A 72,089-nucleotide genomic window follows, 5' to 3' on the forward strand; every position below is an offset into this window, starting at 1 on the left:
TATGAGCATAGATTACGGCAAAGGTTATCCATAAACAGTTGATTACGAAGGAAAAGGTTAAGTATATTGCGTGCACTCCTGAAATTCATGCAGCAAAAATGTGTGGTAGTTTTGGTTGTTGCAATACTAAAAAAACGTTGGCTTCAAGCTCACAAGGCGGTACTGAAAATTTTCGGTTCTTTTTATTTTTATGCCGGTATTTTGGCTTTTCCGTTATTCACTATTTTTGCCCTTTTAATAGCAATGTCGCTTATTTCAAGTGCTGCATCGAAATGTGGTCCTGCCGAAGCCTTCGAAGGCTTTCGGGGCAGCGCCCGACAGCAGATAACAGGCCTGGAATACTGTCGCGCAGGCGTGAAACTAAGTAATACAGCCAATTTATGGTGTGAATAATAACCTTTGCCATCAAAGAGTGTGCAGTGATTAATAGCGTAATAGAACTATAGTTTACTTTTTATTTGAAGGAAAATTATTTCTTCAAATGTTTCATTAAGAACTTGTGTCATGTAATACTTCCGAAAGCGCTTGTCATATCTAGTGCGTGCTCTAGGTAATAAAACGCAGTCACGAGTATGAAGGTCATGAATAGGTGCATAAGATGTAGAAAACTATTTTGTACAGTAATATTTAAAAACAAGTTTCATTCAGCAGATGGGTAAAGTGAGGTATAAGTAAAATATGGGAAGACACCGCAGCCCCTTTGAGCATACCTCACATGTTTAAGGGCGAACTTTATTATGATGCTCGTCTTTCTCCTAAAGGTTCAGGCTAGCAGCTCAGGCTAGGCTGAGCTTAACTATTGAGACTTTGATTCACGCGAAACTTCAGCATAATATTACTGGTATTAACTAAAAGCATTTTATTGAGCAGAAGCCATTGCGAGGATTTTGGTGTGGAATTCATACATCGCCGGGAAGTCTTCCTACAGTTAACAGCACTTAGCAGGTAGTCCGATCTGTGCCGCCAAAGTCCACACTGTATGTGCTCGATCAATACAAAGTCATTCCAAGTACACGTCCAGATAATACGGGGACCAAATTGTCAACTGCAGCATATCTGTGATGAGCTGTTTATTTTTCTAGCCTCCTCTGCAGCTTCCGCTCCCACCAAAATTTATGGCGTCGTTAAAACAAGACTAACATATTGAGCGTGGTTTTGCTGTTCTTGCTATCATTTCGGTAAAAAGACTGTAGCTCTAACATTAAGGAATAATTTCTAAGAAAGGTCTATTTGGCCTAAGCACGTGCACCAACATCAGGAAAACTGCTCTCGCAGTAATTTAAATGTACAGATTCCCGCTTCATTTTTAGCACCCTGTAAATCTTGTAGAAAGATAGGGAGCAGGAAGAAGGCAGGGATGTTAACCTGAAACGCCTCCGATTAACTGCCCTACATTGTGAGAAAGAACAATGATCTCTGCATTTAGTGGCCTACCCATAATAAGTATAGGCTCGCAGCCGCAGCCATAGAAGAATGAGCACTGCGACTTCGAAGTGAATTATATATGGCCGCTCAGGACAAATGTGCTAGTGGTAGCGGAGCGCTTTCAGGCATGTCGCTGGCGCTCCACAAAGTTTGAGGCAAGGTTTTAAAATTACTGCAGTGGCGTCACTTAAACCCCTCGGCGCTGCATCACCGCAGGAAGCACACGTGGCGGTCGGGCTCCTGGTTCTTGCCACGCTCACCGTGGCGCTTTTCCTCGCCTATGACGTATTCGTACAGTCGTTCATGCAACAGTACCAAGACCAGAACGGGACTTCATTGCTCCCAACGCCAGCACCGACTACACCCCTTCCCACACCCGTCTTCATGCCCTAAGCCTTAAAGGGGTGCCGTGCAAGCGGCCACGACGGGGCTTAGCTAGTGTGCTTTTTTGCGTTAATTTTTTTAACTTCGCTTCTAAGGAGTCATGATCAAAGTAAACCGGGAAATATCTTTATGAATTTGAAGGTGTTGAGATGTACAGTGCTTCAGAAAAGCAGTTCTGGTAAGCTCTAGCTGTTAAACGTAATCTTGGCTGCTATAGCCAGACCTAAATCCTCTACAGGTAAACGAGACAGCAAGATTCGTTCTTTTTTAGTGACGGGCCGCTTGTTTTCCATCTATCATTCCCCTCAATTGAATCAAGCTGCGTACACATTCTACACCCCGCTACATATTCAAAAGTAGGTATTTAGTATTTGGTAGAAAAATATATATTTCTTGCTGGAGTTCGGGCACTCGTTACATCGTGTTACTTTGGATATCACGTGTGATATTAGGCAATATTGCAAAAGGAACTTGGATATATTTTTTATTTGTGAGTAATTTCGAATGCTCCGAGTTTCAACCTTATAGACATTAACAGCCCAGCCTGTGACCAGAATTTACGGTAAACCATGAAAGAGAAACTCTGTTCACACACTGCATTCTTTTGGCAGAGTTGTATTATAATTGCCTTCATAAACTGCGGTGGGGAAAATGGCGCTCACGTGGTGCTTATTAATCAGTGAGCTGTAGTAAAACTGCTTTGGTTATTTATTGTCTTAGATGAGCTATGTTTAGGGGGTAATTCAAGCAGTCGATCGGCACGCATATGTTTGTCTCAAGACGCAGCGAAGAGTGGCAGTGTACACCTTGGCGCAAAAGTGGAGAGACCACGCGCTTTGACAAAACTAACTCCACCTTTTCCTGACGATGAAACGTTTATTTATAAGTTACGCAAAAGATAGTGTTACTAATATGCTTGCCATCTTGCCAAAACACACGCATATGTTTGTCTCAAGACGCAGCGAAGAGTGGCAGTGTACACCCTGGCGCAAAAGTGGAGAGACCACGCGCTTTGACAAAACTCACGCCACCTTTTTCTTACGGTGAAGTGTTTATTTATAAGTTACGCAAAGGACAGTGTCACTAATATGTTTGCCATCTTGCCCAAGCAAATTATTCAGGTGCATTGTTTTGTACCGAAAAATAATAATTGCAGCGGCTCGCGTGGTCACTCCAATTCTGCGGAGGAGTGTATCTATGTGAATAGAAAAGGGGGAAGGGGGCGGAGGGGAGAGCAAGGATGGGGGCTTGCAGACGCGGCTTCAGGTGAAAACAATGTCTCCTTCCGACATGGCTCAGGAACGAGATATTTGTGTCATCAACAGCCGTCTTAAGGAAGGTGTTCTCTAAACGCTAGCTTTGACTCCATTCAAGTGATGCCGAAGACGCCAGATGTCTAAATTCATTACGTGCGAGTCCTAAATACCCTTTAGGCACAAGTAGAAAGAGCTTGTTCTCAATGCACCTGGCTTATCCGTACCATTTACATTAAAATATTAAAATAGGTCATTTGCTCCCAACACCTATATAAAAGTGCTATAGGTTGTGAATCGGTATGTGTTTCAAGCCTGGAAAGTGAGGACTGAAAATAAATTTCTGCGCCGTAAATGGTTTCACCGCTCATGACTTGACGCGAAACAAACCTCAGCGCGCATTCAGAAATGCACTGGCATCAAAACAAGGTTACTAGTGCTCATTTACAAAATTAAAGCAGAAACGGTCGCAAGCTCAATCGTTGCAAGATCAATATCCTGCCCCATGTGGCATTTTTAGATGAGCGTGGTCTCCGACCAAATACATTTCTTGCGTGCTGTTGACTTCCTGTTTATTAAATTTTGTTCCTCGACTTGCGTATGTTATGTAGAGCCAAAACAATACTGCGTTGCTTCGACGAGAGCTGTAGGAAGGAAACAAATTTTTGCGCCCACCACATTCATACCTTTAATACATATTATCTCCTTCGACCATGCAGTTTACACTCTTCCCTTATGTATGGTCTACGAAAGAAGAACGTCACTAATTTATGAAAATAAAGTGAAAAGTTCTTTATAATGAGCCTGAAAGAGAATTGTTCTTTATAACGAGCCCGAAAGAATCTTTTGTTTTTTGTTCCCACGACTGGTAACATCTTTCGCGTAAACGCGTAAACCAAGGTGCCATGCTTCTTCTCGTCTGTTTATCCTTCTTTGGTAGCAGAAGTCTTTTTAAACATGGAAATTTAATCACTCTTGGTAAAATGTTTTCCAGATACCGCTTAATCACTTTGATTGAATCATTATACTGGCAGTTCATTCATGTGGAATTACGAGGAGGATATATTGACGTGTTAATGCATGAGTTGAGCTCTCAGAGGACCTTCAACATTTTAAGAGAAACTTCTGTTCACGGAGGTAAAAGGGAAGGAATAACAAATATGTTACTCATCTAGTAAATTTAGTCTGGTGTTAGTGGTTGAAAACCTTTTTCGTTCTTTTCTCAATGGGAGCTTAGGCACGAAGAAAAGATTTTAGAATGAAAAAATATCTACACCATGTCTCATGAAAACTTTATGTGGCGCTTAGTGGACATAGAAGACGCTTAGTAGACACTCTCCTTCTACCCTAGAGGGAATAAGGTCTTATCACCTAAAGTCACATTTACCATCTTTTATTTTCTGCAACATTCTGCATCTCTAGCTTCATTGGAAGAGGTTCAGCTACAGTTATGAGGACCTTGGCACGGCAACCTACCTGCGAATTCTATGTGCGAAACCTACCGGTGAAAACTGTTCTGCGGAACGGGGATAAACGTTTACGTGAAGAATTACCATTTTGCCCTGTACAAGTGGTATGCCTTTTTTTTTCGTTGCCGTCATTCGCAAAACGGAATGTACTATGTATTCTCGTGAATTGTATTCTTCTGTACCCCCCACTCTTGCCTAAAGCCTGACATTCAGGCTGGCAGTATGCAGTAAATAAATAAATAGATAAATAAATAAATAAATAAATAAATAAATAAATAAATAAATAAATAAATAAATAAATAAATAAATAAATAAATAAATAAATAAATAAATAAATAAATAAATAAATAAATAAATAAATAAATAAATAAATAAATAAAAAGCTATCTTAACTTTGCCTATATTTTGGTGCTTCTACTACAAAGACATGTTCGTAGTAGCAAGAAGAGCACTTCTAAAAAATTTGCCCACTGGCCCAAACGGTCAGCTGTTAATCTATACACCCAATGCGGTCACGCTATTGCACGTCATTTGTAATGTTTTAGAGACCAAAAAGATCTTCAGGACTGGACGAACTTCAAGCAACCACCAATCTTCTTCGAAAACAGGTAATGCGTGCTTCAAACTCATAATTACGTTTTCCGTACTGATTTAGACAAAAGTGCCCACCACCTACTTGTCGTTTGAATACAGGAAACTGTTAGTCTCCAAGAAACAAATTGTGAATCTTTTCGCTGTAATCTGCGGCAGAAATAAAGATGAGCACTGGTTTAATTGGTCACGCCATTCATAATGCAACATGTGCAGTACCGCTATCACGACAAGCAGGAGAAACAAGTTAGCGTGACTTAATATGAGGAATAGAATTTTTCAGACATTGCGGAGAAATTTTGAGATATTTTTTTCTTCAAGTGTCAGTTCGTGGAGAATTACCTGCAAACACTTTGTGCAATTATTTCCGCCGCCCATGAGCCAGGAAAAGCTTCCGTCTTAATACAGCTGCGTCCACAGCATCGTGTGCATGCAGCGTGTACTAGAGCGCTCCACGATTGCATCACGTTCCACCGTCGTTCAACACGCTGTCGCACAGGCACGAATGGCAGCCAGCCGAACGTGCGGCAATGCACGAGTGAACAGAAAACTCCACGAATGCGTCCGCCGAAGACATCATAAATCTTAGATATTTACTAGTCAACCAAATTCTGACCCGGGCTTTAGTTGCTAAACCACGCACCAAGAAAAACCAGATCCATGCTAAACTTTACTTTAGCACGTCCTAGAAGGTTTAGGCGGAGCTAGCCCCTTCCTATTTTTTAAATCTCTCTTTTGATTCGCAGTTCATAATGAAGTAATTATTTCTTGACAAAAGCAGTTTGCTTCGTGCTGCAGAAACCACATTCGAGCCTGTCATGCTTTGTTGCTTTTTGTTTCCATGACAACCGAACTGCGTGAATTGATAAGTCTTGCAATGCAGCAAGCCCGGAAGCAACAAAAAAACAAAAAGCGCATTCTATAGCTGAAATTTGGTGCTGTGGGCATCTCTGGACATAGCATATGCTTAAAACTGATTTATTTATAGGAAGGGAAAGGCGCGGTAACTATCTCACTTGTTTTCTGTGGACACCACAACCGCGCCGTAAGGGAAGGGAGGACGGTAGCATATGCTTCTTACGCCATTTAACAACAGCAGAGAGAAAGAGAGAGAGAGAGAGAGTAAACTTTAATTGTTTAACGGAATAGCGTCGGTGGTTTCCTCAGTCCAGGATACCATTAGCCTGGGCTATTTAACAGTATTTCATAGCCGATTCGTTTCGGACAGCGCGCTTGACGGCACACACGAAAAACGTTTTTTATGCGAAGCATACTAGCCGCACAACCGAGCTCTTCCTTGCTGCGCCGTGCGCGGCCGCGTAGCTACCACTTGACCTACATCGGCGCACCACTTGATATGACGTCACAACAGCTGTGAAAGCTGGGGCTCAACTCGTGCGCTCGCTTGCGGACGCGCAGCCTCCGCCGGCGGCCTATCTCCCGCTCCTACCGCTAGGAGATACTGACGTCACGCAATTGTATAAAAGGCGACGCACTCGTTGAGTCAGTTGAGCCATAGAGAAACATACTTGAGCAGCGAGATGTCGACCAAGGAGAGGGCGGCTCGCCAGACCGCAAAGCGCAAGTTACAAACAGCCACGGAAACGGCAGAAGAAAAGAGCCATTACTTTACTGATCATCATAGTGTATTTATTGGTTTCAAAAAAATAAAGGAAGAAGCAGAGTAACACATGAGCTTTTCTTGTCTATGAAATGGCTAAACAGGTATAACCAGGTAATGTCTCGTCTATAAATGGCTAACCAGGTATAGCCAGGTAATGTTTAATTTTAGGCTAGTATGCTTCGCATCCTAGGCTGAACCATAAGCTAAGCCAGACATATTTTTTTTTCTGTGTGTGTGTGCCGCCAAATGCGCTTTTATTGTTGAATTGCGAGATTCCTTTGCCGCGAACGCCATAGACCGTGCAGCGGCAGCGCAAATTCTGTGTTGAGGCAAGCAGCCCCCGCATCGCTGGACGCCACGTGTTGCTCTAAGCCAAGCTAATTAAAGGCGCACGCCATTCCGGAGTGTTCTTTAAAGTTGGACCCGAGACCCGCGGCGTGCTTTAATTCGGCGCATGTTGATTGCAACCCCCATTTTAGGGCGTTGTTTTTGGAGCCTTTATCCTAAATCTCTCGGGTGAAACGCTGCGCCTTGAACGACCCGCAAAACTGCTATTCTCTAAGGCATTGCACTCCGCAAGTTTCACGGCTATCTTTGAACAACCTTGCACGTACGCGTCTTCAAAATTGTAGTTTAAAATGAAGGATCCATGTGTATTATTTTATTTTATTGGAGAAGGAGAGACGCAGTAAGTCACATGTATCAGTGTACACTTAAACTGCACCGTTAGCGAAGGGGCGAAGGTGGGAGTGATAGAAGAAAGAGGTGATTGAGGGCTACGGAATAACATCGGCTTGTTAAGGCGAAAGCCTTTCTATAGGAACGAAATTCCGTGCGCAAGAGGAGTGCGCAAAATATGTCATATTCAGCGAGAGTACACGAGATTAATTCTTGCCTAGCGTTCCTGCAATCTACAACGCCACAGTAAGGGAATTTTCAGGCTTCCGATAGGTGGATCCATCCGAGACAAATGACACTTCTTGGAGCAGCTTCTTAATGAACCGGAGAAAGAGACTATATACAGGAGGTGGTACAAGAGTCAACATGGATTCGCTTCCCCAAGGGAGCAATCAGAGACGAATAGCAACTGGCTGAGATCAGTCGGCCGCTAAAGCTGAGAAACAAGGGACTCCTCGTCCCCGCAGTCGAGCTGGCGCCTTTTGTACCAGATCCATAGCAGCCGCTACTCATAGTCGAGGCTGAGGAAGCGGCCGTTGCTCTAGCGGCAGCGGAAGGCTATCGATCTAAACTGTCTCTAACAATCCTTACAGACTCGCAAACAGCATGCCGCAACTATCGTCGCGGCAGAATCGGGCACAGAGCGCTCCGCATACTCCGCTCTGGGGGCCACATAACACGACAACCAAACAAAAAACCAATAAAGCATACGATAATATGGACGCCGGCACACGCGGGAGTAACAGGGAACCAAGAGGCGGACAGGATAGCTCGAAGGTACACTTATTACCGAGCATCCAACGTAGGCGACCTCGAGGGGAACGAACCTGTACCCCAAGATTATTCGGCGATACTATTACAAGGGCTGCAGAAATCGGTACCCACAACCACACAACTCCCTTAGCGGAGAGGACTCAGTCGCGTGGAGGCAGATACAAACGGGCTCGTACCCGAACCTACACGTACTCAACAAAATGTATCCCACACAGTACACTGACAAATGCCCTTGGTGCCAAGAACCACCCACGCTGTACCACGTAACATGGGCATGCCAGAAGATAAGCGTGCTACCCGTTATAAGAAACCCGAGTGCGGAGCAATGGGAGGGGGTGCTCTCCAGCGATCGCCGAGTCGACCAAGAAGGTCTGATTCGGCGAGCACAACTGGCAGCAGCATCCAGCGGAGCCCTGGACTAAGGGCAACCGACCTTTGTCTTAGAAGATGGACGAAGCCATCTGAAAACCGCAGAAGACATGCCAATCTAGAGCTAAATAGTTTTTCACTCACTCATTCACCAGCGCTCGGCCAGCGCGAGCGTCCTATCGCAAGAGTAGCCTCAGCCAAAGAGGGTCGGGAGCAGTCCCGAGATGAGCCGAGAGCATACCCCTTTCCACAAGCCAAAATAAAAACACAGTCACCGCAACTTCTCTAAAAACCTTCGATGTGCGCTACACATCGCAGTGCTACGCGACGAAAGCCTCCGGCCGCTCCCACTAGGGCGACGGGACAGCGGGAGACCGCGCTAATGAGGGTCCGAGTCGAGGCAAAAGGAGCGCTACCCCCGTCTCCAGCAGCAAAGGGAAACCAAACTCAGAGGGGGTCCGTAGGAAGAGCTTGTATTTTAGAGCTAATGCTCTCCTTCTAGCAACCAGAACGTAACGCGCCGTTCAACACTAGGACACCCAGTTGAGAAGTGCTCCCAGAACACAAGTACCGCATGCATTGAACGTCCAGCACAGAATCTTGCACAGACAATCCAACAAATGCTGAGACCGATCAGAGCACAAGCCTTACAGCCACACTTGAGCGCGCGCCAAGAATAGCGCCATGCGGCGGGAGTGATGGTGTACCGTCCAAACCCACACTTACAGGAGAAAGTGTGACATATACTGCGCCTTTCTTTTCCTGTAAACTGTAGATATTGATGAACACGGAATAACTAATATGTGATCGTTGTTAGTATCGCACCTTTCGTTGTCCTCCCATGTATGTACTACAGTGCGTGTGTGTGTATATACAAGTACCTATGTGTGTGGAAGACAATAAATTCCCTCTACTAAACTAATTATATGTAGCACTGCAATGAGCGCCAATATTAGACAAACTATGGGAGGCAAATGATAGGACAGGAAGGGTAGGCTTCCGCCATTCTCTTGAGAGACATTTAAGCGACCACCTAATTTATTCCTGCGCCTACATATGTGGCCAGTTTCTCCAGTTGTTTCCTTCATGGGTATGTCATTATCCAATGACACAACAGTGAGCAATACACTCACCACTGGCGCCACGTACCGCTCACGACATCACTTAACATATGCGGCGAAGCCTTGGTTGCGCTGTGTGTGCGTTTGAGTTGCGCTTGCGCTGCTTCGGTGAAGTCGTGTTTTCATGCAGTGCGGCGGCATGCCTCACTAAAGTGCTCATCTTCACTTCAGCCCTGTTTATTGCCGGACGCCTCGCTAATCACCAGCCTAGTCGTTCCCCGCTTTAAGCCTTTGCCGACGCCCTCACACAACAAACGCCACCACCTTAAGTCCCTACATCCGCCTGGGGATCTACAACGTGCACTGACCTCAAACAGCAATCGGACGCCTCTGTGTTTCGCCTACATGAAAATGAGGCCACCGCAGCCGAGTTCGAACTTGGGAAGTTTGGCTCAGTAGTGAGAGTCGAAACCACAGAACAAGCGCTGCAGTTACGAGTATGTGGTATGTGGAGTTGCAGTGTCCCGAAATAGTCCCGCCGGGGTGGCGCAGTGGTTAGACTCCCGACTACTGCGCCGGAGTACCCGGGTTCGAACCCGACCTCGGCGGCTGCGTTTCGATGGAGATGAAACGAAGAGGCGTCGTGTGCTGTGCGATGTCAGCGCACGTTAAAGATCTCCAGGTGGTCCAAATTACTCCGTAGCCCTCCACTACGGCTCCTCTTTCTCTCTTTCTACCTTCATTCCCACCTCCCTCTCTTCCCTTACGGTGCAGTTGAGGTGTCCACAGAAAACAAGTGATACAGTTACCGCGCCTTCCTCTTCCTATAAATGAATCAGCGTCCCGAAATAACAAAGGCTATTAGGGACGCCATAGCGGAGAAACCCGGAGCAATTTCGACCACCCCAGTATCTGCAATTGCAGACTCTATGCGCGCATTATGCGTTACACCTTCATCAAAAGTACAACTCCGGCTGAGTTGCCGATTGCTCTAACCACTCATTCACCAGGAAATGTTGATGAGGCAGTTTATTTCCCATCAAGGTTCGCGACGGAGACCGACACAGCAGAGCGGATCTTGTCTGACATGACTTCATCTCATGGCTCTAGTTGTGGCTGTGACCGCCGGGTCAGTTTGGTATTCGAACTGTACGCACACAGACACAAAATCACAAGCGTCCGTCCTACCTTGTCGTTCAAGGTATGATTAGAACTGTACGCACACAGACACAAAATCACAAGCGTCCTTCCTACCTTGACGTTCAAGGTATGCGAAGAAATAGCAATGGAGGTCGTCTCGAACGGTGGCGCACAAGACACAGACGCTCGCTCCCGCAACACACATGAAGTCATTGTATCCACTCGGGCTGTCGTGGAGCAGTCACGCCGAAGTAGTAGTCTCCGTGTTCCATCAGGCCTCTGTCGAGCTTCATGATTCCCATCACGAAGATGAAGGTGAGTACAGCAACCACTAGATACAAGAACAGTTCGCGCATCGGTATTATGCACCTGAACGAAAACTCTGTGCGCGACATTGCTGAGAGCTGCTAGTGCGAGATAGAACGCCTTCAGATTACTCTCCTCAGCTTAAGCCTTGGTCTGTGGCTTTGCCTTCGGTTTTTTCTTCGAGTTGCCTTCTTCCCTGGGGTTTAAATTGTGCGAACTATGTGGGGCCCTGTAAAAAAAAAAAAAAAAAAAAACGAGAATATTAGTTCGTGTTTGTTCCCGGCCTAACAAACATTTTTAAATGCGCACAATCATCAGGAACGCTACGTATCGCTTAGCATATCAAAGCGAATTATTCAAACGTGCAACCATTTTTACTTTGTTAGAACCAGCCGTAAGACAAAGACGAAGTTTCTCACTTAAGCTGCAGGAGGAGGAGGAAGAACATTTATTTCCGCCGAATATGGTGCAGCAGCCACCTACGAGTCCGCACGCAGGCGTCCGGGGAGGCAGTCTGTCACACCGCGGCCAGAGGACACCCGGCCTCGTCTAGGAGAAGAGGTCTTCAGCCTCGGCCGCCAGGCGGACGGCGAATCGCTGTGTTTTTTCGTCGGAGCTTCTTAGCGTGGTCTCCCATTAATCGCTAGTTTTAATCGCGTTGCGCCCTGGGGCACGAACGCATCTCCATATTATATGATCTAATGTTGCCACGTGGCCGCAAAATTTACAAATTTCGGTTTCTGCACCGTCCCTCTTCCGCCCTCTGGCACCCGTCCAACTCCTCCACAGGGGCGAAAAGAAATTTCGAGCTTGGAGTCTTCTCCAGTCGTACGATTCCTTTTTACTCAGGGATCTAACCGGTGGCGGATATATCCTCCGGTCTTTCTTCAAGTTGTCGGTTACATCCCTAAAGGTACCTATACATTCTTTGGTTTTAGATGTTGTGGAGGCGTCCGCAGCACCCCGAGGTAGCGAGGAGCGGGCGAGCATGTGGACAGCCTCGTTGCCGGCGAGACCGGCGTGTGCTGGGGTCCAGATTATGGTCACGCTTTCGGCGAGAGACGACTCGTTCAGAAGTTTTGCAGCACGATTGCTGACTCTACCCTTGCTAAAATTTCTAACCGCCGCTTTGCTATCGCTGATGACGTGTTTCACGCCTGGTCGTGCAATGGCAATGGCTATTGCAATCTCTTCCGCCTCTACCGGCGGTAGATCTCGATTTCTTTCTATTCCTATGGCGATCCCAGTGTCCAATAGGGCGACCGAGGTTACGTCGCCTTCTTTCCCGATCGCTGCATCGGTGTAGGCGACCGATCCCGGCGGGAGTTTGTCCAATTTGTTAGCGAGGTGCTTAGCTCTGCTTTTTCTCCTCCCCTCGTCGTGTACGGGGTGCATGTTCTTCGGTATGGGCGAGACGTATAGATGCTTTCTGATTTCTCGATCTATGCTTTCTCTGACACTTTCGCCTTCCCCGGGCGCTAGTAGGTTTACCCAATGGAGGATTTGCCTACCCGCCGCCGTTCCTGCGAGTCGCTCTCTCTGGGACAGCCTGACCGCCGAAGCCAGCTCTTTCCACTCATTATGCAACCCCATTTTCTCTAGAATGTCGTTAGAAGTAGTTATGGGGAGTCCTAGAGCGCACTTCGTGCATCTTCTAATTATGGTGTTTAATTTGTGTTCTTCGGTCTTGTTGATATTTAGGAATGGAGTCGCGTAGCACATTCTGCTCGTGACAAAAGCTTGTACGAGTCTGAGTCTACTAGCCTCCGTGAGACCACTCCTTCTGTTGGACGTCTTCTTAAATACTCTGACTACGAGCTCCGCCTGATCTTTTAATTTCTTCATCAGGCTTTTGTTATTACCCCTGCGGTTGATAATCATACCTAATATTCTAATTTCATCTACTTTCCGGACTTTGTTTCCGTTGACTTTAATTTTGATATCTGGAGTTATCTTCCCACTACTGCTGGTCATTACCAGGAGCTCCGATTTTTCTGGCGAACAGCATAGACCTACGTCCTCTGCGTGATAGCTGATTATATTTGCTGCCTCTTGGAGCCTGGATGTGATGTACGAGTCGTTCCCTTCGCACATCCAGACGGTCACATCGTCCGCGTAGATGCTTAGTTTTAAGTCATCGAGATGGCCAAGCTTACTGGGGAGCTTCCTCATTACGATGTTAAAAAGGAAAGGTGAGAGCACAGCCCCCTGCGGAGTGCCTCTGTTACCCAGCGGGAACTCCTCCGAACATAAGCCCTGAAAGCTGATGATCGCCGTCCTGTCTCGCAGGAATGATCTAATATAGTTGTAGGTTCTTTCGCCTACTCTAAGCTCAGCGAGCCCGTCGAGAATGGCGTCGTGACTGACGTTGTCAAAAGCTTTCTTAAGGTCTAAGCCTAGAATAGCTTTCGTATTTTTTTTCCTGAAGTCTCTGACAACATCGTTATGTAGTCTGAGCATGGTATCTTGCGTACAAAGGCCGGGCCTGAATCCGACCAATTCAGCCGGCCACGCATCATTCTCTTCGGTGTATTTGGTTAGCCTCCTCTGAATAACTTTCTCAAGTAGTTTGCCTACGCAGGATGTTAGTGATATTGGGCGGAGATTCTCCAAGCCCGGTGGTTTTCCCTGCTTGTGGATTAGGGTGATCTTAGCCCTCTTCCACTCTTGGGGTACTTGACCACTCTCCCGCACCTGATTTAAATATTTGGTTAGGGCATTGATTGATTCGTCGTCCAGATTTGCGAGCATCTTGTTATTAACGAGGTCCGGCCCGGGGGCCGAGCGTCTTTTTAGGCCGTGCAGCTCCGCTCTGACTTCTGCCACTGTTATGGACGCGTCAAGCTCGCTGTTCGCCGGTCCGTTGTAATCTCTGTAATGCGCTGTGGCGGGGGGAGCTACGTACATGGACTTGAGCTTGTCAATGAGCTGTTTGTCCGTACCCTTAAAGTTATACCTCGCCTTGACCTGTTCTATATTGGCGACCGTTTTGGACTTAGTCGGGTCTATCAGGAACCTGAGCAGTTGCCACGTCTTGGTCCCATTCATGGTGCCCTCCATCTCGTCGCATTTGTTATCCCAACGTTGCGACTCGAGTTTCCGGGCGTATTTTTCTATTTCGACGTTGTGTCTGGCTATCTCTCTCCTGAGATTGCGGTTCCACTTTTGCTTTTTGAGCTTCTTCGTTAGCTCTTCTTTCTTTTTGAACATGCCGAATAGCCTGCTATCCATCGCCTCAGGCAGAGCTGTGTTAAAAAATTAGCTTTTTAATAATGCAGTCAATCTACGAAACTTCGTCCGTTGCGTGTTTTTGATTGAAACGTGGCGACACCTCTGAAGTCGGAAAAGATGAATACATCACTACTTGAAATTCCTATGAACGTGTGTTACGTACTTTGACAGTTTTAGAAGAACGTTATGTGTTGAAATGCTAACTGTGGTTAGTTTCCAAGACTGCTACAGAAGCCTCAGCTAATGAAAGTACAAAGTAGGGAGTCCACTTTGTGTACTGGTCGGTAAAAATTAGCTATGGCTTAGCTCTGGTTAAGCCTGAGTGATTGCGAAAGCAATACCTCCCTGGCTGCGCTTGGCTCTGCTAGTGATTTGGCATGGCTTCTCCTTTTGTTCAACTAAAGGATTTACTCTGGACACAACATGGTTTCTACTGTTCCGTCTGACTCTTGGTCTGAACACTGGCTCGCTCTTGTAGAACGCCGCCGGGCTCGCCATTCTACGGCATAGGCGCGTTGCTTAACCAACCGCTCTTGCCTTTCTTCATCTGTCTCCTCGGCATGGCGCCCCAGCGACGCCTTGCACAACTCCTCAGACATGACTAAGCGGAACGCGCCTGCGGCGCCCCGTTTATCCTCTCCTAGCGAGCGCCCTCACGCGGCGGGCCGAGGAGGCCGTCACGCGGTAGCCGCCGCGCCGAGCAAAGGAACGACTACGGCGTTGGTTGGGGCCGCTGCTCTCCTCTGGTCGTGACGTCACGCTGTCACGTGGTAGCCGGAGCGAAGGAATGACCTCCACCGACGGCAGAAAAGTGCTAGCAGTATTGCTTTCGCAATAAAAGACTGTTTCGTGCATCGCAGCAGCCGTTGGGGCTCGGTCGTCACGGCGTTCAAATGCTGAATGCAGGATTGCCTGTCCAATCCCGACTGTGAGATCCGCTGTTAATATGGAACCATTTCTTGCATCATGCTTCTTGTGACCCGAAAGTGTGACCACATACGTCTTTCAGACCTATCAATCATCTACAGATTGATAATAATGGAAAGAATTTCGGTTTGATCATTCACAGTCAGATAGTTATAGTCACAGCTAACATAGTCTTAGTTATAGTCACAGCTAACATAGTCTTAGTCGTAGGCAACCATATCCATAATTATTGTTAGTATTTGAAAGTTAGTAATAGTTACAGGGATGATGATAATGACAGAGATAATTGAAAATGATATCACCTGGTGACGTCATTACAACACTTGATGTCAAGGCTGGATGTGACCGCACCATGACGTCACATCCGGACATAACTAATAATCGGAACTGACGTTATCAGATGTACCAAAACAGACACAATATTTACCCACCCGTGTAAAGGGTTACAAAAGCGGAGGAACGCTTGTCTCTTCGCCTCCTTACGAATACCCATGATGTGCACGGCGTCACTTCAACACTTTGACAGTGCCTTCTCCGGGGAGTGCCCGCACTGCGGGGAAATGTCCTCGGACCTTTTTTACATGGTGTGGGCGTGCCCCTCCAACCCTGCCTTTGCGCTTAACCCAAACACCACCCGGGAGGACTGGGAGGCGACCCTACTCGCCAGCTCCGACCTAAAAGCTCAAAAGGCCTTGGTCAAACGAGCAATTGCTGCAGCGGAAGCCATTGGGGTCCCGTACTTGAGACTCCACCTAGTGTTTGTGAAGGGAAGGGCACTAAGCCTGACCCCAGAGTACCAATTATGTAGCTCACTATTTTTATTAAACGTTTTCACCACCACGATAACAGCGCAACGTAGCTGGTGTGACTGCATGATCATACATGTATGAATGCGCCAGGCGTTGCCATATTAACAATGGTGGCGGAACTGCATGCCCAGGAAAGAAATGCTTTGGCATTGCCTCACGTAGGAAGCCTTAAGTGTCCCGAAATTTTCGATGGAGGCGAAAGGCAGTGAAAGGTGAAATAGAGAAAAAGGAGCAGTTGTGGAGGGATGCGGAGTATTTTCGCCCAACTGGAGATCTTTAGCGTGCATTTACATCGCACAGCACACGGACCCCTCTGGAGGGTTGACACCGGGTTGTTGGTTGCTCCTGGCCCTACGGGGCTGTGGCTGTAGGAAGAAGGAAAAGAAAATGCACGGGCCTGCTACTGGCTCTGTAGCTGAGCCACCTCCGCTTCCTCGTGCGAACACAAGACAGAAAGCAGAGAAGAAAGAAATAAAATTAGAATGTGCTACGCGACTCCATTCCTAAATATCAACAAGACCGAAGAACACAAATTAAACACCATAATTAGGAGATGCACGAAGTGCGCTCTAGGACTCCCCATAACTACTTCTAACGACATTCTAGAGAAAATGGGGTTGCATAATGAGTGGAAAGAGCTGGCTTCGGCGGTCAGGCTGTCCCAGAGAGAGCGACTCGTAGGAACGGCGGCGGGTAGGCAAATCCTCGATTGGGTAAACCTACTAGCGCCCGGGGAAGGCGAAAGTGTCAGAGAAAGCATAGATCGAGAAATCAGAAAGCATCTATACGTCTCGCCCATACCGAAGAACATGCACCCCGTACACGACGAGGGGAGGAGAAAAAGCAGAGCTAAGCACCTCGCTAACAAATCGGACAAACTCCCGCCGGGATCGGTCGCCTACACCGATGCAGCGATCGGGAAAGAAGGCGACGTAACCTCGGTCGCCCTATTGGACACTGGGATCGCCATAGGAATAGAAAGAAATCGAGATCTACCGCCGGTAGAGGCGGAGGAGATTGCAATAGCCATTGCCATTGCACGACCAGGCGTGAAACAAGTCATCAGCGATAGCAAAGCGGCGGTTAGAAATTTTAGCAAGGGTAGAGTCAGCAATCGTGCTGCAAAACTTCTGAACGAGTCGTCTCTCGCCGAAAGCGTGACCATAATCTGGACCCCAGCACACGCCGGTCTCGCCGGCAACGAGGCTGCCCACATGCTCGCCCGCTCCTCGCTACCTCGGGGTGCTGCGGACGCCTCCACAACATCTAAAACCAAAGAATGTATAGGTACCTTTAGGGATGTAACCGACAACTTGGCGTCCGTGTGCTGTGCGATGTCAGCGCACGTTAAAGATCCCCAAGTGGTCGAAATTACTCCGTAGCCCTCCACTACGGCTCCTCTTTCTCTTTTTGCACTTTAACTCCCACCTCCCTCCCTTTCCTTACGGCGCGGTTCAGGTGCCCACAAACTCGTGTGACAGATACTGCGCCTTTCCCTTCCTGTGAGCCAATTATTATTATTATCTACGCGGTCACGTTGTCTTGACTCGCTAGCGGCGTCAGCGGCATCAGACAGTCGCTGCTAGCGCTTCCTCCGGCGACGTCTCCCCCCCCCCCCAAAACCCCCTTCCTTTCCTTGTGTTCTCGGGCTGCTCCGCGCTGCCTGCGAGGCTTCGGTTGCCAAGCGCCGGCTCGAACTGGGGGGATGAAAGTGGGGAGGCGCTGGTTACGAGGCCGACGCCGACGCCGACGCGAAACCCAGGAACGAGCGCCAAAGAGCTGCGCTCTAAAACAAAAGGGAGAGAAAGACGCGCGCCGCAATAGCCGTCGTCCACCACCGAAGCGGTGGCGGGTGCGATGACGGCCTACAACAGATAAAATTCGGTGGCAGGCTAGCCCCCGCCTCAAGCGGCGGTGACCTACCTGTCCTAGCTCCATCAGGGCCAGGTTCAGCACGCTTCACCACCTCGTGAACGCGAGTATATACCCCCGGCTCCGCCACCTACCTCTCTATTGTGACGTCAAAGCGAGCGCAGCGCCTCCAACAGAAGGAACGCAATGCGCCACGTCTTCACGCGTGGCTACCGGCCGCCGCTACGCGACGACTCGACTTGCTAGCCCGTCTCTCGTTCCTGGTATGTGTGTGTGTGTGTGAACAACTTTTATTTCCACCAGAATGAAGGCCCACTACTCCCCGCCCCCGGCACGAAGGCCTAGGGGATGGGGGCCGGGACCTCCGCGATTAGAGGCAGTCAAAGAGGTCTTGATTCCTTGCGGCCTCTTCCGCCAGACGGATGGCTTGCTTCTGAAGAGTTGGGTCGTCGCTCTGCAGAAGGGTTTCCCAGGCTTCTATACTAAGTTTTTTTGTCTTAGCCCCTGGGGAGCTGGCGCCTTCCAAAATTATGTGGTTGAGGGTCCCTCTCTCCCCACATTGCTTGCATTTATCGTCCTGTCGCTCATCTTTCTGGACGTGATAGGCCCAGACCGGGTGGATGTAATTCCCTGCCTGTAGACGCCGCCATGCGGTCGCCTCATTGTTGTTCAGACACTTATCTGGTGGTGGCACCAGGTTTCTGCTTTGTCTATAATTTTGACTATTTCTGTGTAATTTATTAGACATTCGTCCATGTTCTGGCAATCAGGCGGGTCCACGGTTACCCGGAAGTAGAGATCTCGGGCTAACTCGTGTGCCGCCTCGTTACCAGGAACAGACGTTTGCGCTGGAGTCCATATTAAGCTGACTTTTCTATTCAGCTGTTTTCCGATCAGGATTCGCACCGCTTCTGGTGCGATCCTGCCCTTTGCGTAATTGTAAATGGCTGTTTTGTTGTCACTAATTATGAATTTTGCTTCCGTCCCTACGCAAGCGAGAGCTATCGCAACTTCTTCAGCTCTTTCGTAGTTGTGGCTTCCGATAGTGGCTGCCGATACTGGGTGAGTGAGTGAGTGAACTTTATTAACTGCTCGGGGATCTTTTTCTTCGTCTCTTCAACCGAGGCTGACGAGCGGTTGGCGCCCCCAGTCCAGGGCACCACTGGCTTTCGCCAGTTTGCGAGCTCTTGTGACCAGGTAGAGCTGAGCCTCCGGGTCAGAGCTGGCCAGCAAAGCCTCCCACTGTCTTTCATTTGGGTTTTCAATTTTTTGTAGTTGATGTGAGCTGCATTCCCAAGTTATGTGGTACAGGGTAGGGGTCTTCCCGCACCACGGGCACTAGTCTCTGAATGTCGTGGGATGCATCATGTGTAATATGTGTAAATTAATGAAGGCGCCCGTCTGTAGCCGCCTCTGCCGATACTGGGGCGCCTCGGCCGTCGACTACTGAGACTACCGCCGCACCCGACTTTCCACTCGCCACATCAACGTATGCAACTGCCTTGCTGTCCAGTGGCTCGAAGCGCTTTTTGAGTGCTTCTGCTCTCTTTTACCTCCTTTCCTCGTTGTATATGGGGTGCATGTGCCGAGGAAGAGGGCAGATGGTTAGCTTATCGCGGTATATCCGTGGGATGCTCGAATTTTGTTGCATCAGGCCTACCATATTTAAAATGGCTCTTCCTGTTGTTGTCTGGCTTAGCCTTTCGAGTTGCGACACTGTGACTGCTTCTGCTATTTATTGCCACGTATTGTGTACCCCCATAGCGAACAGCATCTTTGTGAATGTACTCATTGGTAGGCCCAGGGCCTTCTTTATGCATTGTCTAACGAAGGCTTCTAATTTTCTTTTTTTCCTCTGCTCTGAGGTTTAAATACGGCGTAAAGTAGCCTATGCGGCTTATGACATATGCTTGCATATGTCTGATTAAGCTCCTTTCTTTTAAGCCTCGGCCCTTTAATGTTATTCTTCTGAATATGCCTAGGACTTGTGTGGCGTAGCCTTCCAATTTTTTTAGTATTCCGTCGTTGTATCCATTCTCTTGAATGTATAGTCCAATGATTCGTATTTGACCGACGTTTGGTAGGGACATTCCTTCCACTTTGATATCGAATTCTCCGATTTCCTTGCACCTCAACGATTTTGGGTTGTAGACTAGTAGTTCTGATTTCTGCGGTGAGCACGAAAGCCCTCTACTAGCCGCGTAGTCCACTACTGTGTCTGCCGCTGGCTGCAGTCGTCTCTCTATGCTCGCATCACTCCCCTGGTTTATCCAGAGATTGATGTCGTCCGCGCACATGCTAAATTTGAGCCCCTCAATGTTGCTCAGCGCATTTGGGAGACCCCTCATCGCCACGTTAAAGAGGAATGGGGAGAGAACCGATCCCTGCGGTGTGCCCCTGCTTCCTAGCTGCAATTTGGGAGACTCAATGTCTTGGACTTTAATACAAGCTTTTCTGTCTGTTAAGAAGTCGCTTATGTAGTTATATGTTCTGGATCCCACTCCGATTTCCTGGAGACCGCCGAGAATCACCTCATGCCTGACGTTGTCGAAGGCTTTCTTTAAGTCCAGTCCCAAGATTACTCTGGCGTCCCTAGATCGTGAGTCTATTATGTCGTTTTTTAGTCGGAGCATCACGTCCTGCGTGCTCAAGCCTGGTCGGAAGCCAACTATCTCGTGCGGCCACAGGTTGTTTTGCTCCATGAAACGCGTCAGTCTCGTTTGTATCACGTGCTTCATCAATTTTCCTACGCACGAGGGTAAGGAAATCGGTCTCAGGTTTTCCAATTTTGATGGTTTGCCCGGTTTTGGTATTGGGATTACATTTGCCGCTTTCCATTGCGGGGGTAGCTCTCCTTTGGTCCAGATCACCTGTATGTACTCTGTTAGGGCACTTATGGAGTCATTATCTAGGTTCCTCAGGCTTTTGTTGGTGACCCCGTTGGGTCCTGGGGGGGAAGACGCTCTAGAAACAGCCGATAGCAAACTACTGCACATGTGGGAGGCTAAACATAGCATGGAACGCAGGTTAAAAAAGCGAAGTGGGAATCGCAACCTCAGAAGGAGGCTTGCGAGACACAATAGGGAGATCGAGGATTACGCGATCAAACTTTGTGAACAAAATTGGTGTAGCCGAGGCGACGATATGGAAAAGGGCATGAGCCTCTCTAAAACGTGGGGTCTATTGAGGCACCTTCTAGACCTAATTCAAAAACCCAATCAAGAATCAGATTATTGAAAACCAGACATGCTTTCGAGGGTATGGACGAGGAGTTCCTGGACGAAGTAGCAAACACGTACATGGGGGACACCAATAGGATCGCCTCTAGCGGGAGGAGCGCGGCGTGCCGTGGCTACCGGCCGCCGCTACTCGACGACTTGACTTATTAGCCCGTCTGTCATCACTACTCTCACCTTGGTATGACTTCAGAGGTCATGCTAAATGTCAAACATGGCTACCGTCGCCGCTACGCGAAAGGCCATTCATGTGCGAAAGGCCGTTCAATTCTATCTAATGTGCCTCTTTTTTGCGTGCAAGCGGTGCGCGATCCTCCTGTTCTGATAGACAAATATCATTGCCCGTTTACCTTGTCGTTCTTTTCATCTTTTCATCCAGTGCGTGAGATGATGCCAGAAAACTTTAGATACGCGTATGGCAATTACCTTAGGCTGTACAATGATCTTCAGGCCTACGAATTGTCAGAATTTCTTGTGATTGAGGATGTAAACACAGGCTCGAGCTACTTACATCAGTTGTACAGGGTATAATGAAAAAAATGAATTCCACGCCGTAAATCGAAGTGTAGATTTCCTTGCTGGTTCTCGCGCGATTTGAAATATTACTTGAAAAAAAAAAAACAGAAGTATCATAAACTGTACGTGAAATCTGAAACTGAATATTGGTACCAAAGATATTCATTGGGCACAAAAATTGTGAAAAAACTGATTGCACCTGATGAACCCTAGTACCACAAACTTCTTGAACAGAACTTTAAAAAAGAAGCAAACAGTTTTTGGGATTTTGTGCGCAAGCAACGAAATGATAAGGTTAGTGCTGCTGTCATAAATACTCGCGATGGTATCTGTTTTAAACCTCAAGATGTGTGTCAAGCTTTTGCTAATCACTTCAGCTCTTGTTTTGTGCGCCATGATAACACAGCTGCTATTATCACTTCTGAAGACAGCGCTGACTGTTTGGCTTATGATAATGTTACCGAGCATGAGGTTCTTTTGGCGATTCAGAAACTTAAGCCAAACATTCAACAGGAGTAAATGAAATTCTCAGCTTCGTAATCAAAGGATGCGCTGACATTTTTGGCCCTGTTTTAGTGCAATTGTTCAACTTATCGTTACGTACTGGTGTTTTTTCTTGTCATTGGAAATTGTCAGTAGTTGTTCCTGTATTCAAGTGTGGCGATGCTTGTGATGTGAACAACTTTCGACCTGTGTCACTGATTTGCTCTTTTGCGAAAAGTTTTGAAATGGTTATGTATGAACGCGTGGGCTTATTACTTCAAGCAGAAGATCTCAATTCTGTAGCACGGTTTTTTAAAAGGTCGATCTGTGGAAACGAATTTATGCAGCTTTCTTGATTATACTGGCCCACATGTATTTGATCGCGGTCAGGTAGATGCAGTCTTCTTTGACATGACTAAAGCTTTCGATACGGCTTCCCATGAGGTACTTCTGATGAAGATGGCAAAATACGGACTTTGCCCCATGTACCCTAGGTGGCTCAAAAGGTACCTTGGCAGCCGCCGTAACCTCGTCCGATTGTGCGGCTGTGTGTCCAACGAATTTCTATCATCTTCGGGAGTGCCTCAAGGCTCCAAACTTAGGACCGCTGTTGTTTTTTGTTTGTTAATGATCTGCCGTTAGATGTCAAGAACTCGAGAATTTTGCTCTTCGCAGATGATTTCAAATCATTTAATATTGGAGATAATGAACACTGCCGCCAATCGCAAGCTGACATTAACAACGTCGAGAAATTATGTTGAATCGCTTAAAGTTTAATATTAAGACTTCCGTCCTGTCCCTAACTTCCATTTCCATACCCATTTCATACCCTCTAGTTCCTCTAGCAGCACCGCTAAATTAGCTTCACTAGCTAGGGTTCTAGCGTTAAACGTTGCCAGGGTCAGTTTCCAATGGCGGCCTGTCCAGCGGAACCAGGAATTCTTAGCACCCCCTGCTGCGTCACAGGCCTGACCGCCGCCGTGGTCAGTTGTTCCGCAGCCGCTGGGGACTGAGGGCTGGAGGTTTACGGAGCTAATCATGAGAGGTTGCGGCCAATTACTGCACCAGGGTGGTCAACTCCTGTTCCGGTGAGGGAGTGCGTTGCCGGAGGTGTTCACCGGCATCAGGTCGCACCCTAAGCCTGTTTATGCAATTCCATCGACACGAAGATTTTTTTTTTAACCCGGTGGAGAATTGCGCGGTACCAAGATTTGGGCCCCGGTCCTCTTGCATACGAGGCGGATGTTCTACCGCTATGCCACCGCTGCACCGACTTCTTCAAATACAAAACGCTAAATAGGGTCATAACACGTGTGCAGATCATTATGACCTTTTCTACCACTTCATTCGCGCTTATAAAACACGTGAAGACTCGAATTTAGGCCTGTCGATGCCGAGGTTCAAGCACAGCGCAGCAGACCCGCGTCTCGCAGAAACACCCGGAAGTCGGAATTACCCAGCGTGCTTTGCGACTCGTTCAGACTGGACACCACCCATGGTCGGCAATCCCTGATTCAGGAGTCCGTTGGCCTCAGCTGCGGCTCTGCATCGCTGCAGCAGCATGAGCTGATGCTGCGCGTCCGAGTCGGCTAGAAGGTCCTGCCACTACGTAGGCTGGGGTTATTTTAGGCATTATGGGGCTAGCACTACATTTCCGGTTTGCATGGTATAATATAACGCTGTCACCGCGCCAGACACGTTCGCTTTTGTATCGTGTGGGCCATATCTTGTCGTACAGTGCTGTGTTTGAATATGTGTTTCTTTGTAGACGCCTAAGTGTAGTCGCTTGCTGTCGGCTTAGTATGCCATATGGAAGCGCGTACCTTCTACGCCTCTCCATAGATGTCCGCATTGTTTCTTTGTATTTTAAGCTGATAGCCTTTAATGGCTCATACTGTCGTTTGCAGGTGTCACACTTTGCGGCCACCCTAGGTCACGTGATTCTACCCAAGCTGACGGCAACTGTAGGTCAAGGTAAGCCACACTGGGCCCGGCCCCCCAAAGGGGGACATATTAAGGCCCTAATACGCTTTCGTTACGTAGGACGCGGTAGCAGGCAGCTGACATGGTTGAGCACTAACTGGACGCAGGGCTTCCTGAAATTACATTTGGCAGACGCGGCCAACTTGGGTCTCTCCTTTCATGTAGGAGGGTGATATCAGAATCAGGCTGCCCTTGCATTCACGTTATCCCTAGGCCACGCAGGCACCTCCATACGGCTCGATTAAGCGGGGCTGTCTGATAGCTTACGTCATCCTTGCGGCGGCATTTATTTGGCGCTTCCTCAAACGCCGCACCTCAAAGCGTACAGAAGCAGACGCAGTAAAACCAGGAATCAGCGAGGTTTCAAACAAAGGCTTTCGCGTTATTGCACTTTAGTGCTCCAACGTGCACCACAAATTTCTTCTGCTGTTGTCACTCTACCAATGGCCCCACCACCCGGCTAGCGAAACCGAGCACGACGGCGCCTACTCCAGTGCTGCCCTCTACTCTAGTGTCATGGACCCAAACGATCGTGTTTCCTGCCTGGGTCTGTTCCTTCTGGCCTGTCTGCCGGGTGGCCAGGAACGTGTTTGCTCCGGAAATAATCCTTTTGTTTTGGAAGGCTAGATAGGTGGCTGGGAAGTCTGGGGCTATTCAGCAACTTTGATGTCTTCGGTTTCCTTTCGATATTGCTAGGGTTATTGCCACTTCTTCCACCATCAGGATGCATTTGGTTCGCATAGTTGTTCCATATATAGGCTTTGCGTTTGAGTCAGTGGCACGGCGGCGGTCGCCTCTCAGCCTTTGTACCTCGCTGCGCCGACTTAAATCAAAAATGGTTTTGTTCATGTGTTTGTCAAGGATTTTGGATTTTGCAGTCCTCCTACCGTTATAGCTGGCTGGGTCCATCCTGGGCAGCGGTCTGACCATGAATGTGTCTCTGATTTCTGGTGCTATATTTGTGGTCTGAGTGCTATTGTATTCTAATTTGGGACGTTCGAGTTCAGTAAGGAAAGTAGGGCCCGCCTCTTCTGATCTGGGAGCCGAGCATGGCTTAAATATGTTCTTCGAAGCTGCAGCGGATTCCCATATCGTCAAACTTTCTATTCGAGGCGTATGGCAGTAATCTCAGAGCCAGTTTATATGCCTTGCAGATTATAGCGCGTTGATCTTCCTTTATGTATTGGTTATTTTATAATATGGGAGACCGTAAGTGAAGCGCAGCATGACGGGCGTTGTCACTATCTGCCTTGCGTCTCCATCCTTGATCATTGCGCCTTCATCCCTTTATTTGTTTGTTATCCTGCTTATTATTCTTAAGGTTTGATTAGTTACAATAGTAAGCGATTTGATCGTGTAAATGCGCTTGCCTCCTTCTTGTATCCACAGGTCCAGTACTCTCATTTTGTCCGTCTGATGAGTCCGGTGTCTATTTATGATTATGTCAATGTCTGCTGGTTTTTACCTGAGAGAGTGTAATATTATTTATTGCGACTTCAACGGGGGGTATTCTAATCCTCTAGAGAGTTCAAACTCTTTAATTTCTTGCGCAGCGAGTTGTAAATGTCCTTCATTTTCCCCAGTAGAGCACTTCTGGGTTCACACCGGTACAAAATCTTCGTAGAGTGCTAGTTTTATGCCTTGCATATTCCCGAGTCTTTTTGCTTCTCTTGCCATGGCAATTTCAAACAGTATTGGAGAGATAAAGTATCCTTGTGGTGTGCCCCTTTTAGGTGGTTTTCTCGTTTCTAGCCGTATGTTATAAATTCTAATGGTGTTTGTTTTGTCCGCTAGGAAAGCCTTGTTGTACGTATAAGTCTTTCTTTGGTAATTTGTTGCCAACAGTTCACTGAGTGTCGCTTTGTAGACTATGTTGTCGAATGCATCCTTCAAATCTATGGTCAGTATGATGCTTCTCTTCGTGCCGATATTTTGTTATCGACAATCACTTTGAGCTGCAGTAGGAGATCCTGTGTGCAGAGCCTGAGTTTGAAGCCGAACGTCGTGTCTGAAAACAGGTCCTTGTCTTCCAGGTAGTTACTCAGTCTTGTTTTGATACGATACAATACGAGCTGAAAGGAAAAAAAAATATCTGCTGGGACTTACCTCCCATAAACCGATTAGGACATGCGTAAGAACAGTTTGACATGGTTTGGCGAAGTTTTCCTAGGAGGTTTAGCAATGATAGACTAGCACAGATTTTGGAAATCTGCACATTTCATTGAATAAAAATTAGCTTGTTTTCAGGAAATGATAGGCGCATTTTTTGACGCACCTCTCTGTTGGCACCTCTTTTACAGCTAATGGCAAACAATCGCAAGTACATATTGTCACGAGGGGAAATCACGCACCAATGGGTAACACCACTCTCAAATCGATGGCCACCGCTTAGCCGCACAACTAAACACTGAGCTCCGCCTTCATCCGCAGACCCAGACACTTCTTTCTTCACTTGCTCAATGCCAGCATGGTACACCACATAACATTACTCCCGCCGCAGAAGCACAGTCCCAGTGCGTTCTAGGTAAACGAAGCAGGGAGTGAATAATACGGCTTGAGGCGTGTCACGTGCACAATGTCGGAAGCTCATGGCGCAGAAGACTTCGGGTTCAAAGGTTCAATTTTGTATGTGACGTCGGTGACTTGGCGCAAGATACGATAGGGGCCTGTGTAGCGTGGTAAAAGTTTTTTGCACAACACCACCCGGCGTGATGGGAGCCAGAGCAGAACGAGATAGCCTGGGGCGTAGTGTACATCTCGATGGCAACTGTTATAACGGGATTGCTGGGAGCCTTGGGAGGCAAAGAGCCTGTCGCGTGCAATGTGGCGAGCATCATTAGCGCGGGATACGGCCTCACGAGCGTATGTACTAGTGGCGGCGTCAGTAGTGGATAGCGATGTATCAAAGGGGAGTAATGGGTGTCGGCCAAAGAGCAGATAAAAACGAGCGCAGCGAGTGGTATCATGAGGAGAAGAGGTATAGGCGAATGTTACAAAGGGTAGATTAATGTCCCAATCCCGATGGTCGCCGGAGAAAAACATTGATAACATATCTGTGAGCGTATGGTTGAGGCTTTCTGTGAGGCTATTGGTCTGAGGATGATAGGCAGTGGTAAATTTGTGGCGAATGGTGCACACACGAAGTAACTCGTCAACCACTCTGGAGAGGAAGAAGCGACCACGATCCGTGAGTAGTTCACGAGGGGCACCATGCTGTAGTATCACGTCGTGGAGCAGGAACTCAGGGACGTCTGTAGCACAGTAGTCGGGATCGCGCGGGTAATGGCGTAACGCGTAGCATAGTCGGTCGCTACGGCGATTCATTTGTTGCCCGACGCAGAGACCGGGAAGGGTCCTAGCAAATCAACGCCAACACGGAAAAACGGGTCAGTCGGGATGGATATTAGCTGCAGGTGTCCTGATGACACGACGAATGGTTTTTTCCGATGCTGGCACAGCTCATATGCGGCCACATAATGCTGAGCGATAGAGACGCGGCCAGTAAAAACATCAGCGCACGCTGTCATACGTGCGGAACACGCCAAGATGTCCAGCGGTGGGAGCATCATGAAATTGTTTCAAGATGGTGGAGCGCAGATGTTTCGGAACAACGAGCAAGAGCTCAGCGCTATCAGGTCTCATATTGCGGCGGTATAGTGCGTCCCCTTTGAGTACGATAATGGCGAGGGCGGGATACGACTGGCTGGTAGTCAGACAGTCGATGATAGACCGGAGTGCGGAGTCCAAGCGCTGTTCGTCGGCTATGTGGGAAAAGGCCGATAAAGACAGGACACATGCGTCAATGTCACAGGCCGTAGAGCTTGGAGGATAGACAGGGTGGAGTGACAAGCAGCCTGCATCTTGGTGAAGCCGACCAGACTTAAAAACCACGGAAAAGGTGCATTCTTGCAACCTAAACGCCCAGCGTCCCAAACGTCCAGTGGGGTCTTTCAGTTAAGATAGCCAGCACAAGGCATGCCGGCCCGTGATAACAGTGAAGGGTCGTCCAAACAAATAAGGGCGGAATTTCGCAATAGCCCAAACAAGAGCTAGGCACTCCCTCTCTGCAATAGAGTAATTTTGTTCTGCCCTAGATAGTAGGCGGCTGGCATACGCAATCACTGGTGCGGTCGTGGTGTCGCTGAGTGAGGATAGCTCCAATGCCGTGACCACTAGCGTCAGTGCGGAGTTCAGTAGAGGCCGAAGGATTGAAATGGGCCAAGACGGGTTGATTGGTGAGAGAAGCGATAAGTTCGCAAAACACTGCAGCCTGGTCAGGGCCCCAAGAGAAAGGTACATCTTTTTTTTGTAGGGCGGTGAGAGGGTGAGCAAGGGCTGCAAAGTTCTGGACGAAACGACGAAAATACGAACACAAGCCAAGAAAACTTCAAACATCACTAGATGAACGCGGTGTGGGAAAAGTACGAATGGCGCGAATCTTATCGGGGTCAGGCTAACACCAGCAGCATTCAATAAGTGGCCAAGAACTTTGATTTCCTTATGGTCGAAACTGCATTTCTTGGAGTTGAGTTGAAGGCCGGCGCGGCGGAATAGCTCGAACTTTTATTTATTGTAGTCCGTCATTGCACCCGCCACCACTTAGGTGGTGGACGACGGCTGTTGCGGCGCGCGTCTTTCTCTCCCTCATCTTTTTCTTTCCTTCTCTACTTTCTCTCTTCTGTCCGCACGAGGTAGCGGAGGGGGCTCAGCTACAGAGCCAGTAGCAGGCCCGTGCAGTTTCTTTTCCTTATTCCTACAGCCACAATATCAACAACATCTTATCACAGATGTTTTGAACATAGTAGACTCTGCCAGGTCTTCGCAAAGACGTGACTATGCAGTTAGTAGCGCCAATTCAAGAAATAGTTCGTTTGCTAATTAACCACCAAATACAATAGATTTTCTTTTTTAGACTTAAGGAAGGCTTTCGATGAGATTGCTCACGGTAGAAGTTTGATGGAATTAACTGATACTGTTTCCCCGTGATTTGATATCAGTTTGTACTAGTTGCTTTTAGGTTTTAACTTAGTGAGGCGTCTAAGGCTACGGGAGACACCGTAGGGGAGGGCACCGGAAGGCTCGGCCGCCTGGGGTTCTTTAACGCGCACTGCCATCGCACAGTACTCGGGCGCCTTGCTTTTCGACTACACCGGAAAGCTGCGACCCCAGCCTGGATCGAACCCGTGAAGTTATGTTCAAAATTCGTGCGCCCTAACCACTGAGTCACCAAGGCGGGATTATCAGCTGGCCCGCAGTCTATTTCTAGAACTCAGCCGATACGTTTCTAACACTTTGCCTGTGTGATCTAGCATTGCCCAGGGAAGCGTGCGCGAGCCTTCTCTGTTTTAATTTACGTAGACGATTTCACTTCGCATCTCAGCCATTGTCACGACCCTTGCTGCCACAGACGTTCGAGTAAACGTAGGGTCTTGTAGACGTACCGGGACGTGCAGGCGGACGCAAAAAGTTTTTAATCTCCGAAAGCTGTCTAGTACGAGCGCTCCTCAAGCGCCAATCTCCGATTCGTCGTCGTTGCGGCCCAGCCCAGAGGCCACGTGGCGCTAGGCACATATCAATATATATACTTGACTTACAAAGTATCCTCCTTTTCCATCTTTTCATCCCTCTCCGTCAGTGCAACGTAGCCAACCGCAACACACTTCTGTTTAACATTCCTGCCTTCGTTCTGTATTTTTTTGGGGGGGTTTCTAAAAAATTATATAACAACGGTCGTTGATGAAAATGCCTATATCTGTTTATTTGTGGACGATTTTCTTGGCTTTTGAGAGATTGAAACTCACCGTGATTAAGGTATCTGAAAAAAAAAAAAGAACAGTTTGACGAAAAGTTATGACTGATGAGACATCTGGTCTGTAAACCGAGATAAACACTGCTAAACCCAGTTAAAAAGAAAAAAAAAAAAGCTCTACTTATTTTCCTACTACATGACTCACATATCCATAAAGGAAGTTTCCGATAAGAAATGTTTAGGGGATATATTTTCCAGCATGCATGCGTGGTATAGCCACATAGGTGAAATATGTACATCCGTACATCGCCAATACAAAAACGCGCCCTCTTGTGGTACAGTTCAAAAGCGGTACGTTTGAATGTGAAATTGCTGACGTACAGTGCCGTGGTATTGCAAAAAGCTTGAATAAGCGTGAATCGTCTGAGAAGGAACGCCACACGAGAGCTTCTGCATTTCTGTTCTGTCTGGTTCCGCGCGGGCGCTCGACCGTAAGTGCAGCCATAAAAATAGAGTAAGGCATTTTCGCAGGCAGGTAGCCTGACATTATTCTAACCCATACTCGCACTTATAAGGGGAAGTATTCGCAACATTATTTCTAATATTTTATGCAACCTGCCTTCAACAACAAATTGGGTGACCAGGCTGTTCCGAATAGCGAGTTTCCAGGTTAGAGTCACCATTATTTATACTTTCTTCCACGCTCCCCACGGCAGAAAAATAAGTTCAAAAAGCGTAGCAGTGGGTTTGAAAGAACGAAACGGGCATACATATCTGTGAAACTCCAAAGCGGCTTCCACTACGAAGAGATCACAAAGGATAACCTCAATATTTTCCAACTAGTTCGCAAATGCGCTCTACCATAAACGGCCGAGTTGAAATTAGAGCCCCTCGGATGACGCGAAAAGCAGGCAGAGACGAAGTTGAGATGATAGCGCCAAGAAAGCCTCATTTTATGCGCATGACTACCATCCAATCTTTTATGCGCTCCTGTTGATTCTTGCCCGTGGTCTCGATTCTAAAGCCCATAGATACCGCCGAACGAAGCGAAAGAGAAGCAGTCCCTTTTAGAGAGAAACGAGCAAGATATCCTGCACAGAAAACAGTACCGGCAAACTCCGATGACACGAGACCGGGAGCGTGAAACGCGGTCGCTAGCGGCAAGCGGCGCACAGAGAGAAGCCAACACAGGGGATAAAACAGAGTAAGGTGTGAAACTCTGGTTTTGCGATTAAGATGACTAGCGACGACGAGCTCTGAGTGTTTTTTTTTTCTACTCCTGTCGTTTAGCACCAAAAATGACAGCGTTGACATGATCAATGGCTCGGCGGTACAGCATAGAGCCCTACAGGAATTGCGACGAACGGCGTCGACCCACAAACGATCGATAGGCGGCCCACGAAGCGTCATCAAAGATTCGATGCCCTTTAGGGGCTCCTTGCACCCGTTGGAGAGAAAGCGAATGCCTCTCCGCTTGTCCTTTCCTGTTCTTCCTCTTTCTCTATCTCCTTACCTCCCTGATTTGCTTCCTCCCTCCCGGAAAAGGTAAGGAAGAAAATGAGAGCGAGGGAAGGTGAGGCAGATGCACGAAGCGAGAAATGTAAAAGGGGAGACAGAAAGAACACTGCATCGTTCTGGCATTCGAGTGTGCCGTTGTTTCCATTGGAAGCCCGATAATAAAAAAAAAGTCAACTTTGGCGCGATGCATATTACTTACAAAGGCTACAAGTCTCAAGACAACAAAGAAATAACAAACTGCAGTACGTTGAAAATTAATATATAGAGACAGCGACATCAAACCCACATCGGAAAATTGTGGCATTGTAATGTCATTGCTGTTACACAACGAGGATAAATATCTGATAGAAGGAACCAATAAGGCTCGTGTAAATGTGCAGGATTTGTGCGTCCGAGCCGGTTAAGAAGTAAAGTAATTCGAAGCATTTCTTATTTTATAGCAAATGGAGCTTGAGTTTAACGCGAAAGAGTTAAAGGGCCTCGTTCCCCAAAAAAATCTGCCGTGGACGTCGGTGTTGTGTGCGAAAAATCACGGAAATGGCTCTAAAAGGTGGTAGTTTGTGGCTAGAGCATGGACTGGCACATAATGATCGAAGGGTTGCCTGTTGTCACGTGGCCTCATGAAGTGGCTGATTTGGTAGCAGCTGCCAACTCTGACCTATCCTTTCAGCTGGGTTGCTGAAATAAGAACCACCCTGCCTGGACCTTTGCATTCTGACTGAGACACGCATACAGCCTTAGGTATCGCCAGCATGTACGTTCGGCTAGATGCGTTATATCTACGCCAGGTGACCTTCACACACGACTGTATGATAAAAAGTATGTTTGAGATATTAGATAAAGAAGAAAGTAAAAATAAAGAATTAAGAGATCATTAATCGGGCCAGTAGCAATGTCCATGTAAGCGAACAAAGATCCGCAAAGCGACTTAGGAAACGGGAGTCAATAACGGTGTCAAGTGATACCCTTAAGGCCAAGCTTAAGTGTTGCTTCAATTTTTTTCACTCACAGTGCCGACGCAAACCCTGACACTACTGGCAACGCCAATAACGCGGACGCCTGTTTTTCTGGACACCAGCATCTTTAAAAACGCTATCGTTTTAATGCGGTCACACTGGCACTGCGTATGCATAAGTTTGCTACCTAACCTCGCTTTGACATTCTAGTTAACACCGGCTTGTTTATTTAACAACCCTGCTGTGGTCGATAATGTTCTAGAATTATGCTTGTCAGTTTCAGATTCCAATGACGGCTTGTCCGGAGATAGAGGCTCTGGCAGCCTGCGCTTCATCGCAGACGGGCAAACTGAGGGCAAGGATTAATTGGTGCACGCTAAGCACTACAGCAAGCCAGCCTGATGCGTTTTAGCTTTGGGACTGCTGTAGCGGCTTTTGTCAGGCTGGCTCTCTAGCCCACGCTATGCAATCTCGTCGACACGCGGAATTTTTAGACGACAGTTTTAAAGGTTCTGTTATCCACAAAATGCGGCATCGGCACTGTCAGCGTTGTGAGAGAGAAATCACCGCATGGCTCTGTCAGGCGGTAGCTGGCAGCTGACATGGCCGGACATAGATTATTCGTAGGGTTATGTGACGTCACACAGTAACGTGGTACAGTCGATTTGGCAGGACCTGCCAGCTGGGGCTTTTCAATTCAGGTGGGAGGCTAAGGGGAGTCGATCTGATACAGGACCCTTCCATTCTGAATCAGAAATAAGTCAAGAAGACAAGTTCGTAAGGCTTGTTAGCGGAGCTTTTATACGGGCTTTTTTTTAACTGTTTACAGATTCGTAGATTATTCGTACAGATTCGTAGTAAGCGACAGAACTAGATTAAGAGACAGCATTACCGAAAAAAACTATATATGAGGAGAACTACCGTAACGAGGATAATCAGCATCAGCCATGCGACAAGATTGTAAATTTGCCATTGTTGCATTCGAGTTAAATGCCGTTGGATAATATTAGGTCTTGAAGATCCGGATTTGATCACCTTGTCGTACAGCTTGTTTGCGAAAAGGGTCCCAAGAGCTTTCGGCCTCAGCTTGACCGGGGCCTTCTTGGAGCTCGCGCCACATGTTTCAGGGGGAAGCCTCTAGCTCATGTGATTCACTTTCAAAGCACAATGTTCTACCTCAGCGACATCGATGGCACCGCTGGAGTGTGACTGAAGTGCCATCTCGCCATTGAAGGTCATGCCATAACCGATGCAGCACCTACTGTGCCGGCATGCAGGATGCCAAATTAAACATTACTAGACTCGCTTTACTGTAGATGGCTACACCATCTAATAATTTCATTACGCGTAATTGAGAGGAGCTTCAAGGCGTTCGGCATCTTCACCTTGCCTTAGACAGGCACGCCACCTTACAACGACGCAATTAGAGCGGAAAGCATCGGCTTTATTTGTGGGCTGCTAACGTGTCCGTAGACGCTTGTTGTTCACTCTGGTCCATCTACGATTGGAGATTGTCGTACTCCGCTATAACAGCCAAACTTGAATATATGAAGGGTGCTACTGTTAAACCCACAACACAACAATGTGTTCCATCTGCTCATTCTGAGAGAAGACTTTCTGTGCTGCAGCAGGCCAGCCTGTACAGGATGACGCGCAAGAAAAGTTTGAAACTCGCTTCTTTTCCAAGCGAAGACGATCCATAATATCCCACGACGTAATAGACGAAGACGATTGCCTTGGTAGAATAGTGGGGATATTAGGGAGTGCGTCTAAATGCAAGATATGAGACAATCAGTGAATGCGATAACTTATCGCTCTTTCGATTATGTGACCAGAATAAATAAAAGGGCGTCATTTTGCTTTATTGGGATCTCGTAATAAGTTGACCTTCGATACCTGCCGACTTGGAATTACACTGCATAACGTCCTGAAGTGCACGCGGCCTATGCCAGATCTAGTTATGGAAAGCTACGTGTTACACTTAAACACCAAGTGCTAGTTAACGCACATCCACATTGCACAGCACGCGTGTGCCTTTATATTTGGCTTCCAACGAAATGTGACTGTCACAGCCGGATTCAATCCCCAACCCTTGCATTCACAGCAGGCGAGCATGCTAGCGTCTCTGTCGTTTGCAGCCATGCCATGCCGTATTTTAAATTTATAATTAGGATATGAATGAAACTCCGACAGCGTCTAATTATGTTGCACCTAGTGTGGGGCTTAAAAAATCCCCGTAACTGAAATTGGTTCTAGTGGGAATCGAACCCGCGACGGCGCATACCGCAGAGCTGGCGGCTGCTTCAGAATGCACGACTAATGACGCGTTTCTTGTCATTAATGCATTTATTTAAACCAAATACAGACTGCTCAAATTCTCAAGCGTGAGCCAGTTTGCAAACAACATATCTAATTATAAAAAGGTCAAATTGGTCACTTTCAAGTGCTACATTGGTAAATTCAGGTACATACCATTGTCTTGTTTCCTGGGTGTTTAACTGTCAGCCTCACATACCGCATTTCGGGAACCGCCGTAGTCATTCATTTTCATCTGTTCGCAATAGAGTAGAAAACCCCTCTCGCATTGTGTTTTGGTAGCGCTGTTTTCATCACCTTTCATCAGTGTGCGATAGATTTGAAACGCCAAGGCAGGCAAGTGCCAGGCCAGCCTCGCACGCGTGTGCAATTTTAAGCCTCTTGATGGCGCTTATGAAATGCTTATAAAATATTATATGTCATATATATGCATAAATTGGACAGTACTAAATGATTTTAACCAAAGGGTGAAAAGCTGCTTTCCTCTGCAGGTGTTAACTTAAAGCCTCTCGGACTAGCACAGTTTGGCGCAGGCCATATTATAGGGCATCACACATCCCTGGCTACGTACTTCAATGCGTGAGTGTGCGATAAGATCACCACAAGGCAATGCGCTCACAAAATTGAAGCTCACTAGTTAGCCTATTCCCTTTCACATCACTCACGTTGTTCGCCACCAATTGTTCGTGTTTTGCACTCCTGTAAAGGGTACTCTACTGCATGACGGCTGCAAAAGAGGCGAAGCAGACTTGCCGACGCGGTAAAAAATTTCTAATGGATAACCTGCTTGTTGGAAGGTTATAGGGCGCATCAGATAAATTTTACTCAGCTGTAGACGCTCTTGATTGTTCTTCGGCATCAAAAGAAGCTGAGAAACATGAATAAAACAAAAAGAACACCGCTCCTGCCCTCCTGGGAATGAGAGAGAATATGAAAACGATAACTCCTGGGTTTCTTCTTTATCCCGTTCGAGGAATGTTCAATACCGAAAACATCGTGATGGCGTAAAAATGACAGAGAATTTTTTATCGGATCAGAACCCTAATCCATCGGCCGCATTCTGACGGACCAACCCTCACAGATTGTGAACGTTGGAATTTTAGTGATGGCATACGTCTACAAACCCAGCGACAGTGCTTTAAAGGAATGGTATACGGTTCTTAAACTTCATACGTAAATAAAAATTTGCGCCAAGTGGAGGGGACTCTGTTGGAACATGCTACCTATACCTTTTTTGGGCAGTTGCTGTATCCAACTAAGCTATGCAGAACGCCTCCGGGACAGATGTTATTGTGAAAGGAATTTGCGAAGAGCTATACTTGATACTGGTTTTGCTCACAAGATTGCCGAGTTCATCACAAACAATTAGCTTCGTATTAATGTAGTAATCGTTAAGGAATATTTAAAACAAACTCTATGCGTCTGCCCTAATCCAGAGCCATGAACGCGCTGCAAACGAAACAGGCAAAACGCTCTCAGAACTTAGCGATAACACTTGCTTAACAGAGGTTGCTTCGCACGATGCAGAACAACCGAGCACTCACCCCTTTTTTCCAGCACCATCACTGAGGCCCATATTTATTTTATTTATCCCAGCTTCCAATCTGCTTCGATTTGGCACCGTTTCATCGAGATATCGACGCTCTCGCGGTATTATTAAGATACTGGAAGGCACCACCCGTGACAATTACTTGTTAATGTTTTTAACAGGAACTCCGTCTAGTAGTGATGTCAGCATTGAATCTAGTATTTCCAGAATATCTTTTTAGTGTCTTTTTTTTTTATTAAATAAAAACATTTTTCGCTCCTCTCTACATGCCCACCTCTCCCCGCAATCCCACAAGCTGAATTCAATCCTTCTAAAGATTTTTATTTCGCTAAAATAATGCGACCCTTAGTGGCTATTTGGAAAATAAGCCTCGTGATAACATTAGAGTATACATGCCTTCGCTTATATAAACTCTTCGCAAAGACTATTTTGTACTGCACTGATTATTTCATACTAACAAGTAAAGTGCGAAAGGATTATTTCATACTAACAAGTAAAGTGCGAAAGGATGGATAAAAGATATGGCCTACCAGGAAACTGATCGCCTCCATCCATAGTCTAAGAAATATTTGCTAAGTGCAAACAGAAAGCTTCCTCAATTTAACGCAAACCTACGTTGTGAAAATTAAGGTTACAAAACAAACTCTATTTCAATACAAAACTTTCTAGTTTTAAAAAGAGTGATAGATGTTGCCACTCATCCTGCTAAATCCAATGGTGACGTTTAAAAAAACATAATAATTGAAAAGTTAGTAACGCAAAGTGCGACAACGGTACAGATTACGAGTGAGTAAATTCTAACTGTTTGCTCTTCTTCTTGTGGTCATAGTATTTAGAAGTACATCCGAAGTTCAACCAGCCACGTCAGCAGAAGTAGTCTGATTATGCTATATAACTTCCACTAAATGTGAAGGCCGACATGTCATTGATATTTCATTCCTCAGTGAACACTCTTCTCACCATTTCCTTCTTTTGGCTAAGAGCACTGAACCTTCTTTACATACCAACTGAGCACCACCTAATTGAAAGAGTGTCAAGTATGTACCGTTTTACTAAAAGGGAGCTAAAGTCATAAAGTATAATTTGCGCATTCTGCAAAATATTCGACCGCATTGTTACCCATTACATTTCTAAAAGCTACTTTTAGAGACAATCTCTTTATCATAATATCAGCACGAATCCTGAAAGGTTGTTTTAATTGGTTTAAAGAATTCACCATCCCAAATCGACTCAGGCTATAAGAGACGCCGCAGTGGGGTCTCTGGAAATTTTGACATTTCGACTACCTGGGGTTCTTTACCGTGCCCTGACATTGCAAAAAAAAAACACGGATATCCTGCGTCCTTCTTTAAATTCATGTGTACAAAAAGAAGGTTTGTTTGTAGAAATTATTTCTCGTTTCTTCTTACGTCCAGATTGTTGTTGTAGTTGTTGTTTTGTGTGGTTCAACGTTCCAAAGCGGCTCAGGCTATGAGAGACGTCGTAGTGGAGGACTCCGGAAATTTCGGCTACCTGGGGTTCTTTAACGTGCACTGACATCGCACAGTACACAGTGGCCTTGCTTTTCGCCCCCCTCGAAGAGCAGCCGCCGAGGTCGGGATTCGATCCCGCATCCTAGGGAACAGTAGTCGAGCGCCGTAACCACTCCGCCACCCCGGCGGGGCTCACGCCTAGATTGTGACGACCGAGACACTGAAACGCAGTTTATTCGGCACTATGCTTAATTTTTTACTAATTCCATTGACTGTGTGTAGATCATGATTATATTGTTGACGAACGTGGAACCTGAGTTGGCGGGCACAAAGTATCCAGCTATCTTGTTCAATAGAAACATTTGGGTATGAACCTTAACAAGAACTACATGTGTATCTAAGAGGTATGCTCTGTACTTTTGTTGTATGTTAGTGTTTGTACCCCTCCTGTAGAGATCCCGAATGTCATGTTCAATATTTCTAAATAAATAAACTTAATACTAGGCCAGTACATTTCAGTATTACTCAAGATAACTTTTTTGCTACTAAAGACTTTGATTACAAACACCTAGCTGTCACTGATGCCGATAGTCTTGCATGAAGTGTACATATTTAGAGGTCGTTTCAGCAGAATTTTCAAGCGTGCCTTATCTCACATGTCAACTAAATGGTGATGCATCAAATCCTAAACATCCGGCTTGGGTCTGAAATTCAATACCTCCACAGTCTCTAACCCTCACATCAAAAATAATATTTATCCTCTTAAAAAATTATAGCGATAAGGTTAATTTGTTTAAAATTTCAAAAAACGAGCCCCCCCCCCTCTCCCTTCCTACGATGTTTAGGATTGCTCACACTGCGCTTCAGCAAAACCGGCTGAATGATGTCTCGTTGTGTCATTGTATGCAGAATGTTATTTAACAAACTAAACCTTCGCCCTCTGCCTTATGTGAAAGTTTCTAACACTAGACAAATAAGTCACCATCGCCAGCGTCCACTGCAGGCAATCATTGCAAAAGGTTATCTTTTATGTAAAGTTTTAATGCCTGGAACATTTCTACTTTTATCCTTTCCCTTGACCATGCACTAAAGCAATATCTGTTTGGTTTACAATGCGATGTGTTGCTTCATATGCCTATTAACTTATTTGGTCTTGTAGTACGTTGGACTAGCCCATTAATTTCTATCTTCCTGGTCTGACAATAGTGACAATACTTTAGTGGCTCACTTATACTTTTTTCAACGTCTTGCTTGCATTCTGCATTTATGTACGCTGCTCCTGCAAGGACTAGATTATGCACCTGCAGTATATATTAGTGAAAAATAGATGATGCAAGAAGGAGGTATCATAAGGATGTAAAGATGCTAATAAATAAGGATTAGTTAAAGTGCAATGCCTGAATAAAAAAATACAGAAATCAAAAACATTGGTAGTTTTTCGAAAGTCATTCTCAGAAATGTAAGCAGCGTGGCGTGAACATGCAAGATTAGCCTGAGAGGTTTATTTGGCCGCTTTCTCTATGATATTGATGTGTTGGGGGAAACGATGTGCAAACATATAAACAAAGCCATCCCATCCACCCAAACAGAAGATTTCTATCGAACTGATCAAACACTCTAGACGTCGGATACATTGGCGAGTCAGGCTGAGAAGTTCTGAAAAGTGCTTCCAGACAGGCGCCTGGTCTTCATGGCGTGTAAGCGAAGATGGTTCGATGCGCTCGTTTTGCTCTGAAGGGCGTTAAGCTATATAAGCTATAGCTGTCCATGCATCGGAGAAGCTGAATACTTAGCACCCTTCAGACGTTTTTCGAGAAATATCATTGACGCAAAGAGGTGATGTGCGAGACCTCTCCGTCACATATGACGGTGATGTAAACGGGTCTAGGAGACAGTGGCTCGGCTAAAAGGCACTTTTCGTGGGGCGAATTGGTTTATGGGTGATTTGAAAGAAAGTGACGAAGAACAAATGATACAATTTTAACGCATTTAAACCGAGTAGGACGGGAAATGCTTTTGCGTACAGATAGAGTTGATGAAAACGACGCCGTTTCATGCACATCGACAGAGTGTTGTTGTAGTTTGAGTCATGCGCTAATTGGCTGCGATGGTAGCTAAGATGAAGTAGTGCTCCATATACATTGCTTCATCGCTTAAATATGCTAGTAGGGCGTGCAAAAGCTTTTGCTCGCAGATAGAATTTGGTTGCGAAGACGGCGTGCAATGCACAGCGCAAAAGTGTGTTGCAGCCTGAGCGCAGACAGATGAGCTGCTGCGACAGTTACGATAAAACAGTTCTCTAATGATATATTGCTTCATAATTTCAGTATAATAAATGTCATGTTGACAAAAAAAAAAAAGAAAAGCGGCGATAGCTGCGACATTTCGAATTCGCTTCTGACGAGAATTTACTGGGTCCGAGCCACTCCGCTTTTGTAATGCTTATTTTTTTTTGCGTCACAACCTTCTTGGCTGGGTTTGACCCCCCGAAGTAATTTTTGCGCCCTGAAATCACTGTTCGAAAGTACAGTTTGATTTACCCGCGTCAGAGCACGAATCAGACACAATTATGGTTGCCAATGTTCTTGCTCTGCTGTAGTGTCCGCATTATTGTTTGCGCACTAGAACATGGGCAGGTATGGTGGCGGCTGCGTTGAATGGTCATGAGAAAAGGAAATGATCAGTAGCGGCGGGTAGCAAACCGGTTGCTTTTATTGGTTAACCCTCCTCCTCCTGAAGCTTGGTAGACGCATGAGCCATGCCTTGAGAGTTAAGTTGAAGATAAAGGAGCAGATCCACATTTCTCCGTGGATACCTAAACGCAGACGTAGGATTCGGGAAGAGGGCGACAGTGAAAGAGGAGAGAAAGAGGTGCCGTAGTGGAAGGCGAGGAAATAATTTCGACCACCTGGGGATCTTTAACGTGCACTGACATAGCGCAACATACGCACATTTTTACGTTTCGCCTCCATCGAAATGCGGCCGCCGCGGCTGGGTTCTAACCCGTGTATAATGGTACACTAACCGAGCGTCTTAACCACTGGGCCACCGCAGCGTGTACTTGCTAGCATTTTTTGGTTTAGAGAGTTAATCGTCGGTTTAACCTAATTAGACCGATAATAAAGTGTGAAAGTACTGTTTGAATTACCCGCCCTGGGGCTCGTTTACTGTGTGACTCCTAAATTCTGCAGCCTAGAGCTATTCACACAGTAAAGGGGCTGAAGCAGAGTTGAATTAAATGCGTTGCCCAAGTGTACCGCTATTCGAAACGCATAGTCCCTATATTATCACATAGGCACATGTTTGATAGTCTTTAAATCTTCGTAAAGATGTCAAAAAGCTGCCTTTAGCAAGCCGAGGCAACCAAAAATAGCAAGCCATATGTTATCATGGAAACAGGGGCGCTACTATACGTATAGCTTGCTGTAATCGAACACGCATCCTTTGTGGCTTCATCACTGCTCGTAGAAAAAAACACCACAATAAACACGTTCTTGGCAGAAACATAGAAATTGAGAGAGGTCGGCGCAAGCAAAGAAGGTCGGTGCACCTGCAGCGGTGGCTCAGTAGCAAGACGCCCTTCTACCGAACCGAAGTACCCGAATTTGAAACCGACCACGGAGGTGAAGTTTCGATGAAGGCGAAACGAAAGTGAGTCCATTGGCGATAACAGTGCATGTTCAAGATTCCCAGATTGTAGGAATAGTTCTGGAGTTGTCCACTACGGCACCTCTTTCACTCTTTCTTCCCTTACTCTCGACCATCCCCCTAGAATGCGTTTCAGGTGTCCACGGAGAATTGTGAAAGATGCAGCTCGTTTTCTCTGCGCTAAACGAGTATTGTTACACCCCTGGTGGGGCTGGGACAGGTAGGTGACCGCCGCGTGCGGCGGAGGCTAGCCTGCCACAAAATTTTTATCTGTTGTAGGCCGTCATTGCACCCGCCACCGTTTCGGTGGTGGACGACGGCCGTTGTTGCGGCGCGCCTCTTTCTCTCCCTCTTCCTTTTCTTCTCTATTTTCGCTTCTGGCTGCACGAGGCAGCGGAGGTGGCTATGCTGCAGAGCCAGTAGCAGGCCCGTGCATTTTCTTTTCCTCCTTCCTACAGTTACAACAACAGCAGCAACAAACCTGTAGCGCCCTCTTGGGTGACGCCGACAGCCCCGATATTGCGGGCTGCCCGGCGAAGAAAATAAAAACGGCGCCTGGTCGCGGCTCGTGTAGCCTCTGCAGGCAGTCCTGTTCTGGTGCCAATCAAGACTAACGCTGGCTTATCCAGCGCGCGGTGGAGGCCGCGACATCCCAAGGAATCCCCTTCGACCTCCTGTAAGCCAGCGTAACCGGTCCTTTGACTGGTCTCCTGTTTTTTGGCGCAATAAAAGAGTTCACCACCACCACCAGCAGTCTTGTTCCTTCGCCCGTGAAGCGTTAGGCCTTCATCTGGTGACCTAGGACGAGAAATGACTGATCCCGCTGCATCTACGGAACAGAACTCACGTCCGCCCAAACCTATCTGCAATTTACTAAACACGTTTAACACATTGCCAAAATCTGTTCTAAATGGCGGAATTCACGGAATGCGGTGTTAAAGGCGCCATCGTGTCTCCACTTAGAGTGAACTGAAGCGTTCCCATAATTTTTCGAACTGATATGTCGAAAAGCGAAAACATTTCACCAGATGATATTAAACATCTTTTTACTCAGTGGTAACCATCCTGTTAGTTTTGTGGAGCAGAAACCGCGATTCGAATGCCCTTATTACAAAAGGCAGCACTGGCGCTGCCTCAGGGTCATTAAGTTCATCTTAACGAGTACACGTTAGTGAAACCTGGAAAGAAGGCAGAAATAGACGGCAGCATCGTTTGCACGAAGACAGAACTTTCACGACCATTTTTCTACAAAAGTTGAAAGTGAACTTTAGATAACATATATCTAAGTAAATATTACTTTTTAATGAAAAGGAACAGTTGGTTCTTAAAAGTAATAATGAAATAATTATTAGTAGAGTGCTCAAGTGGTACCGACTGCTCTCTTTGTGTATAAAGAGACTTGTACATATCGTACGTACGCCCTTTGTCCGAGGATTAGATAGCAAGAACAGGGGCATAAGCTTTACCATTGTGCCATGCCGTGTAGGCCTGTTTTCGCTCCCCAACACTGTATGTCTCTAAAGAGATGTGAATGTGCACGGTCTCCCACTGTTCAGCTTTACACTTACAATAAAGGCTGCACATATACACATATACACAAACAGTGATGCAGTTCTCTAAATCAGGGGTTCTCAAATTTGATTGCGCGGAATCAAAGGTTTCTGTTCCTCGGGCTCCTCTTGTAGTTCCCGTGAGCGTTTACAAGCGAGCCCCTACATTGAGAGTTATCAGCGGGATTGAGAGGTAGACATTTAAAGAAAGAATATAGTGTCAAAAAGCTTACAAAATTTAACTAAAGGAAAAAGAACCGGAAATGTTCATCAAAAAGAGACATGAGTAATTGGGATACTTGCGACAACGGGTTGCTGAAGATGGAGTGAGGGAGTGAGGAGGTCCTTAGCGCCATTTATTGATGACTTTTGGGGTTCTTCCAGCCAAAATAAAGTTTAGGAGTGACTGCTTTAAGTTAATATTTACAAGTTTCCCGATCATCAAACTTAGATTTGGTCACAAATAAACCAGTAAGTGCGGCGGAATAAACAAATTCTCTACGCAGATCCAGGGCGTTTTTTTTTTGTGCTGTTGGTAACCAGGCGGCGCTTAAGAGCCGCTTGCCAAGGGAATAGAAAAATTAGTTTATGAAAACCAATTTAATACAGGAGCTATCGCGTCTGAAGGCGAAGCTTCAGCTCCTTTGCAAATTGGTTTATAGGAAAAGAAAGACGCACCGCACCGCAAGGGAAGGGACAACACCTCAACTAAAGACTTCAATGCCCAAAACTTCCCGAGAGTTTTGCTGCCATGTTCCGAGCACTTCCAATAACTCCTCAAGAGCATCCTAGGCCGAAAGTGGGGTACGGAGACGGCTTTTAGACCGAACGAGCTGAATGCGCTCGTACGTAATAGCCGATGGACATCAACAACTTCGAAAACTGCTAATCCTGTTCTGCCTTAAAGCTGGGTCGTTCGTGCATATTTCGGCTTTAACATAATAAAATGACACACTGAATGGCTTACGTCCTAGAAGCGCCTCACCACTCCTGCTATCTCTGATGGTCATGACACTGTCTGTGGCTCAGTTAGATATCTCCTAAGTGCATCAGGCGGTGCATGCCTAAGTACACGCTATTGATGCTGTGTACTACCACTAATGTAATGTATACGTCATTTTACGAAGCTATGTACGATGTTGTCTTCACGTTCACTTGAACGGACCGGTCTGATACCACGTAAATTGAACTCTCTTCTAAACATGTCATTGCACAGACAATACAGAACGCCGGGGTGGCGCAGTGGTTACGGCGCTCGACTACTGTTCCCAAGGACGCGGGATCGAATCCCGGCCTCGGCGGCCGCTTTTCGGTGGAGGCGAAAAGCAAGGCGCCCGTGTGCTGTGCGATGTCAGTGCACGTTAAAGAACCCCAGGTGGTCGAAATTTCCGGAGTCCTCCACTACGGCGTCTCTCATGGCCTGAGTCGCTTTGGGACGTTAAACCCCACAAAACCAAAACCAAACCGCATAAAAAGAACACGTCTCTATTCCTCATGCAATAAAGATGACCAGCCTTTATTGCACGAGGACTAAGGGCCGCCTATTCAAGAAAATACAATCGAAGTGAAAATAGCCAGCATAATGCTCACTAGGCTACTGTATTCATTTGCGCCAAACAGGCCAAACTAGTATTAACACAGAAATTTGAGCTAGTTGGTTCATCTTCGATATGTTACCGGCACTGTTACAGGGGACGAGGAACAAGAAGAGACGACGAGACAAGCGATCGGACTAACAGCTGAAGGTTTAGTGAAACATACAAGGAAATATATTCTCCCATGACAACCAAAAGCGCATGCGCTATTTCTTCCCACCAAAAAAACAAAACATACAGCTATGGATCCAAATATGACAGTTCACAATCATTGAGGATTACCGATGGTGTGCTAACGCACGTGTCACTATTTTTATGGATGTGATAAGCTTCAATGAGTTCCCTGGTCAATTTGTTTTGATTCCTGAAAATATTCTTAGCTTTATCAAGGATCGCAGTACATGCTTTTTCGACACCTTCGACGAATCGGGATCATTAAGATTACAATCTCTGTAATGTAGTGCTAAGTTGGATGAGGGAACTCCTAATAAAATCCTGAAAAAGTTAGTCATTTAGTATGTGGGATCTATCGGGCACAACAAGTAAAAATGAAAAGAATTATGCGGTAGTACCGTACGTTCACAAGCTATCCCACAGGCTCAAACAAGTTGGCAATAGATATGGGCTCCCAATAGGCTGGGAAAAATTTGTGCTATGGTAGATAGGAGAAACAAAAAACAAAAACGAAGAACTAGCAAAGGATGTCAAGTAAAACATGAGCTGCGTTTTGTGCCATGCGCAGAAGGAGTAGTCTATGATATTCCCTTTACATGCGGGAAGAGGTATATATGGTAAATGGGGAAATGCATCAATACGCGCCTGCGCCAGCATAAAACGTCTTTGAAAGGAGTTCCCTCTTCCAACTTAGCACTACATTACAGAGATTGTAATCTTAATGATCCAGATTCGTCGTAGGTATCGAGAAAAGTATGCACTCCGATCCTTGATAAATCTAAGATTATTTTCAGGAATCAAAACAAATTGACCAGGGAAATCAGTGAGGCTTATCAAATCCATAAAAATAGTGACACGTGCGTTAGCACATCATCAGTAATCATCAATGATTGTGAACTGTCATATTTGGATCCATAGCTGTATGTTTTGTTTTTTTAGTGAGAAGGGATAACGCATGCGCTTCTGGTTGTCATGTGAGAATATATTTCCTTGTATGTTTCATTAAACCTACAGTTGTTAGTCCGAGCGCTTGTCTTGTCGTCTCTTCTTGTTCGTCGTCCCCTGTCGCAGTGCCGGTAACATATCGAAGCCAAACTAGAGGAATGAGCACGTATTTCCCTTTATGCGGTAATAAAGTAGCAAGATGGGCGAGACGGTATCAAGACATGACTGAAATAACTTAACTGCGCTGCAACAGAGACAAGTACAAACCGTGTAACGTCCATGTCCTGTTCATGTGGTAGCCTTTTTGTCTGGTGTAGCACAGCAATGTACTTTCAGCCATGTCCTTTTACGGGGCTTAACGTACGGTACCTGTCCCCACAGGCTACTAACATGCTTCCACCCTAAATGTCAAAGAAAAGAAATAGCCTACATTACACTTGAGCTGGATAATTCTGAGCGACTGAACAAGAAACATAAGAATACAGTGCATGCGGTTGGCCTCGTGGTTTTCTGCTCTTCAGAGCGTGAGAAAAAGCGGTCTTAGAACAAAAAGGAGGCGACTTTTGCTTGTCGTGAAAACTTGAGGGCAAGTTTTAAACATGCACCATGAAATGCGAGTACCAAGCAGGTTATGTCATCTTTGAAGACCTGGCAGAATGATGAATACCATGTTTTTGTGGGGGGTTCCTTCCTCTTTGGCAATTCCCGAGAAACAACAAAAAAAAAAAAAACCATGAAGAAGATGGATAGCCAAAGCGACAGATTTTTTGATAGCCGCTTGGGAATGCGATGATTGCAGGGCTGAACACAAAACTTTGGTCCGCGTTAATAAGCCTAAAGTTTGAGGAAAGAAAGAAATGAATAGAAGGATGAAAAATAAGAGGGGAGGAGCGAGAAAGCGAATTACGCAGACTTCGGGAAACTGCAGTCTTCAGAGGTCAAGAAGACGGACAGCTAGCTATCAATCAGAAACCCTATATAACTTCGCAGATCTTGAAGTGAGGGAACAGCAAGAGTTCACCATCGCAAGTGCTAATGAATGCTACGCTCCATGGCTTGCGTTGCATAAGTGCAATGATGTATTCTATAATAACGGCTAATGCAATCTGGTCAAAGTGACGTGAGAAGAGTGAAGAAAAGGCAAGTTCGAATCTATTCAGAATGAGTCTAAAATGAGTTTGGCGGGTCTAGTCGGTCCGTTTGACAAAGGGCAGTTCTCTAGAGACGACAGCGTGCGGACGAAAAAGACTTGCGACTGGGAAAGTGTATTTCTATGGTAAGTCAAAGCTGTTCCGTGAGTACCTTCGACACTTAGTGGCGACAGTGGGAGTGTGGGGAGTTGCACTAGTTAAATCCTTTCCGTTTCCCTTTAGCACTGCATGCTCCGAGGCGAGGCCTATCGTAATATATCTTTCTAGCAATATCTAGACAATGCCAGAAGTGTGGAATATGTGCAGCTTAATCTGAACGCACGAAATGCATAAAGAAGTACTAAAAGCTGCTGCTAGATTATTTTCATGAGACACAGCATTTAGTTGCTTTACAAAATGTTTAACTATACACAATAACTTTGCTTCTGTAATACGGATACTTATTTTTATGCCTAAGTCGGTTAACATTACAGTGCTGTTCAAGATCAAGGAAACTAAATCTTCAAAACACAAAACACTCCGACAAAATATTCAACATATTAATAATTTATATGCTGCAACAAAACAAAATTAAATATAAAATACCTTGTTCTTTAAACCCGATAACTCTTTTCCTAAAAGCATTGTTCCGAATTTTGTAATTTTATTGCAATTTGTTTATTGTGTCCGCTTTTTAAACTGCCGTGCGGCTTTGCATGCCTTAGTGCGGTACTTGTGAGGCAGGCAACGAATCAGTTCCCCATCGCTGCCGCCTCGCTGTCTGCTCTGGTGTTCTAAGGAATTGTACGACTTTAAACCTCTTGTCTTAAAATGTGCCAGTGAGTTTTCGTCTTGCACGCTAGTTTTTTCTACTTCATTGTTATTTGGCTGGTTGCCTGCCAGGATTATTAGTCGGTGGCTTTGTCGTTCTACGTGCGGTCAGCACGAAGTCTTTTTGTGGAGCTGTGGAACGCTTCTCCTTTCTTTCGCAGGGCTTAAAGCTTATGAAACTGAGCTCACGGCAGTGCTGCAAGATTGAAAAATGGCTGCGATACGAGAACTTCTATAAAGTTTCCCCAGATTATCCTGAGGTCTGAGATTGCCATGGCCTAATAACGATCAAAAATCAACACTCATCAAATAGTAGTTTTATCAAAAGTCAATGTCATCGACTCTATAATCCCTTCGTGCATAAGAATGCTGAATTGGGCGAGTTGGTGCGTTTGAATTTTGGTAAACGTAGCGCGAAGAAAGCAAGGACAAAATGAAAGATACACACACGAGCGCTTCTCCGTGCATCACAGATGCCACGGCACCTGTAATAACGAATTTCATAAAACTCTCGCCCCTGGTGACCAATGTGCAAATTTGTACAGTGACATCGAAAGTTTTGTGATTCACCTTTAAACACGTGATTTGACTGAGGACCCACTGCATTTAACATTGAGCACGAGTGCATGCGACGTCAATTCCTTGTAGATCTTTCCAACAATGGCGTTTTAATGGTTGACAACTCCGACTCAAGATGTTTCAGAATTCTTAAAAAGTTTGCCGCCGAACACGTCCCCCTCACTCCAAGCATGCGAATACCTTCGCCTGTATATAACACTTTAATAAAGTCGGGACTGTTTTTTTTTTAACCATAGTAAAATCGAAGTTGCGTACAAATATTCGCGCAGTTTGAGCCAAGATTAGAGAGCGGAGATGCATAATCATGCATTGAAAATTCGTTTCATTCGCAGGAGTACGTTTTTTTGCCCTGCTTCAGCAAATCACTGAAAATGCCTTGACAGCGCTGCTTTAATTCTTGTACAGTAGCTTCATTACGCTTGTGACAGAGGTGGTTGCAACGATGCTTGTAGTGAGAAGTTCTCTGAAAAACTGAGCTCCAGAGACTGTCATCCTCAAGGAAAGCGTATGAACTTGCGTCTTGAAACTTTTTGACTGAACAGTCCGCTGAAGCAAGTCACGCTTTTTGAACATGCTGTCTGGTTAAAAGTTCACTCACTGGAAAAGCTAACCTTTTGAAGAGAAGACAATTGCATCTGCACTGAGAATTGCGACGCAACTCAACGTTGTAGCGCAAAGAGGAAGATAAGGACGTTGATGCAAGTTGTGCGATTTCAAGGGATACGCCTTAAAACAAGTGTGCGATTCTATTCATGATTACATAATTTCAACAGGTAGATTCCTATGCTAGGTTTGATTTCATTACCTTTTCTTTTGCTTTTTATTTTTTCCAAATTCTAGTTAAACATCCATATTTATCTGAATACTCCAGTCCTTGAACATATTGTTACGGGCGAAGAAGAAGAAGCGGACAATGGCGTGGGCAGGCGCGCTCGCGGTAGGTCCGCCATAATTCATTAAACGTCATCTACCATCGCCATCGGTCATGTTCTGTCTCCTTTCGTTATCGGCTTGCCGCTCCGTAACATTTGGTTGGAGGCGCGGGGTACATCATCATCACTCGTCATCCTGGCCCGGAGCTTTTGCGCCCTGTGTCATCTTGCGCCGCCGGCAACGGGTTCCTGGGACGACGCATCACCTGGCTGTTCCCCAGCCTGCTGGACCCGACGCCACATCGCCGTTCTCCACCTCTGTCCAGTCCGCCGCCCTGACCAAAAGACACGAAGAAACACAAGCAGCCCACCTTTAAGATCCCACCGACCTGAGACGCCACGAACACGCGCAAGGACACATCACAAGGCACAGCGCACGAAAGACCTGGCCGAATGATCCGACCGACCCGAAACGCCGACCAGATGAACCCACCGACCCGATATAACACTACACGTGAAGACATCGCCCCCGCCTGTGCCTTTTGATGCGTACCTAGGACCCAGCCATCAAATCCTGGCGACCGGTTCAACGAAAGCTTCCTCGGCCAGGCTTATTGGTCATCATGACGGCAAGCCGGTACCTTCTTTCTCTTCTTTCTTCACCGGTCCGCACAAGATCACCGTCATGTCACAAATCTGAGCAACTTTGACTTCTTCTTCGTCCACCGATCGGGACGATCGCTCGGTGGCCCCGGGTAGTGTTACGAGCGAATACTAAGATGCGGACAATGGCGTGGGCAGGCGCGCTCGCGCTAGGTCCGCCATCATTAATTGCATCATTCTACCGTCGCCATCGATCATGTTCTGTCTCCTTTCATTATCGGCTTGCCGCCCCGTAACAATATATATTTACAATCTACAATGCACCCTGGCCAATCCGGCGCCGTGGGTATGTTCCATTTTTTATAAGGTCATCATCATCACCACCACTGTGTTCGTATGTGCCGTGTTTCAAGAGGCCAAGACGACGATCCCGGCGTGGAGCATGAGATTGGACTCGCCTTAAAACTAGACATAACTAGTGACCAATGTGTGTCTCATTTCAGCCATCTACGCACAACCAGTGGACAAACGAGTAAAACGAGGAAAACACCGCTTTGACAACATATTAGAGTTCTATTCAACAAAATTTATTTTTATCTAGTCGAAAAAGACTATTGGCAGACACGGCTGAATCTTACCGAAGGAGACGATTCCAGAGGACTTTGTCTTCTTAAGGCAGAGCACTGAAGCGAGAAACTGAAATTCACATTAGTTTTGCGAGAGAAAGTCTTTGCATGTTTTTCCAACGCAAAGACGCCTATTAAGTGCTTAAAGTCTAGTCGAAGCAATTGTGACAGTGTCTCGTAAGTAGTCTGCAATCGTACCACTTCTATAAACAGTTTTTAAGGGCTCTGCCGCTAACGCTACACAGACCATGACCTCCTGCTCTTCGAGTACAGGAGCTAGAACGTATTTTATGTTAAGCGCATTTCCTTTCCATCAGTTGTTCTTGTTTTGAGGGTAACAGTCGCAGCTACCTCACAGCTAGCTGTAGGTAACCTTATCCTGGAGGAAAAATTTTCGATCTAGCATAAAAAGCGCTACAATATTTACACCCTCCATGTTAGCGCATAATGAAAATTCATTACATCTAATTGGAGAGCTATGTGCAATGGAACGATCATTCCTTATAATATGGTAATGCAGAAGCGCAGCGAAAAAAGTTATAAAAACGAGCAGTTTGCACGTGTGCGGAAAAGCCTGAAGGCCAAGTTACACTACCAAAACGACATTTTTTCAGCTGTCAACAACTTCACTGGTGCCAGATGCAGCGGGCACGTTTAATGTGCTGTTAACTTGGAACTCGTACAGTGTCCTGAGCAGAGGAAAGCGGCCCATGCCACACTGTCCAGAAAAGTCGTCCCACTCGGGACCCCACGAACCAAAGCATCGCCAAGAGCTGTGTGACACCATAGACGACAGATACTTCTCCAGGGACACTGGCGTTAGGAAAGTCATGTACTCGTCCCCTTTCATAACGTGTTCACGGGTTGGGAACACGAATAGGCTGTTTCCCAGTTCACGGCAAAACTCAAAGAAGGCCAGCTTCCCTGGTTCTTGAGTGATGGCCCTCGGCTTGCCACGCCCTACTGGTTTCAATGTCAGCCCAGTGTCCCGAATAACTACCTGCATCTTGAAGGCTTTTCCCCAGAAAGGTATCATCGGACAGATGGAAGCTGAAGCTCCGGCGACGTCCTTCGGATATCTGTTGTACTCCTTGGCAAGAAACTCAGCATGGTCGGAGATTGTGCTTACGAATGCCGAGTCCTCCATTTCCGGAGGGGCAAGCAAGATGCGACTGCTGGTCCCACCGAGGTCGTCCGTTAGGGATTTTAAAGCTGGTGCCTTGGCAAAATACTGCGTACCAGGAGGCAAGATGACACCAAACTTCAGTTTGGACTTATCGAAGCTGTCATGGAAGTAATGGTAAAGCTTGGTTAGTTCGTCTCCGTCCTTGTCATGTATGTCGCGCCAATACAAGTAAGTTCCGTCTATTTTTCTGGCCTTCATCCAGTGTACGGCGAGGAGGAGGAATATATCTTGATGTACACTCTTTGACAACAATTCCCGGAATACTGCGCTTGACCCGTTTGATTCAATGACCACATACGCCTCCAGACCTGGGTTTAAAGTTTTCACTGTGGCTAGATACTTGAAATCGGTAATGTCCTCAATGTCTTCTATAGCCAGATCATGTCGTAGTCCCAAGCAGCAGTAGAGCACTGAGGAGCAATATTCATAAGGTAAAGACTTCAGGCTGTAGGACATGTTCGCGCTTTTCCAGCCAGCGTGGCTTCTTCGGTAGACACAGAGGACACCTGGTCTTCTGACGTCGCGACTTGGTGTCAGCATTTTCAGACTTGTTTCTTTAGCTGTAACAACAATGCCTTCTGTGCTTGCAATACCAGGAACTATAGGTTCACTAAACCTTCTTGGAAAAGCTGGTGTTTCAGTGTTCCTAATTTTTGTAATATCGTCATTTAGAAGCGAGTTCTTTGTTTCCGTGCTCGCTATCGCGTCTTCTCTTCTATCTAGAGTGGAGCTCCAGTCTACATTGTTCTCGATTCGTGAGTAAGGTTTCTCAGTCATATCAGTATTCAAGCCTGGCGGCTGCTTTTGCTTACTGGGCAGTTTGATTTCTTTTCCTGCTGTAAAGTACTCGTTCTCAGCCTCCACGCTAGGCCTCTCGTCTTCCGGTACAGACTTTGGTTCAAGGTTTTTCTCGAGCTCATCTTTTCTAATGGAGGTATTTACACTGTCTCTAGATTGCCTGGTGAATGAAGTCCTGAATGAACTGTCGTCTTCAGGCATACTTTGCACTGGCCCTGCAGAACGCTTGGTTATGTTTGTTCCTTGCGGAGATGTCAAAGCACCAACCCGTTGTGGTTGTTTCGTTGTGTCTGTAAATATGAACGCTACAGCAACTTTCGGTGACTCGGGCTTGTTGCTTGTAGCGCGTGTATCGGTGTTTTGCCTCACTCCACCTTCATTGCTGCTGCTGATCACGAATGGTTCTGGACTTGCAAGCGACTTATTGGGTCCCTGAGTCTGACCATATTCTTCTGAATGTGCGAACCACCTTATGTTTTCTGAACTCCTCTCTTCAACATAAGTCAAATTAGCCACTGATCTTATGGCGCCTTTACCATCTTCCTGCGAGCTTTTCTGCGCTGCAGCACCGCCCGCTATAAAATCACCATGCTTAGTATCTAAGTCAACCTCGTTGCTTGATTCGTGCTGCTGGATACCGTAGTCGAGCATGTCACTGCTCTCAGCAGTGAGACGGTTTTTGCTTTCATCATGAACGGCCGATTTCAAAGAGGAATAAAGGTCACCCATTTCTCTTTCCTTTCCCGCTTCTTCGTCTGAATGTTGGTTATCAACAGTGCCTTCGGGTGCTCCCTCTTGTGTATGTGAGCCCTTAGACTTGTCGCCGTCATGGGCATCGCTTTCAGCACTGCCTGCAAAACGATACGAGAGGTCAACTGAAGCTGGCCATTCTTTTTTGCTTCCCAAATGATCGTGCGAAAGTGCTGCTTTTCTTTGAAAGTGGCCGTGCAGTTTTTTACCGTGGTTTCCAGTCTTGTCGATAAACTGCGCGTTTTCTCCTGGAATCCATTCGTCCTTGCCCGTATAGTAGGCGAACGTCGGTGCAGTGGTCGTCTCTGGAAGGATTGTTTCAGGAGAATGAACTTCGGGCGCCGGTGCCGCTTCTGGAACTATCTCATCAGGCGGCTCTCTCGGGGTTGCCTTTGCTAAAGGAACTACCTCTTCTACTGGTTCTTGAGATGTTGAAGCTGTAGGCGACGAGCTGGTTCTTCCTGAACTGTTCATTTCTGGTAATTCGTGTGTTGATGCCTCTTTTGTAACTGGCTCTTTCGCCACAGGCTGAGGCGTCGATACGTCCTTCACCAACGGTGTCGCCATCGTCATCAGAACTGGTGAGTAAGAATATTCACTTACGCTTGTCGAAACGAGGGTGCTGCTATATTCTTGGCTTGGCTCCGACATAGCCGCTGGCGTGACGTTTCCGCTTGAACTCTCATGATTTCCAAGATCATCCCACGTTATACGCCCGCTTTCGCCACTCTGTTTTAAACTTTCTTCACTGCCGCCATCGCGATGTCTAGTTACGTTCTCCGAGATCTCAGGCTGGGAGCTTATTTTTTGAAGGATCTTGTTCAGGACTTCATCCGCTGTCTTATTGGCTCCCTTGACTACGACGTCCACTAGGCTGTTAACATCGGATGATAATGTTTCGTTATATTCCGGTAGACGTGGCTGCTCATTATCTGTATCATGAACACCAGCTCGAGTGAAAGACACAGAAGCCAGCTCAGGTGAAGCGTTTACGTCAAGGCTACTTTCAGAAGAGAGGGAGGTATTCTGCTTTGTCGACATAGTTTGTGCAGTGCTGTTGACAACGCCTTGAATAGTGAGAACTGTGGCGGTACCATTTTGTGGTGTTAAAGTAGCAAATTCCTTTCCGTCTGAACGCGCAAGTGCTGGAGCTTCTGTAGGTACTTCTGCAGGGCTTATTTCAGCCTCAGGTTTACCTAAATTCGTCACACCACTCACCACGTTACTCGTTGAACTGACGTGAGGTTTCGGAAGTGAACTAAGTGGCTTCTCTGATGTAAAGTTTTGCGCTTTGATATCCGAAGCGGTGACCTTCTCGATAGAGCTCCCGAGGCTATTCACAGTTTTTCCTTCAAATGCAGCAGACGTCTGGGTTTCAAATACTGCAGTGATGTTTTCTGACATATTTTCGTTAGTCAGAGTGATATGTATAGTTTCGTTACCCTGCGATAATGTAGAGTGTTTTCCTAGAATGTGAGCCAGAGAAACTTCTCCGACGGAATCAATGGTTGTTTTGGCGCCATTAGTAGTGAAATGTTCACTGCTTGAGCTTAGAAGGCTCATTCTCGAGGAGAAGTTGGATTTGAAATTCTTGAGAACATGTGGAGCTTCGTAAACGCCTTTCTTTGGCTTCGCTTTGTTACCGGAGGCGTTGTTAGTGGTCAGCATTATGCTCACATTTTCGTGCGATGGAACCCTTTGATTTCTGAATGATGAATGCGCCCTTGAGGCGGGAACTGTCACGCGTATCCTTAGCCGTCGTCTCTTCTTCAACATGCGGATATGCTTCTGAACCGTGTTATTGGCTAACGAAACCGAAGCTGGCGGTACACTAACGCTTCGAGTTTTTTCTTCTTTCATCCGCCGTTCTGAAGTCGAAGGTGGAAAATAAACAACGACACTACCAGTAGCCATTAACGTGGGCCTTGGGTACTTTTTTATAGCTGTAGTCTTGACCGCGGCCTTAGTAGGCTGAGGTGTACTACTGCTACTAAGATGACTCTCTACTGAGATCTTAACAGGCCCCTTTTGACTTGAAGTCTCCTGATCTACTCGTGACATAAGCGTGGTATCCGTGCTCACCGTCCACCCGTGCCGATCATGATTAGAATCTGGTCCTTCCGTTGTCTCAGGAACATCGATTTCCAATGGTCTCGCGGCGAACGAGCCCTGCAGAATCTCGAGTTCGTGGCTGATGTTAATGGGAGTAGTCTCTCGAAAGCGTCGTCGCGCATATCCTCCAGGTCTTTCTCGATGTGCAGCGGCTGCTGACTTTGTTGTGGAGTTCCACCGTGGCTTCCCGGCCTTTCCCCGCACCCGACGTCTACTCTTGAGTTGCTTGGGAAGACGTGTCCGCAGATGAGTGTGGGACATGGTCTTGACACCGACGTCGCGCAGCTCCCGTTCCAGTTCCTCTCTCCTCCGCTCGGAGCCGTTGGCCGGCTGACGCTCGATGTTCTCGGCGGCAGCGGCAGCGGCGGCGGCGGGCGTAGGCCGGAAGTAGCCAGCCAGGTCGAAACGTCGCTGCAGCAGCGCCACCGAAGTACACATTAGCAGCATGGCAGAGGCCATCAGCCCAACGACGAGCCAGATCCTTTGGCGGCCGAAGGTACGCCGTAACGCGGCGTCGGCGCTGAGGGTCTTGTTCTGGAAAACGGGCGCTTCCTCCATGACAAACGCGAGTTGCGGTGCGCCGCCGGGTCGAGGAGCTTCCTCTGCTTTCAGTAGGCAGCAATTCGGGCACAGGTATTATACGGCGCTAGCTTCTTCCTCTTCTTCTGCCTTGATATATGGCACATACCCACGAAAGGGGATTGGCCAGGGATCAGTGTAGACTGCCAAATGTCCTACACAAACTGAATTAGTGCATTAAAGTAATTATCAACTAAGAAAAAACATAAGATTTATGATTTAAAAAAATTGATTGAAAGAAAAAATACGAAGCAAAAATTTGGAAGTTTGTAAATTTGGAATACAATTAGCAAGGGAGTCTGTCCGTAGCTTTGATGTAGTTATGTAAGTACTGACAAATTTGAGGCACCGCAAATCCTTTCGCACTCGCACCGAAGGAGAGTAGAAGCGGGACCGACAACGTAAATCCCAAGCATGCAGTTGGGGTTTCTAAATGCACCCTCCTCTGATGTGAAAACCTTCGGCAAGCGAGAAGGAAGTGATTAATATTTTCAATCTCACCGCAAGCCTCACCCACTGTGGGTATGTGCCATTATAACGAGGGAGAAAAGAAGAAGCCTCACAAAGGTTTGTGAGGCTGATCCCGCGCATCTACATAAATAAAGATTTAGGCGAGAAATCCTGCATCTCATGAGAGTCATCGTTACCTCACACTGCCGTGATATACATGAACGAACTTTCCATGACTATATGAGATGCTGGTATTCGGCTGTGGATAGCAAAGGATCATTGCATGAAGCGGCTAGGTATTGATAACGCTGGAAACAGGACGTTCCAAAAATGGTGATATTAGGGATGGTACATGAAACAGATGCATCAAGCGCTGATTTAGCCAGGAAATCTGCTGCTTCGTTCTGGAAAATACCGCGGTGACCAGTGACCCAGATGAAGCGTATTTCTTTCTCCCACCCCAGTATGAAATACTTTAGTGAGCGGCTCAACAGAGCATCCTGTGCTGACTCCAGTGACAGCAAAATAGAGAGTCTGATAGAAAAATTATTTTTGATTGACTGCAGGGAACTTTTAGTAGTGCTAGCCCAATTGCCATAAATTCTGCTAAAATAATCGGTGTGTAATCATGGACACGCACCGAAAAACTTCGACGGCTGGGTTTTCTGCTTTGCATCCGCTTCAAAGGTTTCGCATGCAACTTTAGCTTCCTTTTTGTTAACTTGAGTATGTTCAGATTTCTTCGTCATGGTTGTTCAAAAATTTTATCAACCGTATATTATCGCCGGATAAAAAAATAATTACAAACATTCCTGCTAACATCTGCCGGCGAAAATGCGTACTTTCACTGCTCCATGGCCCCAGAATATTCGAAGCGTTTATAGCAGAAGGATCCTTCAAAACCTTTAATGATCATGAAACTCCCGATGAAAGTTGTTAGAACTGATAAAGTTCGGTTCAGGGAAAAAAACGGTGGTTATGTGCGCCACCACCGATCGAGGAGCCGTGGATGGTTCGCAGCTCAGGCAGGTACACCTGAAAGCCATGATTTCTGTCGCATCTCTAATGAAGGCTTAATAGCAACACTGAAAAAGAGGGCCTCCAAATGAAAGTTATAACTCCTCTGACTCCAGAACATGCCCTTCAGGACTTATTGCTGCTTCGGCACATGCTTGCCGTCCGATTCCCTCCATACAACTTGTGCCGTCTGCGCGCCTTCGTCATTTCGCAATTCGTGTCGTTCTTTTTCTCTTATCGCCAAGAAGATTAGAGGGACACTAAAGAGCAAAATAACGTTTGGCTTGTGTATATAGAGTACGCGCTATGAATGGCAAAACAACCTCTTAGAAAACAAACCTCTTATAAGGTAGAAAAGCGAGATAAAATAAGTACACGTATCGCCGCCTCATCGCGGTCTCTCAAGTACAAGTCACACAATGCGCAAAGATCACGGAGGCTCTCTAATGCACATTGCGGTTACAAGTATGAATTGTTAATTGAGTTTATTGTTAGCGGGAAATAGTATGCGCATAGTTATCATCCAAAGAAGTCGGCAAAAAGGAAGCCTAAATGTTGGAAGGCAAACATAGCCTACGGTATGTGCCATCAAATTCAGTTCAGTTCAGTCGTTCAGTCTTGTCCGACTCTTCGTGACCCTATGGACCATGTCACGCCACACTTTCCGGTCTCTCACTATCTTTCTAACATCACATAACTTCATCTGCAGTGCCTATGGCCATCAAATTAGAGGAGAACAACAACAACAATAGCCTACGCTTGGCGGCGCCACAGACGGCTAGTTTCATTGTTTTTCGGCTTCGCTTCTTCGCAATCACATCTATGCACTTTGCGTGCCCGCATGGTTCGTTCTTGACGTCCCTTGGTTTAAAAGCGTGGAGCACCAGGGAAAGTTTAAGATCTTCTCGAACCAAGTAGATGCATCGGTGATTGTTTTCTTATTGCAGACTAGGGTGAGAAAGGTATGCAGATAGTGTACATGTCTTTATTGCGCAAGATAAACACCCGCAACCGGTTGGAGGTGCCCTACAGGCTGACTCGGTTGCTTGGAGAGACAAGGAAGGCTGAAAAAGAGTATATTTATTAAGACAAAGAAAGCTCTGCACTAAGCAGGATTTCAACCGCGGTACTTCCTGTTTGCCTTAACCATTGCGCCTTGCCTTGAACGTATGGTTATTAAGGCGAAAGCCTTTATGTTCTCATCGTTGTCGTCAGCAATAGTGTTATGCTTTTGAGGCGGCTCTGATTGGTCGAGACGGGATGACATCATGGAGGTCTCGGCCAATCACAGAGCACCACCACAGTATGCGCGAATGCGTGCCTTATATGGCCTTATGGCAACCAATGATTAATTACTGATTAATGACTGATTAAGCATTACTGATTACAGATTGCTGATTAAGTACTAACTGCTTACTACTAATTACTACTTAATAATTATTATTGCTAATTAGGAGTTGCGCCGTTTGCGTAATTGCCTAATTAATGCCGCGCACCCGGTAAAATCAACCACACAACAGTAAATGTAGAACTGCGAAGATACAAGGAACCCGATCTCGTCGCTGCCGAGCAGAATTCACTGAATAAATCCACTCGCCGAATGTGAAAGAGTAGTTGCTCGCTTTACTGGTTGCAGCATTCATCGCTACATGCGCAACAGTCGCGTAGCAGAGTGCAGCATTCAGGTTTTCGCCTTTCATCACTTTAGCCGCCAAAGTGTCCTCGAGTGTTTACTTTTGTAGCATAACTGCTCTACTTAGCTGTTACACGACTGTCCTTAAGCTCACTGAATCTTTTGGTTGCCTGTTAGGTGGCGTCACTGATGCCCCCACTTCTATAATAGTATCGGCTTTTGGAAATGTATTTCAGAATATTTTAATTTCTCAGTGTTCGCTGTTTGGTCGTCGCCTCAGTACGAACGCACAGATACATCTGGCGCATCAGTCTGTAACATAGTCTTTCAGTTACACAGGCACCTTGCGGAGCAGCGACGCTGACAATTTCGAGCGAGCCACCTAAGATGTGAATTCACAAGGGAACGTTGAACGATGGGCGACTTGGTTGATTCATATTAAGGAATACTACGACAAAAGACAAGGAAGAAATCCCGCAAAACAGGCCGTGTTCCTCCCTTTTTTCTTCTCTGTGACAATGAATGGTTTACCCCTTTCTACTATTTAAAAAATCCCATACGCAGCAGTCTTTATTCGCCAGCCATGACAGTGGCTCGGTGATGTCAGCGGCCGCACTCGTAAAAATGCTGAATTGGGCGAGTTGGTGCATTTGCATTTTAGGAAACGTAGCGCAAAGAAGACAAGGACAAAATGAGGGATACACACACGAGCGCTTTACCCGTTTACCAGTTTTACCAGTTTAGAAAGTTCCCGTAGGGGCCATGTATTAAAAACGGTGGTTCTGATTGGCCCAAATCTGGGAGTTTAGGAATGCTGGCGTCGCCCGCAGCGATTAAAGGAAATTGTATCTGACTCTCAAGCTTGTAGATTATTGATAAATGCACAACAGCTGGGCAAAATAAAATCAGTATAGAGTTTCAGTAGCCACAATTCTTAGACATAACAACAGAGGTAATTTAGGTGGAAAAGAAGAAAGAAAAAATGATTTTCAGAAGGCAGTAACTGCAATAGCAGAAATCTCGTATCTTGGCTTGCTGCGAACGCTGTCGCCTCATCGGCGCTCGGACATTCTTGACATGCTGCTAGTCAAGCCGCCTCAGCTTTAAAAAGCACCGCACGCTCTGTGCGGCCGAGGCCGATGTAATGCAGACCGGTGTTCGCCGCGATAACTTGTTGTCAAGCTCGGAAACGGGATCTATAGTGCTGCTGCAAAAGAAGCTGAGGCTACGGGCAATGCGAGCTTCAATTTTGGTGGCTATTAGAGCGCGCCACGCGCCATCGATCACGATGTCTGCGTTTACTCCCCGGCTTGCTTTATTTGATCGATTTATGTAGATGAGGAACCTGTTTGAATCACAGCGGCAAAAAAAAATATTCAACTTCGAATAGAAATGTCTCAGCTATATATTCGTCCTTTGCTGCCGGATAGGCGACAACAAAGTCACAAAATGCCGTACTAGCGAATGTGGTTAATGGAACAGTTAAGATAAAGCAGCCATTTGTATCCCATTAAGAAGGTCCCGACACAGCCTTGAGCTCTGGGACCTCCTTCTGTACTATTTATGTAATACCTGTTTTCATGAATAAACAAACTTTCTTCTTTCTTCTTCTTCTTCTTCAAAAAAAAAAGGAGATAATTTTGAATTGAATCGAGCATTTTTGAATACTCCTGCGGTTTCCTTGAGTACTTTGCTTAGATTTTTGGCACATTAAAGCAGTTTACTTTGTCCTATTTCACTCGATCAATTACCCAATGAATAAATGAAATTGTTTTTTATTTATTTAAAAGGTAATATTTGAATGTACTCTTCACTAGAGGCCATTCCAGAAGCGATGTAAGCTGCGGGGATGACTGCTGTATGTTTAATTTATCAAGTATTAAGACATTAGGATTGGGTTAGGTAAAAAACCGTTTGGTGGCAATAATTATAACGAAGCGGAAGAAGACAAAGAGGACACGGTATTAGTATTTTTTTTTGGCGACAGTTCCACGTCTATGTAGAAAAATACAGCTTCGGGTTCACCTTAATTAGCATCTCTATTTGATTCTAATCGAGCAATTAAAGGGACCACTAGTATTAAAATTTACTTAATACGACTCAGTAGCAGCGACATTCAAAACTGTCGGACTGTTTACTGCAGCTGGCATTTAAGCTCTAGTAGGGACCGACGTACTTTAAACAGTTTCATCGCCCAATAGGGAGGCAAGGGGTACTTTTATTTGTCCGAAAAATGACTTCAATTCCTTGTGTCAAGTTATAAAAACTGAAATACATTTTTTTTTTACTTGACGGCAGCCTTCGTTATTCTTTTCTGTGGCCAATACGCTATAAAGCTTGTGGTTGGAATGACCCTCAATTAAATTTTATAAGTAAACTATTTTTTCGAAGTAAGTAAAGCTGTATCTCCAAAAAACTGAAGAGTGAAACGTGGTTTCAATAAGTAAACTTCAGTTTTTGAGTAAGTGACCCCGGTGCATTCATTTTTCATCACTGACACGTCTGCTGCTACATTAGTTATGCTCTTTTGCATGCAATCAGAATGAAGCACCTTCAGGGACAGCCACTAAGTACTTCCTACAATCGTTTAACTCAAGGTTGTTCCGCAACTTTTTTTAATAATAAGTGCAAGAGAACTTATTAATAACGCTTTTTGCTAGCAAGGAACTTATATTTTATTGCGAAGAAAAAAGCGACTGCCTGCTTCTCCAGACCAACTATAAAATCGTTCTTCGTAAGGAATAAAAAAGGTCCCAGAAATGGGGAAAAAGACTGAAATAAAGTGTCTATTCGTCTTCTAGCAATCAAAAAGGAAGAATAGATGAAAAAGAAAAGACAGTAACTAGTAGTGAAGTGATAACGCCATAAAAGCAATGAGCTCCACACGTGGCATCCAAGTCATAATGAGCTTATCCGCGCGCAGGCGTCAAGGAGCACGTTGCATAGAAAGCCTTAGCGCGGGCTTCAAGAGCCCGCTTCTCTCGAGAAGACCATCCGCTAAGTCCCGCCACTAATCTCCTTCGTCCGGTTGGCACCATCCTATTTGCGCACATACGCTTGATATTTAGGCTAGCAGAGGAAACGTGAGAAAAACAAAACGCGTTTTGTTACTCAGTCCAGAGAGCTTGTTTTATGTCAGTTGCAAGTTAAGGTATACAGAGTCGCGGCATGATTTTGCCAATAGCACTTCAGCTCACCTTTTATTCCTATCTGCTTCTGTGCGTTGGTGATGAAGATGCAAGCCAGAATAGCGTGATAACTTTTATTTCCTGGTCTTTTGCACTACCCTAACCTAAGCTGAAATATTATGAAGAAGTGAAGAAAATAGCATATGTAGATCCGCCGTTAGGTAAAACGCACTAATCGGCATTTATGTATGGCAAGCTTATTAACTCTTTTCATTATTTTGCCTCACTTACTCTGTTAGTGGTTATCAACCAAAGAAGCTATCGCGTCAGCGTTTGGCGAATGTACAGGGATTTGAACACCTCACCTCTCACGGAGGATGCTGAGACCCCTAGAGCACCCCAGCGGTTGAAATGTGACGCAATGGCCCTTATCACACAGGGCGTCTTTCTGTCCCTCGTGGATGGGTTTTCGATCAAGGGAATGACGAGGCTGGTTAGAGGGCCCTTTTCCAAGCATTTCACCTCAAAAAAGCTGAGCATCGAGCCAGACTTCTGCCGAATAGAAAACCAACGGGTGAATGGCGCACGAGCTCGAACCCTGAACTTATCGAATATGAGGTGAGTGCTTCAGCAAAAAGATGTTTTCATTTTTTAAATGAATATATTGACCGTTTACTGATTGCAGTTAGATTTTCGTACACCAGATATCGTTTGTAAGTCTACCATTTCCGACCTATCTGCAAAGCGCTGCTGCACTGCACATGTTCCGGATTTCGAGTGCGTACAAGGGAGGAAGCTGTACACGGCAAGGTGTCTAGAGATCTCTTCCTCCATTGTCAAACTCGGTGTACGATGTATTGTCGGCAAAAGAAAAAACAAATGGATCGTGTATATAAAAATACAACACCTTGACACATATATCATTTTTCAACCAGTTTCGAGCATCCTGGGTTCGTGGTGCCGAAATGCCATCGTTATAAACAGGAATTGTTGGTGAACAATTGGCATCGTCCCAAACTTGCCGTAAAAATTCTCATGTCATTTTGTATCAAACTCCTTGCGGCGTTCAGGATGACGTCATATCATTTAGATTCCCGTTTAGCATTCATCTGTTAGCAAAGTTGGAGTCTGGTTGGGCGCTACGGGGATGCGAAGCGACGCCATGCCTCCGATTGTGATTCTAAGTATAGGCGTCCACTGAAAAGGGAGAGCGAGAAAGAAAAAACCCATATTTAGCCGGGTAGTTTTATTCTAAAGAATAAAACTTCAGTTGGTACATTGCGCTTAACCTCAGCGTTTTTCCAATTGGTTTGTCCGTGTCCTACCAAGCAGCGCAGCCTTTATTAGACGTTTCATCCCCACCCTATAAAATCGAGATGGGAGACATAGCACGCCTTTATTTTCCCTAAATCCAACCTACTTAAACAAAATTATAAAAGTAATCGCGGGTTGAATAAACGATGTTGACGGCTTTATCGCGTCAGCTTTGAAGCGGTAGCTTGGGCCTCATCCTAATATTTATCTATTACGGATACGTTCTTCAATTGTCGAGAAGCTTGTAGCCCGCGGTATGTAATATTAATTAATGTTGTCACTACTGATGTTTATGATGTGCCTCGCCGTGATGGTGCAGTGGTTTAAATGCCCGGCTACTATACCGGTGTTCTGGGGTTGAATTCCAACCGCCCGTGTTTGTGTTTCAATCGATGCTAATCGGAAAGGCATCCGTGTGCTGTGCGACATCAGCACACGTTAAAGAACTCCAGGCTGTCGAAATGACTCCAAAACCCTCTGATAAGGCACCACTTTTTCTCTTTCCACTTTCACTCCCACCTTCCTCCCTTATCTTACAGCAAGGTTCAGGTGGGTGTCCATAGAAAAACTTATACTGGGCTTTTCCTTTCTTATGAACTAATTACTATTAGTAATATGATAGTTTGAGACGTGCAAAAAGCGTGACAACCACGTCATGTTGAAATTTGTAGCCTTTGTATAGAGACGGCGTTACAAAGGTTACCGCTTTCAGATGCGCGCAGGTAACCTACAACATGTGCCACAAAAAAAAAAAAAATACGGGGCAGTTAAGCTCCGCTTTTAAAGGTATGATTCGAGAGTGTCAATGTCTTTCGTCTACGACTGCCCCTGTGGATCTTCATACGCGTACAGGGTCGTCCATATTTAAAGTGAACACGTGTCGGACCTCTTCGGAGCAGCACTGCGTCAGACCAGCCCACACGTCGAAGCGAAGTTACAGAGTTTGCTAAGCACCACCTTCAGGCAGAGCTCTTTATTATTACCAGTTTCGAAACTTCCCGTAGGGGCCATGTATCAAAAACGGTGGTTCTGATTGGTCCAAATCTGGGAGTTTAAGAATGCTGGCGTCGCCTGCGGCGATTAAAGGAAATTGTGTCTGACTTTCAAGCTTCCAGATTATTGATAAATGCACAACAACCGGGCAAAATAAAATCAGTATAGAGTTTCAGTAGCCACAATTCTTAGACATAACAACAGAGGTAATTAAGGTGAAAAAGAAGAAAGAAAAAATGATTTTCAGAAGGCAGTAACTGCAATAGCAGAAATCTTCTGTTCACTGCTTCTAGATGGCGTAACAACTCATAGGCACACAAAAAAAATGCGTAATTATCACTTGTTTAAGCGGAGTTCCCCAAATGATTCAAAAGCTCTCCCTACAGGTTCTTCACTTCCTGAACCACTTTGGTTCATTTTGTGGCCATGTCGAATACAATGGCGATTCAATGAGAACTATCTCCTGCTCTCTTCTTCACCGAAGCACGGACAACCCTGTGTATGCATTTTAACGCAGCAGCCTTAAAGTAAGCGTTCTCTAGAAAGTCCAGCGTCGGTCAAATTGATTCCTTTTGCGATTCTTTTTTAAGTACGCCTTCGCGCATATCCTCTTAGCCATGGTTGATAGCGTAACGGTAACCTACGTGACACGCAAGTTCAAGCGTCTCTTTGGCGCCGTTAACAACCTTTACGAAACCAGTTTTCAAGAAATGTTCACCGCGTTTGGCAGTGATAGTGTTTTTTTTTTTTTCTTCTTCACAGTCCTTTAAGGGAGCCAGGGTTTACACTTTCCTTCTTGCTTCAGATTAACCAAGATGCACATTATTTACGGGGTGGTCCCTGAATGATTAAGTACGCAATTGTGTTCGGGTTCTTGAAAAAAGTATTGCCTAAAGCATGCATTAACGACCCTTTCTCCTGCTTTCCTCGCTCAAGAAAATGAAAACTTTTTGTGACACAATGTTTATATATTGGTGAAGTTCTTGGCCATGTGGAAGAGATCCTATTTATAATTTTCTTTGAAGGCTCCAGGTCCAAATTTTCTTAGAACCTCTTTTTGGTGCCTTAAATTTGACCAGCTTTTTATTTATTGGAAATAAAGTGGTGCCATGTTCCAAAAGCGTGTACGATGAGAAAGAAAGGCAAGTTTGTGTAAACCTTCTAAACACGAGTGGTCACCAGAAACCTTAATAGTTGTTTGAGATACGCACTATAATATTTTGCATTCTGTTCAAAACAGTGTTAAAAGCTTACTAGTTGTCTTGTGCTGTATTTTAAGACATATATAATATGTTGAGGCAACCAAAAAGAGAATAAAATAATATGCCTCTGCCCGTACCACACTAGGTATAACAGGCTCAATCCAATCGAATATAAAAGATTTGGTCCCGAAGGACAAGCTTGGTCTGTGTTTTTGCACCCGTAGGCGAAAGAACCCGAAGGTTCCAAAAAAATGCGGGAAACTCTACACAGCGGCCCACAGCCGGGAGCGGGCCCGGGGAGATCCCCCGTGATCTCCCCTGGGACATAGAGGGATGGGATGGGACAAGGGAAAGGGAAATGGGATATAGGGAAAGGGTTATGGGGCTATAGGAGGGAACGGGGCAGCTTGGGGAATTTCTCTAATGATCCTGATTCGATTCGAGCTCCAATTTCTTGGCCTCAGTTGAGGGCGAGCACTCGCTTTAGCCAATGCACGGCCCTCGGCCTTCAAGCGCATTCACATCCACATCACGTTCGCCGGGTCTCCGCCACATGAGACAGGCTGCTTGGCCACATTGGGGTTCCCCGTCCCCCAAGTCAGGTTCCCTCGCCCCGACTGTACTAGGGCTACTGGAGGGGCGCATTTCGCCGTACTAAGATTCCTTCAGCCCTACTCCAAGGTACTAAGAGAGGTGCCCAGAGTCACCTGTTAAGACAACCCTCCATTCACCGTTTTCTCTCCAACATAGTATGTTGACGGCTAGTTTCTGGTTGGCAAATCCAGGCTCACCGTCTGATAGTGTCCGCAAAGATACTCGTGCACGCACCTACAGAGGTACGGCACTGAGGGGTCGCCACTCCCCTTTTTGGCCCTGAGTCAGCGAGCCGCGGTTCCCTTAGTACTTCGCGAGCAGCGCCACCGGGGCCTTGGCAGCGGGCTGGGCTTTCCCTCGGCCAGCACTACCGCCCAGGACCAAGGGTCTCGAACCCCCCGCTTCTTCCGCGGTTAGCAAGCCGCGGTTCCTTGCGTACTACGCGGACAAAGCCACCTTTAGGTGGCCGGCTGCGCTAAGGCATGGCCCGCCTACTAACCTCGGTTCTGCGGGGCGTTGCCCCCCGAAGGAGGTCCAAGTCAGCGAGACAATTGATTTTACTCTTCTTTCTTTACCAATGCACACACCTGATCTTGTTAGCATAGCAACTGAACGGCTTGATAGGGCCCATATGGCGGCTGTCACATTTAAACATAATGAGATCGATTCTCTGAATTTACCACTAAAAACAACTCAAAGTACAGAGCTATAACCCAAAAATTAGCAAAGCACAGTCAACATACTTTTTCTTCTCAATTTCTTGAAGTCAAGTAGACAAAGAGGTGCAATTAATACCGTTGTGGAGCTTGGATTTTAATATCGCTTTTCGTAGCAGAGAACAAGACAGTAGTACAAAGAAGTTGCTAGTCGGATACAATATTCAGGGGTTTTAAACGTGTACACGCATTAAAATGTATGACCAATTCAAATACGGGATTAAATGTAAGCTGCACTGATACAATAAAATTAAAGATCTAATGTAAGAAAATGGGCTGTGAATGAAATAAAAGTGATTATGCCGTAGCAGGCTACAAGCATTCATTCCGTAGCCCATCTCTAGGGTCATAAATGACACTAAGCCTTCGTGTTGGGAAATCACCTGACGAGGCACATGAATTTCGCCACTGTTCACTCCTCTTTCGCAATTCGATACTCCTCTGCATGCAAAACAAAAAAAAAATGGAAACAAAGAGCTGACGTCGGGTGGGCGTCCATCACCGAGCCGCACTCACACTTTTATCCTATTGAGTCTTACCACATGGGATCTGTGCAGGATCACGCAGAAAAGACGACTGCAACAGAGCAATCATCTGGGAAGCCTTTTTCTGTCGCACCGTCCCACACACCGGCGTGCTTTTATATTTGCTTGGACGTACGGAGCTAAGGTGGCACAATCAGCCGTCTGCCACATTTCGCGGTTTAATCCCTGGGGAGATTGTACCTCAGAGAGAAGCCGCAAGAGTGGAACACCTTTGGCAGCTTCATGTGCGTTTTTCTTTGTGCGTACATTTTTCAATTTTATTTCCGGCAAGTCGATGAGCCTTCTTCGTAGACAAAGCGTTCACTGAGTGCATTTTTTCTTTAAAAGCGGGTTCTGTGTATTTGAATGATGTGGCAATTGCCTCAAAATTAGTTATGTAATATGTTCCAAATGTTCTGCCGTTGGACCATATATAACCAGCAGAAGTGCCTGACAGATATACTTGACCAAAGTATATAGAACAACCTATGATAGTTGCTGAATACAGCCAATATAAAAGCGCAGCGCCGCGCCACGAAAGCGTCGACTGTCAGCCGCAAAATAAATTCCCAGATACTTATAGTAGAACTCCGAGAAAGTAAAGCCCGGCTTATAACGACCGACAGGAAACTGACCTCAGTGCACAACACTGGATTCAAACCACAAGTAAAAAAGGCTTATGATGTTCTCCCATCCTGACTTGCAGAAGTACGCACTAAAGGCTGCAAAGCGTGCTTCTTCATGGAGCACCTCAAATACGCAATGGTCGCATTTATCAAATAAAATTGACCAACATATTTTTAGAGTCCGGACGACCTTTGGCGCGGCATGGTTATACAGAAACACAATACATACACAAGATAATTAAACCAAGACGTTCACACAGATATGCGCATCATCTGTGTGAACGACTTGGTTTAACTATCTTGTGTGTGTATTGTGTTTGTGTATAACCATGCAGCGCCAGAGGTCGTCGGAGTCGTATAGCCAACTAGCCCGTTCGTAAGTACTGCTGAGAGATATTTGTAGAGTGTTAGTCTTACATCACTAGGCACAAACTTGGGGTCCGCTTGGGTCTATCCGGGTGACCTTGTAGCTTAGCCACGGTCAAACTGAAACTTCGATTGTTATATATTGGCATATGGCATATCGATGGCATATGTTAAGCCGGTGCATGGCTGCATAAATAATGGACCAATTGACCTAGACCTTTGACCACGTAAGATGTTTTATCTTCAATAACGCCGGAGACCAATTGATGGGCGAGCGATGATGTCAGCTGAACATGCGGTATTATGAAAACCTATAAATCAGCTATCGCTCGTCAAACTTACTTAACTGCGTTTAACCACTGCTATTTTTTTTACAGCAAAAGCCACACTAGGATAGTCAGTGGCGCAATTCGGGCAAACCTCGCCAGTCACTTCTGCACTTAAGCCGTAACCATGTCAACTAGTTGCTCCGAGCAATAGAAGAAGGGAAGAAGAAGGAGGGAAAATAGAAGAGGGTGGAAAATAATGAGGAGCCTGTCAAAGGGAGCAAGAAGATTCGGAAGACGCCAAGAAGACGCGCCGCCGAATCGCCGATCACCCCATACGGTTTGCAGCCAACGCATCAGCTACGACAGTTAAATTGGTTCACAGGAAGGGAAAGGCGCAGTAACTGTCACACTTGCTCTGTGGACACCCGAACCGCGCCGTAAGGGAAGGGAGGGAGGTGGGAATGAAAGTGGAAATAGAAAAAGAGGAGCCGTAGTGGAGGGCTACGGAGTAATTTCGACCACCTGGGGATCTTTAACGTGCGCTGACATCGCACAGCACACGACGCCACTTCGTTTCGCCTCCATCGAAACGCAGCCGCCGAGGTCGGGTTCGAACCCGGGAACTCCGGCACAGTAGTCGGGCGTCTTACCACTGCACCACCCCGGCGGGGCGCTACGACAGCGTTCGAAACGGAATTTGTGAAAAACCTGTTTCGTAGCTTTCGCTATGCATATCCGGGCTTAACAGAGTTTAGCTGCCATCAATGTTTGACTGACTTCCGCCTGCAAAAGGAATCAACGACTTGGCGGCAGCGATAGCAGCAAACGTTCTCATCGGCCATCGAACTGGCGAATTCCCAGTGCACTCAGCAGCGCTCAATTTGATGCCGAGGAAACATCCAGATAAGCCTGTCTAACGCACAGTGATTAATTTCGAGCATTGTGGAAGGGGTCGCACGTGGCTGCTATCATTCCAGATAAGTGTCGGTGCGTCTAGCACAACAAAGAAAGGAATAAAGACGTAAGCGGTGGAATTGAACATGAACAAACAAGCGGAGCCATGCCTTATAAATATGAGAAGTGCGCTGAGCCCCCCTGCTCTAAATTGTTGACGACTAGCTTTTGTTACTTTCTACTAATTTACATATTATTGAGCTAGGTGTTTAATGCCAGGCGGAATGTTTAGGCCCCGCGCAGCCATTTTCCTTCTTTGCATATTCATCGTCGCTGGATAGCTCATATTGAGATACTAAGACGGAAGATCAGGCCCGTTATTTTTTCTGTTCTGTTGCTGCCATATATCATCAGAAGTGGTCGATACCATTGTATCCGCAAAGAGGTAGGCACAACCTACGCCCTCATTTGGATATCCGGTGAATTACCGATACTTCTAAAGTAGGCGGCGGTTGAGATATCTATGCTCGCGCCCTGTTTCTAGGCAGAAGCACAAGTTTTGGAGTATCTTTTCACAGCAGCCAGCGTTATGCGTTAGTGTTTCCCTATAAGCCAGCACTCACATCGTGACACACCTATATTCGACGGATATTTGGTGCGTTTTTTCTGACATGTTAACATTACTGTTTAGTAGATTCTACTGCTATTAGTCTCATGCTTGATTTGGTCTCTTCGCTCCCTCGTTAACCACCTGCATCCGTCCGATCATTGAAGCACAGTATACGTATTATCGACCACCCAAAGTTTTTAAGAACCATGATTATATATGGGAGGATGAATTCAAAATCACAGGATCACTTCCCAGGCGTTTGAGACCTAAACAAGTGCAAGCCAAGGCATAAACGTGGACAGAGAACATTAGAAGCTCAAAAGTTGCAGTGCGCGGTTTATTGCCAATGTTTGCATGTGGTGATTCTTTTCAATCGTTTCCCGTGAAAGTCGGGATTCTTACTATGTTCTTTTTTTTTAATCTTTATTCGCTTATACGACGTTGAACATAGATGTGAGCATGTGTGGGAGGATGTAATGTATTTTATTTGCAAGTGAAAAGAAAACTAGGATGTCTGAACCACTTATGCTTAAATTTCTACTTCCAACTCTAGTTAGCTTTTCACTTTCCGTATGTTCTTGTCTAGCGGATTCTCCTTTCGTTCGAGGGTGATGCTTCCCAGCTAGTGGTTGGTACTTGAAGGAATGCCTGAGTGTACTACATAACTTTGCAATGTAGGTGGTTAGAACTTAGTTGTGCCGTCCTGCCATCACGAATGAGCCGCGTTGCTTCGACGAACGTCTGTTATTTTAAAGAAGAAAGATCAGATTGTATGGGACGTGCTCGAAATTTATTACACAGATGAGGGTGGTAGCGAATCCGTGGGAAAACATTCCTTATTGATAGACTGTCAAGCAATCGCGGTATTGGAGCGCGCGTTTTGAAAACAAAAACAAAAGATGTTAAATACGTAAGAGAGTGGGGATCGGGCAGTAGCAAATTCTGGTTTAATAAAAATTATTCGCACTGGTAGCCTTTGCGGACCGACATACCGATTAGCACTTTAGCGCTAACTACATTTCGGTTTTCACCAAGAACACAGTGCAAACAAGGCAGCATATGTATGTACACGGTGCAGACAAACTTAGAGTAATATATGAACTCAATTTACTTCAAACTACCCTAATTGTTTTCGGTCCCCTTCCTGGGCAACTCAGTTAAATAAAACCTTATAAAACATGTTACAAGGGGTTGATATAACCCGCCAGATTGCAGAAATAAAACACAAAAAAGACAAGTCGCAGACGCCTCACCATTGAACGTTTCTATAAATATATTGTCAGGCATGCGCACAGAAGAGGACAAGGAAGGGCGAAAAGGAGGCTCTCCAGAATAGAGGTTTAAGAAGAGGAAGCTCACACCTGTTGGTTTGCACACCAGGCTAAAGTGCAGAATCACTCTGTAAATAAACCTTAACAGTGTGGTGGAGGTGCTGGGAAAAACATTTTAAAGTCCAATTTTCCTCCTCTACGCACGTCCGCCTCGACGTTCTCTCGACACCATTTTGCCGTTCTCTCTCGACACCGAGCTTTCTGTTTCAGGCACCCTCTGCCGCGCTGAAGAGGCTCGTCGGGACGCCCGATTACGCACTCTGGCCTCACAGGACCGCTATAAGCAGCGTTACGATCCGTTGGCATCAGAATGTCTCATACCTTCCCGGCGACTTAGTGTGGCTCTGGACACCTCTCCAAGCGTGGTTTGTCCCAGAAGCTGTTGTCGCACTACACAGGCCCATTTATTGTGCTCAAACGCATCAATGAGTTGAATTACGTCGTGTCTCGCCAATGTTCACAAGGTCGCCCCTCTCGAAAAACACAAGTAGTTCATGTCGCAAGAATGAAGCGCTGCCACTCTCGGGACTCTGAACGACAGCCCAGTGTCTTCGTCTGCGGAGGGAGAAATGTCAGGCATGCGCACAGAAGAGGACAAGGAAGTGCGAAAAAGAGTCTCTCCAAAATAGAGGTTGAAGAAGAGGAAGTTCACCATCTGTTGGTTAGCGCACCAGGCTAAGGTGCAGAATCACTCTGTAAAAAAATCTTAACAATATCAACAAGTGTTACTGATATCTAAGTGCTTTAAGAGGT

The sequence above is a fragment of the Amblyomma maculatum genome, chromosome 9, assembly GCF_055883805.1.
Source record: "Amblyomma maculatum isolate TAMU_Amacu chromosome 9, ASM5588380v1, whole genome shotgun sequence".
In the NCBI taxonomy this organism is placed as follows: domain Eukaryota; kingdom Metazoa; phylum Arthropoda; class Arachnida; order Ixodida; family Ixodidae; genus Amblyomma; species Amblyomma maculatum.